The sequence below is a fragment of the Helianthus annuus genome, chromosome 4, assembly GCF_002127325.2.
Source record: "Helianthus annuus cultivar XRQ/B chromosome 4, HanXRQr2.0-SUNRISE, whole genome shotgun sequence".
NCBI lineage: Eukaryota > Viridiplantae > Streptophyta > Magnoliopsida > Asterales > Asteraceae > Helianthus > Helianthus annuus.
In genome coordinates this window covers 57,787,383-57,859,471 of record NC_035436.2, presented here as the reverse complement: position 1 = coordinate 57,859,471, position 72,089 = coordinate 57,787,383, and the positions used below count along the sequence as shown (strand labels likewise).

At 37.6% G+C, this 72,089-nt stretch overlaps 1 protein-coding gene and 1 non-coding gene across 2 annotated transcripts; both read right to left on the bottom strand.

Moving 5' to 3' along the window:
• Nucleotides 1-40,697: 40,697 nt before the first annotated feature.
• Nucleotides 40,698-42,558, bottom strand: LOC110933532. Its single transcript, XM_022176750.1, has 3 exons — nt 42,162-42,558; nt 40,866-42,086; nt 40,698-40,759 (listed from the first exon to the last, which is right to left on the bottom strand). Exons 1-3 carry the CDS (start codon nt 42,556-42,558, stop codon nt 40,698-40,700), a joined length of 1,680 nt encoding a protein of 559 aa, XP_022032442.1.
• Nucleotides 42,559-49,905: 7,347 nt separating this feature from the next.
• On the bottom strand, nt 49,906-50,011 carry LOC118491859. The gene has a single exon (XR_004892304.1). It is a non-coding gene; the product is annotated as a small nucleolar RNA R71 (small nucleolar RNA).
• Nucleotides 50,012-72,089: the final 22,078 nt, after the last annotated feature.

The following is a 72,089-nucleotide window of genomic DNA, read 5'->3' as shown; positions in this document are numbered from 1 at the left end:
TAAATTGCCGTGGTTAGTCAAAGTCTAGTAGCCGCAGACAATCCATTTTCCGATTTTGAGTGTTGCTTTGTTGATTTTATATGATTTACCTGTTTATGTGTTCTTAAGATTTGTTGGTTACTCCATTTGTTATCAATCTGCGTGACCTTTGCTGATATCCTATCTCGATCCAAATCCCTGTTGATGTGATCTAAACGAAACCAGTGTGCTATGCTACGCTATACGACTAAGTTAGACGATACAGTGTGATGTTACTCGATGTGTTGTATGTGACCGCTATATTCAAAACTTAGAGGCGGTTAGGAAACTAAGTGTGCTACTACGTACTGTAGGAGGAAGTACGTGACATTAATTGCCTCTGTGATAAAAATGCGTACGTGTTAGGAAATTAAGTGCCCTATTTGCTTAATTGCTTATGTGCTCTAATTGCTTCTGTGCTTATGTGCCTCTATGATTATGTGCTTATGTGATTATATGTGTTACGTGACGAGAGATGCGACGTGATTCTAAGCTTTAGAGATCTAAGAACGTGTGAGACTCGAATTCGTTGTGTTGAGCCTGTGACGATGTCTATTGCAGACCATGTCGTCATCTGGACAACCTAGATCACGCTCGCGTCTTACCCGCCAGGAGAAAAGAGATCGACGTCTGGCTGCTATCATCTCTAAGACCGTGGCGAAGGCCGTGAGTGAGGTTTATGAGAACGCCAGCAAATCGTCTGAGATGTCACAAGCTGATGCTCCGAAAGAATCCAGCAAGACTGCTTTTAGCTTCAAGCAATTTAAGGCATGTGGGCCAAAAGAGTTCACCGGCGAGGATGGTCCAACGGCTATGTTTCACTGGTTTGACTCGATAGAAGTCACCTTTCGTCAAAGTGGATGCCCAGATAATCTCCGGACTCTCAATGCTACTGGCGTCTTCCAGTCCCGTGCATTGGACTGGTGGACTGCTGAAAGAAACAAGCGCGGAAACGACGCAGCCTATGCTCTGTCATGGAAGAAGCTGAAGGAAATCATGATCGAAGAATACTGTCCCTCCCATGAGCGTCATAAGTTGGAGGATGAATTCTGGGGTATTAAACAAGACAAGGGTGACAACGCCGGTCTCACTGCTCGCTTTAAGCAGTTAAGCATCATCTGTCCAGACCAGGTCAAGACTCCCGACATGACCATCAAAAAGTACATCCGCGCTCTTCCTGACTGTGTAGCGGATTTTGTCCTAGCTTCAAAGCCCGCAACGATTGAGGAGACCTACCTGCTCGCCGCTGAGATTAATGACAAGCGGGTGAAGGCTGGTTTCTGGGATAAGCAAGTCAAGCCCCTGCATCAAGTCACCGCCGCATCAACCGACAACACCACCACTCAAGCCTCCAAGTCTTCGAGAAGAAGAAAGAAGAACAAAAGTTGCGCTGCCGCAACCACTACTGCTCCACTACAGTCTGTACCGCCACAACAACAACAACCACAGCGCACTGCGCCAGTGATCAATGCGCCGCCAGCGAAGCGTGCGTACACCGGCCCCCACCCACTCTGTGCTACATGTTCCTATCATCACCCGGTGGGTGTGGCCTGCCGATTCTGTGCCCACTGCAACGTTTACGGGCATTTCACTGCGAGTTGCCGCTATGGTCCCCGTCAAACGCAAGCTCAGGCTGCTGTTAACCAAGCTCTACTCCCTGCTCCTCAAGCTCCTCAAGCTGCACAGGCCCCGGCAAACAATGTTCGGACCTGCTTTGCATGTGGTGACCCTAACCACTTTGCAAACCGGTGCCCGAACAGGGTGGTGAAACAAGAAGCCCAACAACCCCAGCAACAACAACAACAGCCTCAACAACAAGCCGCTCACGCCAGAACTTTCAACATCAACGCACGCCAGGCTCAAGCTGATAACAACGTGGTCAATGGTACGTTCCTTGTGAATGGTATATATGCATCATGTTTGTTTGATACTGGAGCCGATAACTGCTTTGTGTCATTTGAATTTGAGAAGCTTCTTAGACGTAAGCGCTCTTATCTTTCGACACCCTTCGAAGTAGAAATCGCTACCGGAAGAACCATTGCTGTCAATTCTGTGCTCCGTGATTGTACTCTCGAGCTCAACAATCATATATTCCCGATTGATCTCATTCCAATGCAGCTCGGAAGTTTCGATGTCATAGTAGGCATGGACTTTCTTCGTGAAAACCGTGCTGAAGTTGTGTGTTCCGATAAAATGATTCGATTTGTGTTAGCTAGTGGTGATATTCTATGTGTTTATGGTGAAACTACTGCAAAAGATCTCAAGCTCATGTCCTGTCTTCAAGCTCGCAAATATCTCCGCAAGGAATATCGAACCTTCTTGGCCAACATTGTTGTAGCAGAGACGGACAAGAAAAAGAAAGTTGAAGTCAAGGATGTCTCCGTTGTCTGAGAATTTCCTCAGGTGTTCCCTGATGATCTTCCTGGATTACCTCCTAGTCGTGATATCGACTTTCGAATCGACCTGATTCCAGGAGCCAACCCAGTGGCCAAAGCTCCGTATCGACTCGCTCCATCTGAGATGCGAGAACTCTCAAACCAACTCCAAGAGTTACTTGAAAAAGGCTTCATTCGCCCGAGCACTTCTCCATGGGGCGCACCAGTCCTTTTCGTCAAAAAGAAGGACGGGTCGTTCCGAATGTGCATCGATTACCGGGAATTGAACAAGCTGACCATCAAGAACCGATACCCCTTACCAAGAATCGATGATCTGTTTGACCAATTACAAGGTGCTCAGTGTTTCTCCAAGATTGATCTACGTTCAGGCTACCATCAGTTGCGGATTCAAGAGGAAGACATACCCAAAACCGCTTTTCGAACCCGATACGGCCACTACGAATTTGTTGTCATGCCTTTTGGATTGACCAACGCACCCGCGGTCTTCATGGATCTGATGAATCGCGTGTGTAAACCGTTCTTAGATCGTTTCGTCATTGTATTTATTGACGATGTCCTGATCTATTCCAGATCGAGGGCCGAACATGCGCAGCATTTGCGATTGGTTCTCGAGTTGCTTCAGGGAAACCAACTCTACGCCAAGTTCTCCAAGTGTGAGTTCTGGTTGGAGGAGGTTCAATTTCTGGGTCACATTGTGAATAGTCGGGGTATACACGTTGATCCTGCAAAGATTGAGGCAGTCAAGGGATGGGTTACGCCAAAGAATCCGTCAGAAGTTCGCTCTTTTCTCGGATTAGCTGGTTACTACCGGCGATTCATCGAAGGATTCTCAAAGATTGTTGTACCGCTTACCTCCCTTACTCATAAAGACAAGCCTTTTGTGTGGGGAACCGCGCAGGAGACTGCTTTCCAAACCCTCAAACACATGCTGTGCCATGCACCAGTTCTTACACTGCCGGACGGAAGCGATGACTTCGTTGTCTATTGTGATGCTTCAAACCTTGGACTTGGCTGTGTTCTCATGCAACGAGACAAGGTTATAGCTTACGCATCTCGACAGCTCAAAATCCACGAGAATAACTATACAACCCATGACCTCGAGCTAGGCGCAGTTGTCTTTGCCTTAAAGATTTGGCGACACTACCTGTATGGTACAAAGTGTACGATCTTCACCGATCACAAGAGCTTACAACATATCTTTAACCAGAGAGAACTCAATATGCGTCAACGCCGATGGGTAGAACTTCTCAACGATTACGACTGTGAGATCCGTTATCACCCAGGCAAGGCGAATGTAGTTGCAGACGCTCTCAGCAGAAAGAATTACGTGATAGGTGTTCGAAACATCCAGGCTCAGTATAACCTCGAAGCTCTCATCCGCGAAGCACAACACGCTTGCTTTAACGAGCGTACGTTGAAGAAAGAACGAATCTATCACGATGGAACTCAGCTCGTGAGCAAAGCCAATGGGATATTCTATTATCTGGACCGAATCTGGATTCCGAGGAGAACAGATTTGCGAAAGATTATCATGAACGAAGCCCACAAATCCCGATATTCCATTCATCCCGGTGCGGACAAAATGTACCAGGACCTTCGCTACAAGTACTGGTGGCCTGGGATGAAAAGGGATATTGCTCTGTATGTTGGTAGCTGTTTAACTTGTGCAAGAGTCAAGGCTGAACACCAAAGACCTTCAGGCTTACTCGAACAACCGCCGATACCCGTATGGAAGTGGGAAAGCATAGCTATGGATTTCATAACTAAGCTTCCGACCACGCCATCAGGTCACGACAGTATTTGGGTTATAGTCGACCGTCTAACCAAATCAGCCCACTTTTTGCCAATACGAGAAGACTATAAGGTGACCAAGCTAGCCCAAATCTACACCGACGAGATCATTAAGAATCATGGTACGCCTCGAGACATCATTTCGGATCGCGACGCTCGGTTTACATCGAGATTGTGGGAAACTTTTCAAGCAGCTCTGGGTACGACGCTGAATTTGAGTACCGCATTCCACCCGCAAACCGACGGGCAGACTGAAAGAACGATTCGTACTATTGAAGACATGCTCCGTGCGTGTGTTATCGATTTTGGTGGTAGTTGGAACAAACACCTACCATTGGTCGAATTTTCGTACAATAATAGCTATCACTCCAGCATCGAAATGGCACCTTTCGAAGCCTTGTATGGTAGGAGATGTCGCTCGCCTATTGTATGGCACGAGGTCGGTCATTCACAATTGACTGGGCCCGAGATTCTGCAAGAAACGACTGACAAGATCCACCAGATAAGGGAAAATTTGGTAAAGGCCCGGGACAGACAAAAGATGTACGCCGATAAACGACGCAGGCCCCGCGAATTTGCAGTTGGCGACTACGTGCTCCTAAAGGTATCACCTTGGAAGGGAGTAGTCCGATTCGGCAAAAGAGGGAAACTTGCGCCTCGATTTGTTGGACCTTTTAAGATTCTGGAAAGGATCGGTAAAGTGGCCTACAGACTTGAATTACCGGAGGAACTCAGCAATGTCCACCCGACTTTCCATATTTCAAACCTTCGAAAATGCGTAGCCGACCATGACGCAATAATACCACTCGACGATCTTCAGGTCAATGAGACGCTACACTTCGTGGAAAAGCCGGTAGAAATCATGGACCGACAGACCAAGCAACTCAGACGCTCTCGCATTCCGATTGTAAAAGTACGATGGGAAGGCAAACGAGGCGCGGAGTTCACTTGGGAACTCGAAAGTGACATGAAGGCCAAGTACCCGCAGTTGTTCAGATAGATCTGAAGCATCAAATTGGTAAAATCACACGGCGATGTACGGTTCTCGGCCTAATTTCGGGACGAAATTCCCTAAAGGAGGGGAGACTGTAACACCCCGTGTTTTCCAAAAGTCAAAGTCAAGTGTTGACTGTTATTGGAATTAAAGATTAATTTCATTTTAGTTTCATTTTGATTTTCGTATTATTTGGAGTAAGTGTTGTATAATCAAACTAATCGGATGATAATCGAACTGTGAATCAACGACCGACTGTGAATAATAGGAAGTAACAACGCAATAAAGCTAGTCAATCAATAATCAAGCTAATCGAATCAATCATCAAGCTCAAGTGTGGGGATTTTAGTACTTTTTATACGTGTGTGTGTGCCTTATGTGTTACTTGTGCATGTTTACTTTTATGTTAAAGTGTGTGGTGAATCAATCAAATCAATCAAGAATCGAAGGTGAATCAAACTCAATGGAAATCGACCCCGAAATAGGTTGTAAGGATGCTTGTATGTTAGATATAGTAGTTAGGACTAAAAGTAATTTGATTAGGAATTCTATCATTCTCAAATCATCGTTCATCGAAGTCGAAATATCAAAAATCGTCGCGAAATACTCAAAACCAGGCAAGCCAATCGAACAGGGCAACCTGATCGAACAGGCTAGCCGATCGAACAGGGCAACCTGATCGAACAGGCTAGCCGATCGAACAGGCTGTTCGATCGGGCAGCTGCTCGATCAGGGATGCTGTTCGATCAGCTGACCCTTTCCTCTTTTGGAAGCCTATAAATAGGGCTGTCCTTGTCAAGCTTTCCACTTTTGGAAAAGCTCTGACCGACCAGCCTCTTCTTCTCACTAAATCTCAGATTTCTCTCAAACCGGTAAGTATTTCACTCTAATCCTTGTACGTTTTTGTTCATTAATCGATTCTCCACCTTTCTATCTTTCAAAATCTGAATTTCATCCATGAAATCACCAAGATCTAGGTGTTCTTGAGTGATGTCATCATGGTGTTCTTGGTGTTCATCAAGAACTTCATGTTCTTGACTTCATTCAACCATGAATAAGCTAGATCTAACCGATTTCCACATAAACAACCTAAAATCTTCCAAAGATCTTAACATTTCACGGTGGAAAAGGATTGGAAGATGGGTTTTCATCTATCTTTCAACTCTTTTACACTCAAAAAGGTGAAAACGAGACTTGAACCGATTTACAATCATTCTAAACAAACACATGGTTCAAGATTCGGGTTCTACCGAGAGATATACCGATTTCGGGTTAAACGTTAAACTTGGGTTCCAAACCGTCTCTGACCGAGTTTGGGTGATTCCTGCTCGAGTCAGTAGACTAAGTAGGGACTTCAGTTTTGTGGTTCAACTTGCAGTCAAAATATCTCTAAAACATCAACAATCAACGGGAATAACCAAGTGTTAAGTGAAAGGTTAACCGAATCGAGAAGCTGGCCGAACGGCTAGGCTGTTCGATCGAACAGCCCAACCGAACGACTATGCCAGCCGATCGGCTAGGCTAACCGATCGACTAGCACTTAGTCCCACAAACTCACAAAAGTGTAGTATTGACGAGGTACTGTTCGATCGACTACGCCACTCGATTGTAAACATTACTGCTCGAATCATGAGATACTATACCTTCAAAACACTTAGACTTTTCGAAACATTGGGATGTCACCCGATCGAGCATGCCAGCCGATCGAGTGACATGTTTGAAAACAATGGAATGCTAACCGATCGGTTGGGCTAACCGATCGAACAGCTGTTCGATCGGCCAACTTGAAAGGTAGTACAAACCATCATACACAAACACATCCTTCACATCAAAGGAAGAAACAATCCACTTGAAGGAACCAGCCGATCGAGCCAGCCGGCCGATCGAATGGATGTTCGAACGGACTTTCAAACCAATCGAACAGCCCACTCGATCGAACTGCTGTCCGATCGAATGGCCTACTCGATCCAAGTACATCGTTTACTTTTCTGCGTTACTCATCGTTGTGTTATCGAACTATTCAGGCTAAACTATTCTCAGTGCTCCCTTCAATCCACGATCAACCACTGTGAGTATACTCGATCCCTTTTTGCTTTCAGCACTTTTGGGTGTTACATACGTAATCTATCAAATTCACAAACAACACAAACTATTTGAACGCTAACCTACTTGCATGTATTACTTGTCTAAATGATTGCTGTTTATTATGTTTACACGTGGAGTGCTATCTGCCTGCTTTAGCAACGTAGTACTATAGTTTGGACTCAGCACCCGTTCACACGGGGGTTGCTAAGGACAATTACTTGCATGGATTACGGTGGTAATCATGTATTGCGAACTGTCTCGGACAGTCAACTCGAAGTCATTGGTATCGATGGTCCCATGTTGATAATTTACATGCATCGTTTGCCCTTGTGTACGTGCTTGGTTATGCGTAAACTATTCGAACTCTATATGCTATATCAAACTTGTGTACTCACCTTTACATTATATGTATTGACTTTTATTTTAACGTATGTGACAGGTGTTTAAGCTACTAGCGTGCTAGGGAAGCGAGGCAATAATAAGCTTCTAGGAGCCTGTGACCTTAGGACAGTGTCCACGTACCTGCCCCAGGGCCATAATTATCTGTAGATCTTGTACTGGCACCTGTAGTCAGTAAGATTTACGGATAGCCATCTAGAGGTCTTAAAACAATATTTACTTTCGGTCTGTAATAATTAAGAATTTGAGTTGTCGGAACAGTTCCCATATTGTTTAGTTGATTTCTATGATAACTTGTTATTATTTGGGACACGGTATGGGACGTGTTATATAACTGAATTGTATGATAGTTGTTGTGGAAACTTCTGAACAATCTGTTTCGCTCAGTGCCGCGCCCCGATGATTCCGCCATCGGTTGGGGTGTGACAAGAAGCTACTCTTTAATTTTTTACAAGTAGTCTAAGCTTGATTTACAACTTACTAATGCCTACTTGGACCATCAAGCACACATGCCCAACCCTTTAGACTGTGTGTTATCACTGCGGTAAGAGGCGTGGTTCCATGCCACGTCGGACCATCAACGCCCAGCGGGGGAACCTTTTGAACGGTGGGGTGCATTGGGATGTAGGTATGGTTCGACAAAATAGAACAAGATGAAACAATGTATTTCGATTTATCGTGAGAGAAAGATAGAAAGAGACCGCGGCGCATACTCTGCTTCATCTTGTTCCATTTTAGGGTTTGTGTGTGTTGTTAAGAGAGAGAACAAGTCAACAAGGTATATGGGTTTTAATTAAATAGTGGGCTGCATACGGTGTTGCTGGACCGTGATGTATTAAGTTACACAAGGGCATGTTAATTAAAACTAACAGAAATAATATTGTATAGACCGTGGTGATGTGTTGGGTTGGGTTGCATAAGGTTTTAACTAAAATTTTATGGAATAAGGATTTTAAGTGGGCTGTTCATTAATCGTGCACAGTTTTATAAATATTTATTCAATTACATTACATTTGTTAATATGTATAGAACTAACATAAATAAATCACACCCCTCTTGTTACACTCATTTTGGGCATTTCTGAGTGGGAAAAAAAATACTTCTATGTGTCGTCTACGTATCATCACTTTTTTCTCACCTAAGACCTCAACCAATTATCCAAACTCAAAACAAAAATTGTACCAAAAAACAAAATTATTAAATCAAAACCAAATTCGAATCAAGAAAATACAAAGGAAACTAAATTTACTAAACTTAACAACCTAAAATCGTATACTTTGTTAATTTTGGACAGTGTATAAAAACACCAAACCAAATAGGTATAACAAAATAGAAATATGAACAAGAAAATAAGCAGGATTAATCCATTTTTTAAGGTTATAGCAATAGAACTTTATGGTCAAATAATTCGTTTTACATGATCCATCTTTTTTTATCATGGTCAAAAGTGATGTTAGATGTTCAACTGAAATTACTGATGTGTACTCACATCCATTTTAAGTGTACCTCTTTGGTTATAATCATGGTTGTAAAAATCCCGACTAGGCACCGATTAATCCTCGATTAATCACCGATTAATCTCGATTAATTTTCGATTAATTACAATTAATCCCGATTATATCCGATTAATCCCCGGTTAATTTTCAGGCTCGCTAACTAAACGGACTCTATTTCAGGCTCGACTCGTTTGAGCTTTTAATCGGGCCAATCGCAAGTAGTTTTCGAATATCTTGGCTTGTTTACACCCTAATTGAGCATGGTTACTAATTATGAGGGTTTAAAAAGGAAGAAACCGAGTTGAATAATATGAAATTATTTGATGATCATATTTATTTTTTTTCAACATACAAATTTTAAATAACATACTAAATTTAAACTATAGGCAAATTAACTTTTTGGATTTCTAAACATATTTATATTCAGATGTTCTCTATGGTTTACCTAAATATGTATACGATTACAGGTCCATTGCAACGTGTAGATCCTCAATGCTAGTTAAAGTAATTGAGTTGGTCTATTCCATTATTCAAGCGACCTTGACACACTGAAACATACCTTGACACAGCCAAACGTTTGTTTTTTTGATTTAGGGGGGCTCCATTATCCAAACACAAAATCAAAATTGTACCACAAAACAAAATCGAAAACCAAATTACTTACTATAAATTAGCAATCTTTCTATGCATCATGATATTATACCTTATGCTTTGGGGTTTCTTAAAAAAGTTTTGATTATTTTACTTTTTAACCCAAAACTTTTTCATTATTTGTAATTTTACCTCACATCTGTTTCACTTTCAACTTGAATTGGCCCTATGTTTCGATATAAATTTTGCGAGTTAACACGACGCAATATGCGTGTGTAGTACAATGTGTTTACTTTTCATTTTACGTTTTCGTTCAATTTTTTTGCGAGTTAACACAACGCAACGTGCATGTGTGATTCAGTGTTTTTATTTCTATTTTTTCCCGTTTGACAGGTTCGTCACAATGCACGGGACCTACAACGACTTAGTTATTATTTTCTATATTTATGTTTCGGTCTAATTTTTTCGTATTAACACGCCATAACTTCAGTGTTGGTGGCCGCTAGCGGTGATGTGATATTGGTGCTATTTGGCAGGGTTCTACGCCCCTGCCGTCACGCGGGGAAGCTTAATTCTAGTTTATTAAACTTAACAACCTAAAATCTTATATTTGGTTAATTTTGTACAATCAAACCAAATAGTTATAACATAATAGAAATATGAATACGAAAAAAAGGAGGATTAATCCATTTTTAAGGTTATAGCAATAGAACTTGATGGCCAAATAAATCGTTTTATAACATGATCCATCTTTTTTATTATGGTCAAATTTGATGTTGATGTTAAATTGAATTTACTGATATATACTCAACCATTTTAAGCGTACCTCTTAGGTTATGATTATAAGTTCTAAACCGTGAAACCGAACCGGGATCAAACCGTTAGTAACTGTTTGTTTGTTGAGTTTTAAAGTTGAGAGTAGTTCGGTTTCGGTTTTCTACAACCAGTGATAGCAGTTTCGCAGAAATCGGGCCAAAACTTATGCCAAATGCTTGGCCTAGCCCGACAGCACAACGTAAAAAAAACAGTACCAAGTCATCGGCCACTTGTGAATTTTCGACAAGATCTAATTAAATCATCTAAGCTATTTCATGTGCAATGGGTCTGTCAGTTACGAAAACTTAAATCTACATGCATATGCAATAAATAAGTTGATGGGCTTGGTTTTAGTTACCTCATCTGTAGGAGATGGTTCTGGTGGTTGGAAGAAAGGTTGAACGTGGTGGTGTTGGTTTTGCTTTTAGTGTAAGAAAATGGGAAAAAAAACTATAGAGAAGTAGTGTAAGAAAATGGGAAAAAAAACTATAGAGAAGGAGAGTTTTAGGTTGGATTGATGTGGGAAGTTGGTAATGAAATGAAGCGTTATAAATAGCAGAAAAAATCTGGGATATCCATGGGTTGTCACTATCGTTGTGGCATGTATCAGTATCAGGCTAAAGAGGACAAATATCATGGGTAAATAAGATGTACTTGTTCAATGGTCAATGAAGGAAGATTGGTCAAAACTAAAACTCGACCAACCAATCAGAAATTATTTTTTTTTGTTTTCTTTTTCTCTTTTATCATCTCTTTATTCTTTTATTTCTTTCCTTATTTTGATTATTATTATATTATAATTACATTACATTAGATTAGAATATATACCTTTATGAAGTTTGTGAAGAGTAGGCAATCAAATTAAATTTTACTAGGTTTTTTTTTTCAAGTGAACCTTGTAAGGAACTAGTATTGTAGCATGTTCTTTGATGCAATCGTAGAATGGTGCCGATGAAAATGTATTTGTTGCATGATATATGACTATACAGACTTTAATTTAAAATACGGTAAAAAAAATAATTAACATGGTTAAATAAACATATCTATAATTAAAAGGTAACTTTAACTATAATAAGATAAATTAAAAACTAATTAAAATTGTTACCTAGTATAATGAAGGGTTAAGATAGACCATGTAGGTTTTAATCTAAATGACGGTAATAATTATCAAGAACACAATTAAGTAAATATGTATAGAGTAAAAAAGTTAACTTTAATTAAATTAAGTTAAATAAATAATAATTAAAATAAAAAAATAAATTATAAAAAAGATAAAAGAACAAATATTTGCTAGAAAAAAGAGAAAAATTAACTTCCGTATGTTTGGGAGTCGAAACATAAAGCGTTTATGGGAAAAAAGTTTATTATTAAACTTTCGTATACAAATCCATTAAAATTAGGGGGTATAAACATAAATCATTTATAAAAAAAAATATTAGTGTTTAGGGATCGTAAAATAACTAGGTTAGAAACGAAAATTAACTAAAAAACAATAATGCTTTAACCCTATAAGTCAAAGTTTAGGGGTGTTTGTGATTGCTTATGAAAAACTTCTTATGATCTTTTCTGTCTCTTTATCTCCTTTTTAAACTTTTTTAAAACATTACCATCTCCTAACTTTTTTATTTCTCCTTTTCAAAGCCTTAAAACATTCTTTTCAACCCATTATCCAAACATAACTTTTTAAAAACTCTTTTTCCAAAAGAAAATTATAAGTCAATACGTTGCTTTATAAGCAATCCCATACACCCCTAAAGTGCTCAATTAAAATTTAGTAGTGGTCACATTCTAAATTGGTATAATTTGAATTAACAATTTTTATAACAACATTTCATCCAATAATATTATATTAGTTTCTTTATTTAAAAAATGAAGCTTTTGATTAATTAACTTTTGCGATCCAATCAAATTTTATTAGTTTTTTTTTTTCGAATGCAACTTTCAAGTAACTGATCATTTTTTCTGTAATAACTTCTTTTAGGATACGAAGTTATATAAAACTTTGAGTATATCGTTCCAACGTGCGCATTTCTATCTACATCTCAATATAACCTTTTTTTTTATTTATAAATTTTAAGATACGATTTTACGTAAAATATAAAGTATGTCATTGGGACATACACATTTTAATCAACGACTACATATAATTTCTTTTTAATCAATATTCTTTGCACATATAATGACTTTGTTTATGGAGTTTTACCTTTTGGTTATTATAACGACTGGAAGTACTGTACAATTATAACGAGTGTCGGCATTGTACCAATACCATGTTAATTTGAATCAATAATGATTGTATACCCGCCACAACGTGCGGGAAAATTCCACTAGTCTCTTTCACAAACTTATGAGCAACTTAACTAGGGTGGTATTATTGAGACACCCTCCCCTTATTTTGTCATCTTTAATACGACTCGTATATAGAGAAGCTATAAGAGGCGGTGATGAGGGTGTGCGGGGAGGGCCATCACACAGGGCCCGTGATTTCGAAGGACACATGGCTTTTAAGAAAAATCGGATATATATGTTAATTTTTTAAATAGTATGCCCATACCACCTCCAAGATAGGCACATTTACAAAACAATTTTTACAGTTTAGAACCCATTAGCATTAGGTTTAGTGAGCCCAATACCCTTTTTATTTTAAAAAAAAATACTAATACTAAAACATTATTGAATGGCACATTTTTCCGATCTCGAATATGGTACATGAATTCTGAGAGACGCCTTTGAGAGCTATACAGGTCGTTTAACTTTTTCACTTTCCAACAAAAACTGATTTGTATCAAATCTTGTCTAGTGGGTTGGACCTATACGTCTCGTATAGGTCTATACTCTTCATACAGGTCCCCTTCATATAAGCCTCGTATGTGCCTTTATACTGCTCGTAGAGGCCTATACTAGCGTATAGGCCTTTATACTACCCTTCATATAAGCCTCGTATGGGCAATACTAGTCGTATCGTAGAGGTTTTTTTTTACATTTTGTTATACAATAATCTATAGTTTTAACAAAGTTTATGTTGTAGTATAGATCCCATATACGTCACTTAAATATCTATAAGTGTAGTATAGGATGATTTGCTAAAATCAAAATCGAATAATGTATCATATATATTCACTTGGTACTGTAGCGGTAAAAGTGACAAACCAGTACAGTACCGTACCTTATGGTGTTGGTACCGAAATTGAATATTCAAAATTGAATATCATATCGTATATGTTTGGTTGATATCAATGTGATACGGTACTAGTATGGGTATGGTACTAGTATTCCGTATAAATTTCTCATCCCTATTAAACACTAATCCTACCTAAACACCAACCCTTTTTAGATACCACAAGGCTAAGGGCAATGGCATGTACCTTTTAAAAATACTTTTAGAAATTAATTCAGTATCATATAAGTCTCATTGTCTTTGAAACAATGGATGTCTACATGGTTATTCATTGATTAACATTAATTTCAATCATTTTATTAAACCCATTCTATACTTGGTTTTTAGACCTTTGTATATTATCATCATTTATGCCACTTCTCAATTTAGTTCAGTTACATGTTGATTCTCGCTGACTTGTACCTGAAACACATCCTTAGACTAACGTGACATTAGTTTAAGGATATGTATCTGCATAAATCTTTATGTTTATATATGCAAGTGAAAATCCGTCGAAATTGGTATGGATTAAATTTTTAATGTTTTTTTTTCCTTTGTTTTTTTTAACATGGTGTATAGGAGAGTGGCCTCTCTGTCTTTGGAAGTGTCACACCCCGTTTTCCGGTAGACCCGAACGGGTTTAGCCGTAACGGTTAGATATCAGCTTATCACAATTAAATAATAATGCAATGAAAGTATTAGGAGTAAAAATAAATATCCATATCATTCAAAGTGTTTAATATTCAAAGTACAAGTTGTTCAGATATCAACCCACAGGCGGATCGAAGTAAACAGAGCTTAGACATCATAGGCCTTAAGCTAGGAGTTGCAAATTCTAATGCTTTTATCATAGCCGACCCGGATTCCCAGCTTAATATTCAAGGTTCGGTACCTGTAGTTTAGTCTTTTGAAAATACGTCAGCTTTCGCTGATAAATACAATTAACTGACTCATTTTAAAAATAGTTTTTCAAAAATGACTTTTATACAGAGAGAAAATTTCGTAGGTAATCATTAAATATTTCTTGGGATTTAATCTTGTCACCAGATTTACATATTTGTCATACATTGGGAACCAGATATCAAAGCCGGTTATTTTTAGTGTTATAATGATTAATGTACACACCAAATTTGGATAACGTGTCTTACAGTCGGTATGCCTACCCCGACACGTTATCCTGTATGGCCATAATAGTTCATGAGTCGGGACGCATTTTTAAGAGCATTTTTATTACTTATAAACAATATTACATTGGATGATGTGAGTAACAGTTTCAATAGCGATGAAATATTGTAATGAAAGGCACTAGGTTAATTACCAACAATGGAACGTCGATATTACCTTCGTATTATATTTTTTTTTATAATTAAAAAATCAAATTTTAAAATAATGCAAACCGGTTCAATGGTTTGAATCGGATTTACCGGCGGTACATAAAACATACCGTATTTGGGTTTTACCGGCATTTTTCGTACCGGGCACGTGTCCGGTATCCGGTTTAACCGGTTTAACCGGCCGGTTCATACCGGTATTTAAAACATTGCTATTATCTATATATTAATTTCTATGGAGCATGAATAGTGTTTATGTATTTTATTATTTTGAATATAAATTATTTTTTTATAATCTAAAAAATACGATATTTTATGTTTTATAAAATTTCGGGTTTGTGACTACCACGTGCTAATTTTTACCTACGTGTTAATATAAGTTTTACTTAAAACCGAGTCGTGAATGCTTATTATATAAAGTAACGTCGTATACCATTTTCGTTATTTTAGTTACATAATATAATGTTTTATAAAATTTTGAATATATCATTGGCACGTGCTTAGTTTTATCCATGTTTTTATCAAAATTTTATTTAAAATAGAACGAGTCGAATGTAATTGAATTTTTTATTCTTTAGCATGATAATCCAAACCAATTCTTTTGAATAACACTGGTACCGGTATCTGTTTTATTGTTTTTTATCGATATAAAACAAATGACGATATCCTCTTAGGCATATCTTTATTGGTTGTTGTATCGAGTGATGATATTCTCCCGATACTGTAACGAAACGAACCGATACCGATCGAATTTCCGGCACAACGCGCGGAACAGTGGCGAAGGATAATTGGTGCTCGGGGGTGCACCCGCCCACCCCAATGTTTCGGTTAGAAGTGTATATGGTCCGATTTTTCGTCCGAAAATTTTAAAATTATATAGGATTGCCCCCCGATTATTTTTCCCAAATAGTGGGTAGTTTAGTAAATATATTTTAACTCTTATTTTATTTGTTTAACCCTTGATTACCGACCACACAATAAAATTCATATCTCACAAATAGCTTCATGATTTACATAGAAAAAGAAATTGCTGATAAGTTTGATTCGGAAGACATATTTGTAACGCCCCAAAAACCGGTTATCAATTAAAATAAATGAAAATGAACAAAAAGTAACCTAGTTAATGGGTTATGATAAGAAATAAGTTAAAAATTTGAATTAATGCTTAAATTAAATACTTATAAATTTAGAAGGGGGTTAATGTGTAAGATTTTAATAATTAGGGTTTCATAGTGGTAAACCCACAAACACACTCCTGTGGGCGTACCTGGGAGCGAACGAACAGAAGAAACAAGGGTGAAAACCCTTGTTCATGCTAATCTACTCAATTAATCAAGAAATTCAAGTCTAAATCAGTTGCATGACTCAAGATTATCGATTATCTATGCATACATGGTGAAGTGGTAAGTTTAATTTTTGAAAAGATGAATTCTAGAGTAAGGGTTTAAACCCAAATTCCATTTCTTGTATCTATTGTGGGAAATCTGAGTTAGAAATGCTTCTTAGGACAAGAATCATGTGTGATTTTAGGTTGCATGAAAGAATGTAGTGAAAACCCACTATGTGAAGTTTGTGTTATGAATATGAAGATGATAGGAGTGATGAATATATGTAATTTGGCAAGTAATTCAGTTTGTAGTATCCGAATGCTAGATAAATTGATATTGATTAAAGGAATTGTAAGAATTAGATTGAGTAATGATGACAAATATAGGATGAATTAGCAAATCGTGCTTTGGATGCTTGTACACTATGCCTTGTAGATGGTACGCACGCAATGTGTTCGATGAAATGCCTAAGTGAGTTTAGTTATGGTTTTTACATGAATACTTGTTAAGTCGATGTAACTTCTTTATGATAATGGCGTATGTGATTACTAGACACCATAATGAACTATAAGGAATGTAAAAGTAATGTTTTTGAAAGCTAAAGTATGGTTTGTGTTAATTTGATGATTTGAGGAGAAACCCGTTAGTTAGGGTGAAGATGATGACTAGAATCACCACCTATGTTAAAGTCTAGTTGAAAAATTGATATATTATGTGGGTGTGATGAAATATTGTTAGATGAATTAGGAGAAATATGATGTTATGTTTAATGTTCATTTGGAATGATATATGATGATTAGTAGAAGGATTTGATGGGTTACGTATGAGTTTAGAAGATTTATGTATGAATTAGTTGTACGTTATGCTTAAAAGGTGGTACACATACCAAGCGTATGATAAGATATATATAGTGTCGTCCGTATAGTCAATTATGATGTTACGGGTATATAATGATAAGTCGATAGTTAAGTATGGTTAATAGTTGACTCTTGAAAGTCAACTAAGGATAAGAAACATGATTTGACTCGTTGTCGTAAATGTAGGTTGATGGGAAGTCGTATGGTACATGTTATAGCAATCCGTGTTAAATGTAATGACATAATGAGTTACATGAGTTTAAACGTATACGGATATGATTATATGAGTTATGTTTGTTAGAAATGATTAATGAAGGTTAAGTGTGAAATATGTGATTGATATGATTGTTATCATGTACGAATGCATATGCTAATAGGAGTGTGATCTTGATGAAAAGAGAGTATAGGAATCATGTCAAGACGGACTCAAGCATGAAAGGATAATGGGTCAAGAAAAGGCGAGGAATCGGATACGAGCACGGACGCATAAGGTAAGTGATTTCCGTAATCACTTCTTAGTTCAAGTAAGTAATAAAGTGTTGAAATTAATTAAACATGATGTTTGAGGTTAAATATGTAGGAAAGTCTTTCGTCGTAAATGATGGGATTAAAGTTGACCAAAATGCCCTTGATGGGTATTTTGGGCAAACGATCTTAATAAGTAGTTTAGTAACAAGTTATAGATTAGTATAATGTCTTTGACAAATATGGAAGCGAAGAGTATGGTTTTGGTATGTCATAAACCATTTAACGCGCAAATACCCTTAACGGGTCAAAACTAAGTATATGAACGATAATGTGTTAAAAGGATGCAAAATGTCTAAGAACTTATTATTTTTATGATAGATGTCACGGATATTATTAGGTTTATAAGAATTTATGGTAAAACAACAAGTTATGTTGATGAATGCATGAACGGGTCGAATTGTGGGTAAGAGGGAAATAAGCCAATAGTGTAAGTTAAGAATTTCCTTAATCCGGACATGGGATTTTAAGTTCATATGATAGAATGTGAATTTACAAGCATGTAGGAAGAAACGGGAGGTCAAACGGGTAAACGGTTCAAAAGTTACGCGCGTTTTAGTGCGTACGGACGACGAAACGAATCTGCAGAAAACTGCAAAATCTAGAGGGCGTCGCCGACGGGTAGGGGGCCGTCGCCGACGGGCAAGGGAAAATCAGTTTTTGTGCTGACGGGTTAATTACCTGTCTACGGGTTTTTGGGCTACGGGTAAATGCAAGGCCCGTCGCCGACGGCCCTAGGGGCGTCGGTGACGGCCTTCCCAAGTCCCAAAAGCTGAAATCTTGTTATTTAAGTTAATTTATGTACCGTGGGCTTCGGTTTGATATCCGTGGACTACGGCGGACTTTCCAAACATGATTTTGAAGGTTCCTTGGATGTTTATGGGCTATAAAGCTAAGTCTAAGACCCACGTTAATAATGTATGATTATGTAAGAGGTACGCGTGATCTAGTACGTGTTCGTTAAAGTATGTACATATGTAGATAAACAAGTTTGTGTGTTTGTATGTATTTGTATACGTATGTAGAAGTTATGTAAGCATGTATGTAGGCATACACGTATGTATGTTTATAACTCCAAGTGTACGTATGTAGTAGGATATGTAGTTATGCTTAATGATATGTGTGGGTGTATGTACGTATGTCTAGTTGTAGGAAGGATATGTAAGTATGTAGTTGTGTATGTACGTATGTAGATGTATATGTATGTGGGTATGTAAGTACATAGATGTGTATGGTTTAAACACATTGAGGATTAACGTTATTAATGGTGTACCTTGAGAATGATAAGTAATGCAGGTACATTCATGAAGCCTCGTCAGGAAATGGATACGCAGATGAAATGCTTGAAGTTTGATAAAGAACGAGATGTGAAGTGTATGCGAATGATCTTGTTTATACATCGTGTGCTAATGTTTTTGAATGTATGTGGTGAATGCAGGTTGTGCGGGTCACGAAGGATCATCAAGGAATAAAGATCGAAGACCGAGTCTCTTAAGGGATTGTACGGGGTTGTCTAAGGATGTAAATTTGTTGTACATAAGCTATGATTTATTCTATAATCGAGTCAGTTTGTTGTATTCGATATAAAAGAGTTATTTTAAAAGTGAACTTTCAAGTAAGACGTAAGGTTTATAATGAAAGAATTTTTATGGCATGAACTTCCGCTGCGACTTTCGTTAATTACGTGTTAGGGTGTAACAATATTTGATGAATTCAAAAATCTTAAAGGTCGCCGGGCTGAGTTGTAATTCTTCGTCTAGGTTCCATTTATCTCGTATCATTATATATATATAGGTCTTTTGTTTGTTATACAATATTTAGTTTTTCTATGTGCAAGAACATGTCCTTTCAATGAATGAATGAATTTTTTTTAGTTTTATTTGAAACTATTATTATTTGACCTGACCTGAATCGAATAGCCGATCGGACCCGAAACATAACGATAGGAAATTTTTTTTGGGTTCCAGCACTTACGCCCCCTCGAAACTTTTGGTCAAGCTCCGGCACTGGCGCGGAAAATCCCACTAGTTGTGTATTAAATTATGTTTCAAAATATTAAGTGTGTAATACATTAAGTTTATGTAAAATAATAAATATCAAGTCTTTTGTATGTAAACTGTTATAAAAAAAATTAAAAAAAGAAAAGATAACTTATATTTTCAAACTGTTATGAATGCACCACAATGTGGTGACTCTCCACATATGTAACCACCATCTCTTTATGTCCTTTGTATTAATGTAAGAACACTATATATAGAGTTCTTTGTATTGCATGTTGATATCTCAATGAAATAGAATTCCTATTCACTTATTCTCTATAGTCTTGTTATCTCATGTTTAGTATAGTTGTATATGGATTGCTAATAGACCATTGTTTTACAACACGTTATCAACACGAATTGCTGCAAGATCTTCATATCCATGATTCGAATCTTCATATCCATGATTTGGTTTTTATTTCATCCATTCAGGTAACAATACACAAAGATCATATTTCTACTTAGTAATTATTTTATTATTTTAGTCATTTTGAATAATGTTATCGTATCCATGAAAAGTGAAATTAAGAGTAGAAACAATTGACCTGCAGCCTTTCACCTTGGACTTCATGGCTCCATGTTTTGTCCTCATTTTATTGTTTTTGTATATAATCATAACTAGAAAATTTGGATTTAGTTTTGTGAATATTTTGGTGGCATGAAAGTAACTGAGGAGAAAATGACTGAAAAATAAATTATATTTGATTTGTTTTCAAAAAATAAATAAATAACAACGTTTACAGCCTTTGAAGATTATTTTTTTTTCATGCAATTGCTTACGTTCTTCATTAGCATCAAATAAAAAATGTGTGACTTCTACTTTATAAAATTGGACTCTTTCATGCCATTTACTACATTTTAGATTTGTAGTATTTCAGATTTCCCCCAATATCATCATTAAGTCATCATGACTCGTGACCTCATTATTTTTTTATGTATATTTTTTCTTTTGGTTGTTCTTATATGGGCTCGATGAAAATCTTGCTTAGGTTAACTAGTCATAATCTATTATTCATGCATTATAAATGTATGAAAGTTTAAATGTTATATATAGTATTTACATTTGCTAGTAACGAGTCAATATGATCCTAATAAACTTTGCTTGAAAACAAGTTAATTATTTGTTTGTATTAAGAATTATTTTGACATTTTGATTTCAACTAAGAAATTGTATTTAAGATGATGAGCCTAATTAACATGCACATAAATTATTTGTTTGTTTTAAGAATTATTTTGACATTTTGATTTCAACTAAGAAATTGTAATTAATATGATGAGCCTAATAAACTTTGCTTGAAAACAAGTTAATTTGCATATATCTAATTAATATTTGCCGAAGAAACCTGATTTTCTATGTATTTAATCGGCCATATACTTCACCGGTTGAAATCTCGTTGGAATTGATAATTTGATATACATGATCTAGAATTATGCTTTTGTGTTTGGCCGATTGCTTTCTAAAACCACCAAAGAAATTGAAGGGGGGTTAAGAAGAAACGGGATAGTAACTAATTACTATAATTCAATTTTTTTAAATTAGCTATAAAGAGCTATAAAGAAATTATTTAAATTAGCCACAAAGAGCTATAAAGAAATCATTTAAATTAGCCACAAAGAGCTAGAAAGAAATCATTTAAATTAGCCATAAAGAGCTATAAATAAATCATTTAAAATTAGCCATAAAGAGCTATAAATAAATCATTTAAAGTGGCAGTTAACATTCCCTGTTAGTTTATATAATTAATAAAAAGTTTGTTAGTAATTTTGATAAGTTTTACATCTTTGCCACTTCATTATATTCTTTCAACACTTTTATGTATTATTTTCATTTACGTTTTTCATCATCACACATGTTTTAAAGGTAAAATAACTCTTGCATGTATGATTAATTACATTAAGTATCAATCATCTTTATTATTATTATTATGATTATTCATTCTGATATTCAAAAAGTAAAAGTGTGACACTTTGTTGCCTTTCTAGTTCATAAAGTAATAGCCTATAATAATATTAAATTCTACATATAGTGACAAACTCTTGAGTAGAATTATTTATGTCACTTGTTTAATTTTCTATTAATATAATAAACTTTTCATGTGGTGTATTGATGTCTTTTATGACAATTGATTAGAGATTTTATGGCAAAATTAAGTACTTTTCATGAGGTGTATTGATGTCTTTTATGACAATTGATTAGAGATTTTATGGCAAAATTAAGTACTTTTCATGAGGTGTATTGATGTCTTTTATGACAACTGATTAGAGATTTTATGGCAAAATTAAGTACTTTTCATGTGGTGTATAGATGTCTTTTATGACAATTGATTAGAGATTTTATGGCAAAATTAAGTACTTTTCATGTGGTGTATTGATGTCTTTTATGACAATTGATTAGAGATTTTATGGAAAAATTAAGTACTTTTCATGTGGTGTATTGATGTCTTTTATGACAATTGATTAGAGATTTTATGGCAAAATTAAGTACTTTTCATATGGTGTATTGATGTCTTTTATGACAATTGATTAGAGATTTTATGGCAAAATTAAGTCTCTAATTATGTTAGACTTTTCACCACCCATGACTCTTGCATACTTAGTAGGCTATGTGCCTCTTTTGATGGGGCTAGTTGAGGTTATGTGATGAAATGATTATTTATATTGGTTGAATAAAACAATTTCCATTTATCAAACCTTAAATATGCTTATAAAGTAGTAATATATATATATATATATATATATATATATATATATATATATATATATATATATGATCATGTACATAACAAAAGCAATTGTAATGATAGCACTATGAAAGTTGTGTGGTTATAATCCATTCCCTAAAATTGAACGTGATGATATAATGATCGTTATAAAGGTCATGATCATGGTAAATGAGGAGGGAAATCTTTTTCTTATGTTTGTTCTCTTGTTCATAAGTAAACTACTCTGATGTTAGTTACTTAAATTGATAGATAATAATTCATTTGAGTTAGTGTTGATGCTCATTTATACTGAATTTCACATGAATCCTAAATCAATGTTGAGAACTCGAAGTTCTCCCAAATGTATACAAAGTCCCGTTTGTTTTAATAATGATTTTTCAAGTTCAACCCAAACTTTAGTTCATCGCACTTGGCGTTTTTGGCTAACATATAGCCTAGTGATGGAAAACCTTATGAATAGTACATGTTTTCCCTCTAAACAAAGACTAAAACTATAATATTTCACGTGGTAGAGACGCTATTGATACTATTTCACGTGTTAATAGCATATTAAATGCTCCAGAAGAGCATCGATAGTTTACCCGCTGATATCGAATTTTGTAATTCATAATGCATCATATTCTAATGTATACCGAAGAAATTTATTAAGTTTCCACTATGTTTGAATGAAAAGTCATCACCTTGGAATGGTGTAAAAGAAAATGTACTAAATATCTAAAATATATCATATAGTAAATATGGCCAAGAAGACTATATTAGAAGTTACTAGAAATGATACTAATTTTCCACACCATTAAATCAAATATGGTGAGTAACCAGAAGTTACTAGAATATTTATACGTTCACTACATGGCATGACCAAATAGGTCATCAAGATAGCATCATGATATGCTAAACAATCAAACATGCTAACCGGTACCTTAGCACCTCTAAGTAATCTAAAAACTGTAGGATCGTTCTCGGCCCTGTTTGAGTCGTTCAGAGAAGTTCGTATCCGAATTAAGAGGCGGAAACTAATAATCCGGTGCTATTCAAGCTGAATTCACTTTAAACTTGCTGTATTATTGATATCGAACGCGATTACAAGATTTGACAGCACTTCGACAGCATACCGGAACAAACACCTTCAACTATGTGTTTTTGATCGCTCCTACGGACCTATTTATAGACATGCTGGTCCGCTTATACGTACATGTACGTATAAGCGGTCCTACAACGTGACACAAAAGCGGTCCTAGCAATGTACACATAAGCGATCCTAACCTAAACATGACACAAAAGTGGACCTAACCTAGTGACTGATAAGCGAACCCTATACAAACATGTATTTCTAGGTTTCCGTGTCATGTCTGATTGTTCAACTTCAAGACTCGATAGAAGACGTAGTCAGCAGACGTAAGTGCACCAACAGACTCCCCCTCGGATGTTGACGGAGTCTTCATAGAGTCTTCGCACATGTCAGTCTACAATCTTCATCAGTCGACAATCTGCCTCTGAAATATCTATTGCTTCAAGAATCCTCGTTCTCTATCTTCATTATCAACAAACTCTTCTCTCTTGAATGTTGACTTGGTGTCTTCAGACTCCCCCTCTCACACACCTGGGATCGTAGTCTGGAATTCAAACTTTCACTGGTTCTAATATCGTTAACAGGCTCCTATCAGGTTCCAAATTGATACCTGGCTCCATTCTCTCTCAGGATCAATATCTGGCTCAAGTCCTGCAAAATCTCTACCGAACCATAAGTTTCTACAAATACTAAAATTTTCAACAATTTAGAAACTATGTTGAACCAAAACAATAATGATTTTGCATTCAAAAAATTTATTACTAGTTCTTATCAAAACAACTTTATCATCTACACACAAACACTCCCCAAACCAGTTCTTCAAGTTTAGCACTATGAATTTCGAAAATCAGCATCTCAACACCAGTTGTCGAAAATCTTTTTGATTTTTCAAAATTTATGCTAAAACACACTAAAAATCTTTTTGGATTTTCTGAATGCAAGTAAAAAACAGAAAATGAAATATTTACAGACAATATTTTTTGTGAGTTTGTGCAAGAGGATCATATCAGTTATGAAACATATCACTAACACCGTTAAGCTTGATTACATATTAAGTTCTAAACAATTTACCTAGATTGTCAGTATGTTTGTCCACTTAAATCCTCACACAAACTTCAATTGATTCGAGATACGATATTAATGTTTTAGAAACTTAAAACTTAATTGTGTATCACTCCACTTGAATATACTCCCGTATCCAGATCCCAAATATTCAGTCTTACAGGTGAGTATACCACAGATGATATCTGTAAAGGGGTAGATGCGAAACCGTGAGAGCTCAGGTCAGAACTTCCGTTCAGCAGAGAGATGACGGCTCGACTTTTGGTGGGTCCCCTTTAGAGGATTTTTTTTACAACAGCAATGACTATCAATTTTATTGTTTAATCAGATTGCTGAGGGCGAGCTTGTGTTTCAAAGCTTTTTGCAGAAAGTATTATTCGGGGACTAGGTCAGTATTTCCATACAGCAGAAGTCTCGGAATAATACCCCAGATATCACTGAGCATAAAGACCTAGTATCTCAGAATATGGGACCTTTCAAACAAGATTTCGGGGGTTACCCATATATCCAAGAATAGTTACCCACAAATTAAGTAAGTTTGATTTAGGTTTATATCTCGTTTCAATTTACTAAGTGTGCAAAAATCTACTGACACATCCGCAGTAAGATTGTTTATCACACTTTGGCTTTACAATTCTTTAGCGTGCTGTGATAGTCCACTGATGTACTATCATTTCCTCTTTTATGCAACAAAAACTCATTTTTCTGTTTTATCATGTTTTTGGCCTTTTCAAATTTTCTGATGTTTTTGGATTTTCTAAAAATTCTTACTCCCCCTAAAATTCAAATACATCTGAAGAAAATTGAAAACAAACTATACAAAACATGACAACTGATCTCAAAACACTTCAATTCTCCATCCGTTTGGCTTAAACAATCAGAACTCCCCCTCACAACAAACTATTTTCCCATAATGATTTCAAAACACTTAAGTTTGTTTTAATCAGAATGGTTTTTCCGGAAAATAAGTTTAGTTGTTTTTACCTTGTGTAAAATTGGGGCAAAATCATCACATTGTTTTACCAATCTTCTGAATAATAGTTAACTCAAGTTCAATTTAATGACCTTGGTTTAACCACTTGTACGAGCAACACCATTCCTCAACTAAAAACTTTCAAACCTGTTTTTCAACCAATTACCATCTCTTGGTTGAATTTTCAAGGTGCCGATTCCTACTCCTCGCTTACAAACCTGGGAGTTCCGGCAAGTCCTGCAAAACCTCAAACACAGATTAAGAAGGATGCCGATTCATGATCCACGATACCATCTTGGGATCTCCGGCAAGTCAGGATTTTATTCTTGAAAGAATATATCCACCCAAGCCTGACCTTCCTTGGGTGTAGCCTCATCATTTTCATTGTTCCTTTCAACCGACTTGTAAACCCATCCTTTGGAAGCATAAAAATCCTTAATGCTTTGGGCCTTACCACTGATCATTTTTCCAAAGATGTGTTTTACATTTCCGTTAGAAGTTTTTTCAACATCAATTTTCTTCTTGTCAGAATAAAACTGATTTGAAATTTCAACTTTTCCGATTTTAGATTTGTAATTTTTAGCATTTAGTGGCGGAAAATTCACATCGTCCACTTTCGGAACTTTCTTTTCAATCTTTTTCTCAACACGTGGCTCCTCTGATTTTATGGAATCAGATTCATCACCAGACTTTTTACCTGAACCTTTTACAATCCATTTCTGATTTGTGGCATTGTCTATTCTTTTGGAAGCACTCTTTGAAGATTCTCCTTTTTCATAAGTCGAATTCTCAAAGCCTGTGAACTTCCGGGTTGACAGTTCAGTCTTCTCAACAATTTTTTTTTTCATTTTTCTTGAGACTTCTTGTTTTGGTCGAAATGTCTTTGGACAATCTTTCGCAACATGACCCACAACTTTACACTGAAAACAAGATCTCTTTTCAACCTTCTTCGGATCTTCCTTCTTCTTCATGTCTTCTTGCTTCTTAGCAAGGAATTCTTGATTCGTCTGATTTCTGAATGATTTTTCTTTTTCAGCTTCTGTTGTTTTTCCTGCAACAAACACTGTTTTTGGTTTATAAACTTTTTCATTTTTATAGTTTTTCTATGGAACAAAACCAAGACCTTTCTTTTTGTAATTACGATTATGGTTTGGTTTCTGTCGGAAACTATAACCACAATTGTAACCCATTTTCTTATTGATTCTTTGTTGATCTCTTGAAGTGTACTGTTTGGGTTTTCCATTAAGATTTAAATCTTTTATTTCAGAAATATTAATTTCTGTTATTTAAAAACCTTTTGAATCATTTCAAGTCTGACACTTCTTATTGGAAACTTTCATCTGAATATAATTTGTCAGAACCTTTCAAAGTATATGCCACTTTGATCGATTCATCATTCAAATTAGATTTCGAAAGTAAAAATTCGTTATCATAAACCCGTTTGTCCTTTTTATTTGTCGACTTTGACGTATTTGACCAAGACTTTGACTCGGATTTGGACTCCGGTTTTGGCTTCTCATTGTCATCACTGTCTAACACCTGATCGACCATACTTTTTATCAACTTTGACTCATGATCAGTGTCTGATGACGTATATGTGACATCAATACTTTCTGGTAAGTTATCCGACGACCCAGACTCCCATTTCAAATTGATCGCTTTATTGACTCTTTCTGAATTTGGTTTTCGAGGTGAATATCCATTTTCGACCGGGGGCGGACATCTATTGTAGGATACACTCGGTTTCTTACCAGAAGCTTTCAATTTTTCTTCAACATTTGTCACACACTTTTCTTCATCCGATGTCTCCTCTTCTTTGAACGTTTTTAAATCTTTCACCACCGGATAAATCCTGTCAACCACAAAAGTAGAACATGAGTAACTGTCTAATAATTTCTTGACTTTCTCAGTTTCTATCTTTTGTGTTGCCAATTCCAGCTCGAGATCTGCACATTTCTTTATGTTATAGTTCGCCGTATCAAGCTGTCTCAGATAAGCTGTCTTCAAAGTATTCATAGCTTCAGCTTGTTCACCATCAGAATCAGTATATTTGTTGATTTCCCTGTTCATTGTATCATACGATTCTTTCAATTTGTGAATATTATGCAGCAGCTCATTGTTCTGCTTAATCAGCGAATCACAGTTTAAACACTTTTCAGAAACTTCAACTCGTTCTGCATCAATCTTCACTTCATATTCTGGAACTTCTTTGACATTTATGCTCGGTTGTAAAAACTCAGCTCTTCTTCTTTTCTCAGCTTTCGCTTCTTCCTTCAATCTCTCTTCCTCTTCTGCTTCTTCTCTGTTCCTTCTTCGTTTTTCTTCAGCAGCTTCCATGACTTTTCTGCACCTTTCTGCACATTTCAAATCATAAGCATTAGCAAAGAAAGCATGAGAAGTATTTTTGGTCATCTCTTTGGCCATAAGATTTTGATCTGGACAAAAATCATCCCAAGTAAAGCCTTCAACCAACTTCTCATCATCTTGTTCAGCCAAACACACTTTGCTGTCTTTCGGAAGATACTTTTCCCAGGTAAAATTATCATATTTTCCCTGACTAACAACACATGCTCTTTTCGAATTATCCATCACATCTCTCCCATGAGCTGTTTGTGCCTGCTGCTGTGCTGGTGGTGTGATTTGATGATAAATGGCCTTCTTGTGATAGTCGTTGTTTCCGAAAGGATTCTGGGCTCCGGTAGCTTCACGGTTTTTGCACTCCCGCTTGAAATGCCCCTTCTCCCTACAACGAAAACACGTAACTTTGGATTTATCAAAACCCAAAGCTGAAACGTTTGCATCACGAAAATCATCACGGCCTGTAATTTGTTTAAACTTTTCAGCACGTCTCATCACACTCGCCATACACCATTTTATATCCATCAATTCCATTTCCTCAGCATCAATTTGATCGTAATCCTCTTTCGTGAGCATTGGATTTCCAATCTTCCCTGCAACAAAACAACTATAAGACTCTAAAATCATCCCTAACAAAGACATTTGATTTTTAGCAATCTCTTCAGTGTAGTCTTGATCATTTTCAAAGCTTAATACAATGTTACACTGAAGTTTTCTACCATTCTTTGTTACAGAGATGTTAGGATCGAAAGATGAAAATCTTGTGCTGTTGCTTGATCCTTGAGATGCCTTCTTCTCATGAGAATCTTTAACACTGTAAGCAGTTTCGATCTTAGGAGAAAACTTTGTTGAATCAGTAACACCATGCTTGTAGTACAAACTGATATCTTGTTCTCCATCGTAGTTCTTCATCCTAGCGATCTTTCTCTGCTCCATCTCTTGAGCTTCCAAATGCTTTATGAAGTCTCCTAGCTTCATCTTTTTATATTCTGCTTTGTTGGCCTTCAGCATCATCAAAAATGTTCCCCATGTTTCATATGGAAGCGCATCTGCAAGTTTTTCAATTAACTCATCAGTATCTTTCTTAATACCTAACTTTGTCATATTTCTCACCAAGTTACAATATCTATCAATAATTTGCTTGGTGTTTTCATTTTTCAATCCCCGAAACAAATCAAATTCTTTCTTCATGAGAGACATTTTGTTCTTTAATATATCATCACTTCCCGTAAACTTTGCTTCCAATTCTGTCCACATTGAATATGCAGTTCCGTCATGTTGAAGCAGTATCAAGATATTTCTTTTATAGCTTGCTGAAGCAGACTCACCATAAGCTTTTCATCGCGATATTTCTTTTTATCAGTTGTACTCATCTCTCTAAGTGTTAATGGAGTACCATTCACAACATCATTCTTTGTAGGTTTGACATATGGCTCTTCGGTGTGTTCCCACGCATCAAGATGATAAGCTTCGACCCAATTGCCAAAACGTTCAGACCACACGTTATAATCGTCAATATCCATGAGTTTCGGTGGTTTCTGAGATGTTCCGGTTTCATTTTCAATCAAAGCACTCTGAGTAATCGAGGTAGGGGTTGCAAAAGCGTTATAAAATTCAGTATCCATCATTTACAATTTTCAAAATTAGTCAAACTGTTCAAATAAGTAAAGCGTCTCAAAAGCGGATCTCTAAACACTGATCAGATGAGCGAACCAAAATAAATGCCGTTTAAGCGAACCAGACCAACTGTTGTATGAACGAACCGGGTGAACAGATAAGCGGACCAGTTGATTTGTTCAGATAAGCGGACCAAACCACTAAACCCTTCGAGCGAACTGTCTTTCGAGCGAACCGATGAGTTGACTAATGAGCGGACCAGTCAAATTGTCACTAAAAGCGGTCCAAGCTGAATTTTCGAGCGAACCTAACCCAAAAATGTTCCTTGGAGCGAACCAGACAGGTATTTTGGAGCGGACCTGATTGATGACGTCACTTTTTGTACGAAACCGTATAAGCGAACCCCCTAAAAATCAACTTTCTAGGTCGATTTTAGGTCTGAAAACTTCAAGGGTTTGTTAGTTCATGATTCCGAGCGTATTGTGCAATTTTGACCTTGTTTTACCGTGAAAATTTTTGAAAAACATGAAGAAAGTGTAGAAAATCAGAAGAAATGCAGCTAAAATGGCAAGAACTCCTCCTCCTGAGCTCTGATACCAATTGTAGGATCGTTCTCGGCCCTGTTTGAGTCGTTCAGAGAAGTTCGTATCCGAATTAAGAGGCGGAAACTAATAATCCGGTGCTATTCAAGCTGAATTCACTTTAAACTTGCTGTATTATTGATATCGAACGCGATTACAAGATTTGACAGCACTTCGGCAGCATACCGGAACAAACACCTTCAACTATGTGTTTTTAATCGCTCCTACGGACCTATTTATAGACATGCTGGTCCGCTTATACGTACATGTACGTATAAGCGGTCCTACAACGTGACACAAAAGCGGGCCTAGCAATGTACACATAAGCGATCCTAACCTAAACATGACACAAAAGTGGACCTAACCTAGTGACTGATAAGCGAACCCTATACAAACATGTATTTCTAGGTTTCCGTGTCATGTCTGATCTGTTCAACTTCAAGACTCGATAGAAGACTTAGTCAGCAGACGTAAGTGCACCAACAAAAACATTGCTCCCAAAATGCCTTATCATATGTCTAGTTAGTTTTTTTTTTGTGGCAAATAATTTTTTTATGCCCTTCCAAACAATAAACTCCTACAAACAATCCCTCTTATATGGGACTATTAAAATATACAGTTGTGTGGATTGTGGCATTCATACATGGTTACATGTGAGTTTTTAGCTACCCGTATGTAGCATATGCCCAACACTATGGAACGTCGTTTTTTTTACATGGTTTAACACGGTTCTTTGACAACCCAATTGTAGGGACCATTGTTGGGCACAATGTGAAATATAGTGAGAGGCATACAAAGTCGAGACGGAATTCGTCGATTGATTATATCAATTCAAAACCAACTGCTTATCACAAATACTCCCCATTACAACTGGTCTCCTGAAGAGAACCAAGTTTCCATTTTTTTATATATATTTTGTTGTGCAGCCTATGTACCAATAGCACCACCATAACATATAAAATGGGATATGTACATCGTATTCCCAGTCTTAGGGGGAGACAAGAAAATGAAAGACTGGTAACATAAAAAATGCATCATATTATATATCGACCCCTGAAGTGGTCAATGCAAATCTGAAGTCCAAAAGAAAGAGCGTGCATTTGCAGATAATAACAAATGAAATACAAGATGCATTCACTAACACAAATAAGGTGACAAAGTCACATATACCAGCTTAAACTTATCTGCTCGAATGGAAGTACTCACAAAATGATTATCATATTAATAAATTGTGAGAGATAAATCGGTTCCAAAAAGATAAAACCCACAAAACACAAAAAGAGCAGAGTAGCGCAGTTGGTGTAACCCCAAAAGAGGTGGCACATAAAACACCATAAGTGGTTACATACAAAACCCCAGAAGTGGTTGCATACTAAACCTTAAAGAAGGTTGTTGTCAAAACCCCAAAAGAGGCTAATGGAGTTCTAAAAGAAACTCTAGTACCAAACAAATATGAGATCGCGATGAATTATGTACAAAATAAGTACAATATGGAACCATAATGAAACACGTGTAAAATGATATATCTGATTATGCTATAGCAATAGATGTAATCGATGAAAAAAAAGATTACGTATATAGAAAGTGTGCAAGAGTGTACGCACACAAATAGCCAAAATGGCTACATGACTTAACGTTGAACTAAATTTGCTCGACAAACTAAACGTTTTCGAACCAGCAGTTCGAACACCCATAGACGTTAAACCAGTAGGTTATAAATGGGTGTCTTTAAATAAAAGGAAACGTAAATAATAAGTTTTTGCGATGTAAGGCACGCATTTTAACATAAAGATTTTTCCCAAATCCCAGCAGTTGATTACGAGGAAACGTATACCCCTGTAGTGGATGCGATAATCTTTAAATGTTTAAGCGGCCTCGCAATCTCAGAATGAATTCAGATAAAACAACTTATGGATGTCATCACCGTATACATGTACGAGACAATCGCAAATGACATCTGTATGAAAACCCCCTGAAGGATTAAAAATGCTCAAAGCATTATGAAACAATAACCCCATAGGTGTTATATATATGAATCTTAAAGGAAACTACTCGTATGTGGTACAGTCGACTATACTCTGAAAAGAGAGGTATAATTTTGATAAAATGAGCTACATCTATTTAACAAGATTTCACTCTTACAGTGATAATGTAAACATCATCGAGAGGGAACTCTCAAACTAAAGAGGAAAATTTTGAATGACCTTTACAAAGTGTAGTTATTCTCGACCTGTAGTTCGAGTATATATGTACTATTTTTGCTCATCAAACTGACTACATCTAGAAGATGTTATATAGAAAAAGCTCATTTGTTGAGTACATGAACGATTGTCTGATCGCTTGACATAGAAAAATATTCTTATCAACCCCAAGAAAGGGATGTTGAACTACTTAGTCAAGAAGTACCATACTTAATTGCGATCAGAGCATTGGCGTATCTTGCAAACAAGATGACATCTGATATTACGTTCTTGCTAGTTGTATTGGTAAGATTACAGTTCTACTCTCAAATGTTGCACTCTTTTTCCCTTCACTAAGTTTTTCCCATTGGGTTTTCTTGGTAAGGTTTTTAACGAGATAACATAACTGATCCAGTAGTATCAGTTTATCTTATAGGTCCCGAAGTACTAATTTAACATCATCATAAATCATGTTGTTAATTACTTATAATGCGTAGTGCACTATTTTTCCCTTGACTAAGTTTTTCCCATTGGGTTTTCTTAGTAAGGTTTTTAATGAGGCAACATATCTGATCCAAAAGTATCAGGGGGAGAAAATACGCGCTGCACTCTTTTTTCCTTAGCTATGGTTTTATCCCACTGGGTTTTCCTAGCAAGGTTTTTAACGAGGCAGCATCACCTAGCGTATTAAAAGAATAGTAGACTATTATATTTCATCATGTGGATAGTCAAGGGGGAGTGTTATGAATGCACCATAATGTGGTGACTCTCCACATATGTAACCACCATCTCTTTATGTCCTTTGTATTAATGTAAGAACACTATATATAGAGTTCTTTGTATTGCATGTTGATATCTCAATGAAATAGAATTCCTATTCACTTATTCTCTATAGTCTTGTTATCTCATGTTTAGTATAGTTGTATATGGATTGCTAATAGACCATTGTTTTACAACACAAACTGATTTTTTAGAATTTAATGAATAGCCGATAACTTAATAAAGTGTAAAAAGATTAAGTTTATGTAAAATAATAAACAACAAATCTTTCTTGTATTATGCTATCGCACTCCCCAAATTGGAGAGTCCCATTACCCCACTCTGTCCAGACTATGCTATGTTAACCGGGCACACGCTGGCTTTAGAGTTTGGCATGGGCGTTCCCCTGGGAAACCATACCGTCGGCTGCCACCTAACAGTCGTTGTGCCGCCACAAGAGCAAAACTTTTTGGCATAACACGCGGTGGGACGAAAACCTGGGTGGGCTCAGGATAGAGCTTGGCACCTCTATAAGGAGGCTGGGCTCTATCCATCATTACCTAATTCACCAAAGTGACACAAATAGAGATTGAACTTGGATCTCTATTGAAAAACCCAAGTCTCTCTACCATTAGACCACAAGTAATGAATTAGTCGGTATATTAGTTGCATAAGCTCTTAAAAGGCCATTGTGAATGCCCACAAGTCTCTCTACCATTAGACCACAAGTAATGAATTAGTCGGTATATTAGTTGCATAACTTCTTAAAAGGCCACTGTGAATGCGCACACCTCACCGTACGCTTGGTACATATGCTAACTACCTACTTAAAAATGAATTCGATCTTTAGTGGACCATGGAACAAGAAGTTTATTATGTTCGTTTATTTAATAAAAAATAAACTGAATCTCTAGTGAACCATGGAACAAGAAGTTTATTTATGTTCGTTTATTTAATAAACAAAACAAGCACGAACAACCCTTTTGTTCATTTAATTAACCCAATGAACATGAACATATATTTTGTTCGTTCACTTATGTCCATAAATATTTGTTCATTTATGTTATTTATGTTCATTAACGTTTACGGAAGTCCATTATGTTCATTTATGTTATTTGTTACGTTTATTGAAGTCTATTAGTTTGTATATCTATTCAAATATTTAGGTCCATTAAAATTTAGTATAGCTTTACAACCAATTACAATTTAGCCTAGTGATATTAGATATCAGGTGCAATAAATTGATATTCATGTTTGCTTTTAATTAGTGTTCACTCGATTATGTTTGTAGATGTTTATTCATATATGTTCAATCGTGTTAGTTCGTTTTTCTTTTATTGTGCCCACTTACATTCATGAACCATTACGTTTATTTTGTTAACGAACAAACATAAACGATACGTTCGTTTCCATAACGAGTGAACACGAACAAGCAAACTTTGTTCCTTTAGTTGATTATTTACAATTGTTTGTTCGGTAAAAGTTAAACGAACGGACATAAATATTACTCGTTTGTATTCGTTCGATAGGTTTATAGGCATAATGTGATGTTCTGATTTAGGATTATTGATTTGATAAAAATTATGATTTTCCAATATATTGTTACATTGTTATACTATTATAGTGTACTAGCCTAAGACCCCGTGAGCTTCGCGGGTGGCTTTACACCCACTAAACACATAAAATTATTTAAACGTAGAACCGTTAAACTTTGATTGTTAAACCTAATATTTGGAGACACTTTAGCACGTCCCAAAAGTACATCAACATAATGTTCGTTACACATTAAATTTTGGTAAACAAAACATATATAGTAATAATTGTTCCAAAATTGTTACCGCACATAGGATAGCATTGGTAACGATATTATATGTTTACTTCTGACGACATCTTTTAATACATACATCGCTTAGTGGTCCGGATTAAGAATTCGCAACGTGTTTTGATCCCTATAATATCGCAGCAAAAACTCAGCTCCATTTTCCAACCCAGCTTGCAGCATGAAGTTCCGCCATCCTCTGAAAGCATACCGAGGTATCCCACGTGCCGTTTCCTGCCGGATCTCGAGTGTCATTGAAAAACCGTCTTCAGTTTGAACGACCATGTCATCAAGGACAGAGAAATCTACATTTGCTGCAAATTCCTTTGGGATCCGCTGCATTAAAGTCCGAAAAAATAAACAAATTTAAAAAAAATAACAACCTTGAAAGCGTTACATAATATTAAAATAAAGCATTTAAAGTATGAAAAACTTACAAAACAAAAAGATAGACACCATGTTAGTTCGTATACGTTGTGTTTGAACATGGGCCGAGCCAAATAGTAAACGCAAAAAACAGTTTTGGAACGTTGCGCGATGAAGCGGAATGCTTTGATACGGACCTTGGGATATGGGAACATGAGATCGAGATGGTTAAAAAATTTGTGGAATCTAACACCCGCCCAAAGATGGAAGAGTATAGTTCATGGTCCGAAAGTTTGAGAAAATATTTTGATAGTTTGACAAAAGTGGATGGTGATGAAGCTGAGGTGGAGTCGGATACCGGTGAAACAACACAATTTATGAAGATAGACTCCAAATCTTAGTCTCTATTTGGTTGTTTTTCAAATGTATGTTCTTTTCTTTTTTGTGGTTTGTTGCTTTGGCGAGTCGCCTTTGCTTAACAAATGCACGTAGTTTGTAATTTTGGTTTTATCATTAATAAAAGTTTATCGGGGACTCCCCAATTCCCAAAAAAAAAACGGCCGGAATCTGTGGAACGTCAACAAAGCCTGGTTCCAAGACAGGATCAGCTTCAATGACTGGCACATGATGTACAACGTCTACAATGTCATCTTCCATGTCTTGATTTTCCCCGTCTAATATGTAATCTTCACTAACATCCATTTGTTCTGTGTCTTCCTCTTCTTCAACACCAACACTATTCGCAAACTCAGGAAAAACAGACTGTATTCCATTAGGACGGAAAAGCAGAATGTTGAAAATACGTCTCGCAACCAACTCAAAAAAGATTACATCACCTGATATGAGATGAAGATCTTTGGTGATTTGTGAGAAATCTTGAATGAAGTAGTTGGATCCCCATAGCCTATTCACTTTGACACTCCACATGTATGTACTTCCAAAACGAATTGAAAAGTTATCGTCCAATGTGTCCGTTTTGAAATACCTATTCATAAACTCTTTCGGCAACCACTAAATAAAGAATAAATGCAATCATCAATAAAAAGGTCAGTTGGTTCTTCATCCTAAGTAGTAAAGTATAAATTACCAAGTTAGCGTTCTCGGGAAATAACATCTCTACAAAAAACTTGTTCTTAACACAGGAAAGACAATCAGCCTTAAAATGAGTGAACTTTAGCATATGAGCATCAACAACATGGAAAACAATAACATCTTTATCCTCCAGACCAACATCGCGAACCATAGCAGACCAACCATTCGAGAAACAATACCCAGTGGCAGTAGATTTCACCAAAACAGTCCACTCATTGCCCTCTTCATTTGTGATAACTACAGGACCAATCGGATACCCCTTCAAGTTGTCAAACTTATTATACCATAAAGGAAGAGACTGTAAATTACAAACAGGGATTACATTAGTTGATGCTCATATGCTGGACAGATTAAAAAATACTAGTTCATTAAAAAACCATTACCTGTTCGGTTTTTGAGGAGTCCGCAATAACAATATAAAATCCTCGGTCTAAAACAAAATTTTGCACCTCCTTCTTAATGGATTCCACCACTGGTACGGCAAGGTCGAGACTAAGCGACTGAAGACCATTAGTACGGAACAGTTTAATCGTAAAGACATAATCATCAACCAACTCAAAAACAATAACATCGCCAGTTATTAAACATAGATCATTGGAAACTTGAGTAAAATCAACAAAGAAATGGTTGATATCCCAGAGTCTTCTCATACTAACAGTCCACGTGTGGTTTTTGTCAAAACAATAACAAAATTGTCAAACAGATTATCACCGTTGAAATGCTCTTGCATGAAGTCTCTCGGTTACCACTGCAATTGATTAAAAAAACATTGAATAAGTACAAAATGTAAATCTTTACTGAACATAAAAAAACTGTTTAAAACATACCATATTCCGGCTCTCGGGGTTTGATATAACAATGTGGAACTTTGAACCTTGAACCGGGTGTGGATAACTCTTAAAATGAGTTATTCTAAACGTCAATGCATCCATAAGTTCAAATACAACATAGTCTCCATTGTCTACTTCAAGAACATTTATAAGAGTTAGACCAACGTTTGACACACAATAACCGTCCGTAGACTCCTTGATTTTAACATCAAATATTGCTTTATCATCAGTGATTAACAAAACAGTTCCAACGGGATATCCATCTAAGTCATTTAGCTTGTTATACCAAGCTGGTAAAGGCTGCAAACATCATTAAATGATTAAATAATAAAAACACGATAAAATGCTAATTACACATTTCTTAAAAGTTAGGTTGTTACTTAACAATATAATAATATATAACACGTTATAAACAAACGTATTACCTGTTCTTCTAATTTCCTGTCCTCGATGTAAACAAAAAAACCACGATCCATATCTGTAAAGATATTTATAAAGAACATTAATATAAATAGAATAAGGTTATAAATTAACCACCAACTAAAATAAAAAGCACAACAAATGATATAAAGGTAGGATCTTTAACAGTATTCCAAAAATTGCAAATTTATTAAAGCATTGCAGCCTCTTTTGTATAGTAAAAGTTCCTTTATTCTAATAGACGTAACACTAACTTATCTAATAGAATGTTAAAAACGTCAAGTAATCGTAAAGTATACTTTTAACAGATTCACTGACAAATGTTAAAAGACTTAAGTGGTTGCAAAAACAGGTAATAAAATTCAACCAATACAACCAAATGCAGAGTATACAAATATATTATCCTAATTGGGAAAAAAACATCATGAACAAAACTTTTATAACACCAGGTATAGAAAAATAGAAAGATACATGTTATGGTTCAATTATTGTTCAAGAACACAACAATTAAGTCTTTCAATATAAAAAACACTTTCAAAAAATCACCCGGAAAAAAACATTATCATAAGAATACAACAATTTAAACAAAAATAACAGTAAAGATGAGCATATCAACAGAAATTAATGGCGAATATTTCGGTTTTAATAATGGACATGCAAAAACATAATGATAGCAATCGGTTCCAAAAATTGACTAAAACAACTACAATAAATGAATACAAAGTTACAATAAACATTATCACCTAAAAAATCAAGTAGCAAAGAGGTTAGGGTTCATACAATTAACCGGAAATAACTTAAAATCAGTTACTAAATCAACAATCATAGCTTCAAAAAAATACAAATCGAAGCATTAACAAAGTTACCTGAGCCAAAAACGACGAAGAAAAGTGCGAAGATGATGAAGGCGATGGTAGAAAGATAACCGATTTAGAGAGTAAGGATGAATGACGGTATGAAAATCACAAAATTTCATCATTTTAAATATTTTTAAAACACTGATCTTCGTAATTTTGGAATGACTGATGTGATTATGTATAGATTGGAGAAATGCAATGATAATTTTTGGAAGAAAAAATAGGAAAGAGGGGAACTGTAAGCGTGGTTTTTTTTAAATGGATTTCAAAAGAATAAAGGGATGTGAGGATGAAGATGAAGTTATGAAAGACTAAACCGGAAGTAAGGTTTTCACGATATATATATATATATATATATATATATATATATATATATATATATATATATATATATATATATATATATATATATATATATATATATATAAGTTGTTACAAGTATTGGAAATAACAGGAGTAATAAGACAACAAATGGCAAAAAATGTTATTATTTTCAAATTCTTTATTATAAAAGTTAACACTCAGTAAATAATCATGTTTAAAATATACATATTAAGTATTAATGAAAAATCATAAGTCATTGAAGACTTCGTTATACACAACATTAGTTGTTTTATTTGTAGGCTTCCCATCTTTGTCCAGTATTAGCAGTTTAACACCGTCTCTTGTTTTAACTCTCGATAACGCGACATACAACTGACCATGCGTGAAAACCGGTTGTCTCAGGTACAGACCAACTCTAGAAAGTGATTGGCCTTGGCTTTTATTGATAGTCATGGCAAAGCAAACAACATCCAGAAATTGCCTTCTTTGAAATGAAAAGGGAATCTTCTTGTCTGAAGGTACTAAACTAATTCTGGGAATATAGGTTCGAGTACCAATATTAGCTCCAGATATTATTTCAGCCTCTATTACACGGTTATACAACTTTGTAATCTTCAACCTTGTCCCATTACACAAACCATTTTTTTGGTCAATGTTACGTAACAACATGACTGGCACACCAACTTTTAGCACTAACCTGTGATTTGGTAAGCCTGAAACTTTAAGACCATTGAGAACATCCGGTGTGTATAATCTTTCTTGTATTAAACTAACATTTTCACTTGCACAAAGACGGTCAGAGCTTAGATACTCTCTTTCTTCACCAGGAAACAACGCTAACAGCCTATCGTTAATCTCGTTAACAACCTCATTCTTTGGTGCAAGTATAGCCCTATCACTAAAATAATTAGGACTGCCAAAGTTCTCGAGAATTGAAGGATAAACAAATTCGATCAGGCTGGAAATGGGATCGGAAGTATCATTAATTATAAGATTAGATGGCACTTCAATTGTCGCTTCTCCGTCATTAGGACCACCAACATTTCCCTCTCCTATATCCAAAAGCCACTTAGCAAAACTATTTATTTCCTCAATCTCGGATGGAGATCTTCCAACGGTTAACCTCATATTCCTTGACAACGTTAGCACCTTACATTTACTCCACAAATAAGATGAACTTAATTATGCGTTCACTGTCTCTTGTCTTCCACCATTTCGAACAACGGGAAGTACTTGTCTAAAATCTCCACCAAAAACAATAACCTTACCACCAAATGAGATTTCAGAATTTCTTGAGGTGTCGAAATTGAAAATGTCATTCATTGTCCGGTCCAAGGCTTCAAACGCATGTTTATGGACCATAGGTGCTTCATCCCATATAATAAGTTTGGTCTGATGCAACAATTTAGCGACATCACTATCTGCTTTTATATGACATACCGAATCCTCATTAAGATTCAAAGGAATACGAAATCTGGAGTGTGCGGTCCTGCCGCCTGTCAATAACAGCGATGCAATTCCACTCGAAGCAACATTTAATACAATTTCTCTTTTTGATCGAAGTGCCACAGACAACGTCTTCCATAAAAAGGTTTTCCCGGTGCCACCATATCCGTAAACAAAAAACATCCCTCCAGTGTTACCATCAACAGATTTCATTATCTCTTCAAACACCGACCTTTGTTCATCAGTTAATATATTAAACAGATTAAGATATTCCTCTGCGAGAATTAATACGTCGTAAGTATGCTCCTTGTTAATCAAACGATTGTCGAGATCAGATAACGAAGAAAAATCTGGAAAAGGCATTGTTGAGAAGTTCCGTAGCGATGGGCTATTCATACCTAAAAACTTTCAATTTCCAACAAAGCGTAATTTTTAAGTTCGTCGTCTGGAATTGATAAACCTGTTACATGTTCAAATACAGATACAATGAGTATGAAATTTTATTTAAACCATGTATGAAAAAAACTGAAAAAGCAAAATGGCTTTTCTAAAGTTTCATAATGTACCTTCAACACGATGTAATTTACTATATCTGTAGATGAAATCATCTGTCATGTATTTCCACATGCTTTCCCATACGATCTCCGGTCTGGACATAGTATTGGACAATAGTATCATGCCAAATAAATTTCGTACATAAGAAGCTGTTGTTGTTTCGTTTGCTTCTTTAATTGCTTCGATGTACTCTTTGTCATCATCTAAAAGACCAAGTGCAAAACACGCATCTCTAAATGTATCATGTACATGACCATTAACAGTTTTCATATCGTCATATGACTTAGGTCCTTTTACTTTATTGAGCAAGATTCTTAAAAAATAAGCTTCTCCAAGAGAGGGAGCAACATTATGAATTCTGCCAATTGAGTTACCTTTCTTCCGAGGTTGCCAACAACGGTTTTCAATCTTCCATACATACCAAGTTGGAAACTGAACATAAGTTAGTGTACGCGCCAAATGGTCATCAGGGTCTTTGTTCCGTTCCATCCAAGACAGAAACGTAGAACACTTGACAGATGGCCTGCTAAGAACAGAATTGATGTCTTCGTCTGGTCCAAAGACAACCGGTTGTAGACCTGGAAGATGGAATGGAAGCCTGATAACAGAAGGATATCTGTAATTTACATCGTAACTAAATATCGTCCATGATGCCTCACATGCTGAGATATACCGACAGTCATAATACTCTTTAATCTCATCTTTTTCATGTTGTTCATTCTGATTATCGCTATGCAAAACAACAACTGTTGCTCTATCAGGACCTTTGTTGATATACTTAAACAAATACTTAATTGACCCAGCTTGGTTGCACCACTCAACGTTTATATGTGCCTGATACTTTTTCAATAACTTTTTGTTGTATGGTACAACACTTCTATTATCTAACTCGATCCGGTTTTTGACAACTGTTGCTCCATCATCTCTCCTTCTGTATAATGGGAAACCATTGGCGTCAATTGTCGTAGTATCTTGAAATCTTTTTGGAAAACCTTTTGAACACTGTTTATCAACCATACATGGGCAGTTCATATTAGCATTACCACACGGTCCATGAATCATAAAATCCTTCACAAGCATATACAACTCTGGGTCATCATCTCTGTTTGGAATTTCGGCACATATGAACGGATCAACTTGGTCAACAGTGGGAAGTTTAGCTTCTGGTTCCATGAATAAGCACAAATGCGCATGAGGCAAGCCACGTTTTTGAAACTCAATTGTATAAATAACTGCATAAAAATTATTTAAAAACAATAAATGAAAATGTAAAAAATTTATTTAAAAAAAAAGATTGCATCACATACTTGCTGTTGCTTTTCCCAACATATGACATTCCTTTAAATCTTTACAAATTGCATCCATCTTCACTTTAAGTAACCTTGATAGGATATCAGGCCTATCTTCTGGATTCAGAGTGGTGTCTTTAAGAAACCGTTTTACCTCTGGCCACTTGGGATTGCATGTAATGGTTATAAAAAAATCAGGATAACCGAACCATTTACATAAAGCCATCGCATCTAAATAGTTTTGCATCATATATCTAGCTCCACCGGTAAACGAAGAAGGCAATATAAGAGGTGTACCAACATTAGATATATCTTGCTGACCATTATTTCTCAATTTCCGGAGACTTTCATAGGTATCAGATCTTAGATTTTTTTGTTGAAAACGTATGTAGTTAAGTCTCTCGCTCTCAATCATCGTATAAGCATCAACCAAAAATTGTTGGAAAAGTCTCCTTGAATTTAGAATCAGCGAAAATTGGTTTAGTCTATCTTGAATACGATACGAAAAGAACTCTCTCATCGTACAATCTGGACGCTTCTTGTTGGTTACATCTATGACACCTCTATGAGGGATGTCAACTCTGTAACCATCATCTCCATATGGGAAGAGAATTAGGTATTGTAGAGCAAGGTAAGAAGGATGTAATTCACTTATTCATTTAAGAGTCCCTGATTTAGTTTCAACAACAATATCTCTGTTCTCAATTGCGTTTTCAACATCTCCAACAATTAGAGCAGCAACCTCGCCACATGTTGGTAAGTTATACATTCGACCATCCTTGTCCCTTGATACGCGCAAAATGCAACATATAAATTATATCAATTGTGGCATAAAACTAACCCTTTTTTAGTACTAATGTTGGAAAAAGTGTGCTTTTGTCTTCCTTTTGTTTTTCAGGATTAAATGAGCTGAAATTAACAAAAGAAGCAAAAAAACAGCAAAATCTAACATAAATACAAGAAAAGGGACAAAAGTGGATTGCCCGACCCCTCGACAGCATCCTCCCAAGCAAAACAAAGAAAGCAGAAGACTGAACACGCCCCGTGCTCAGCGAGCATGGGGCCGTGCCCAAGAAGCAGCAGAAAAGACAAACTAATAGAAGCTTCTATTGTCCACCACGGGGCCGTGCCCAGCGGACATGGGGGCGTGGTCAGAGTACTGCAGGCGCATTTAATGTAATTGCAAATTACAATTAATGAAGAGAGAGAGTGTCAGACGGACACGGGGCCGTGCCCAGGCTTCTGTTCAGCCTATAAATAGGAGTGCTTGGAGCCATTTCAACTCATCCCTTGACACACCACCTCTCTCACACCTCACCCACCACCCACCACCATCATAACACCATCATCCACCACCATCATCCATTGTCCATCATAGAGTGTGTGAGTCGTCTCGGGATCCAAGATTGATCGTAAGAGTTCTTGACAACCAAAGGCCATGTTTACCTAAGCCTCTTACATCACTTGGTGAAGACAAGTGTCTAGTGTAATACCATTTATTTTTAATCTTTTGCACTTTTTATTTGGTTTTGTATTAATGACTTTAATAACTAGTTTCTTATGTTGAAGGTGATTCTTCCTTATCGTTTGTCGTGGTGTCTTGACATTATTTTACTGTCTATATAAAATAAAAGATTTTCACCATTCATATCTCCACGGTCTATATGGAGGTATGTTGGCTACCTGGTCGGGGGTTAAGGGAAGGTTTGGTAAGAGTCTTGCCCTTGTTCAGCGTTTAGAGGTCTTGCAAGGGACCTGGGTCAAATTTAGTAGGATCTCCTTCAATACCCAAAGGTATTGGATGGCAGGGATCCAAACTCTTTGACCCCCTCATAAGTTAAACTACTATTAATACTATAACCCGGCTATTTAGGACTGTATCCCTGCTGACTCAGACCACTTAGTCGAGGGTAACGTCACCTTCAAAAGAGTGGCCTACCATAATTTGCATTAATAACTTAATTAATTATCTTTCAATAATCCGACCCTTTAGGATTGTATCCTTGCTGACTCAAACTACTGGGTTGAGGGTAACGTCACCTTCAAAAGAGGGGCCTACTACAATAACTAAGGTAATCTCTTAAACAAGTGCAAAAGTGCGAAAATAATCAAAGGTTACACTATACACGAGTCGGATCCAAGTGATTCATCTTGTCTATCTGTTTTATTTTTATTTTTATTTTTCAGCATTTAGTTAGCTTTATTTTCTTAGTTTTAAAATCTTTTCTAACATTTTGATTTGTTTAGACGTTGAGGATAAACCGGTACTAAAAGCTCTTGTGTCCTTGGACGACCTCGGTATCTTACCAACACTATACTACGTCCACGATGGGTGCACTTGCCCATATGTGTGTGTAGTGTTAGTAAATATCGTGTTTTATAAATTTAAAACTTGGCTAAAAAGTGTAAAAAGGGCTTAAAATATATACCTAAAACATATACACACTAGCACGCATCAAGTTTTTGGCGCCGTTGCCGAGGACACAAGGATTTTAAGAAAGCTTAAAATCGACGGCCTAATCAGTTTTTCAAAACCTTTTTAAAACGCGCGCACATTTTTCTGCATTTTAGTTTAGTTTGCATTTACAGTAGCCTAAACACGGGGCCATGCTCACTGAACACACCCCCGTGCTGCATACTTTTAGTTAGATACCCAGATACAGAGTCTTAACACGGGGCCGTGTCCATTGAACACGCCCCCGTGTTCAGCAAGACCAGTAACTTTAATTAAAACGCCCAGATACAGTCCCTGAACATGGGGCCGTGTCCACTAAACACGGGGCCGTGCCCAGCCTCTGTTTCCGTCTTTATTTTCTGGTTTCTGGTCCCGAGACTCAGTTGTGGTCTGTTGAGTGATTCTTATGGATCAATACTCAGAAGGCTACAACTACACCTATGAGGAGGATGATTACATGAGAGAATATTGCACTAATTGTGGTAACCCGCAATCGGTACAATATTGTAACTTATTTCAACCGTCCACTTCATACAACTATTATGAGGAGCCCAGGTACGAGCCATCGACTTCATACACATCCTATGAAGACCAAAGGTATGAACCTACTCCCTCATACTCATACTTTGATGAACCAAGGTATGAGCCTTCATACTCATACTTTGAGGAGTCAAGATATGAACCACCACCTTCATACACTTATTATGAGGAACCATGGAGTGAACAACCCACCTCTATGAGTACTATGAAGAACAAAATTTCGACCCTTATCCATCATATACTTACAATGAAGAACAATGGTATGAACCATCTACTTCATATGGGTACTATGAGGAACCAAGGATCGAACAACCGGATTCAAGCCATGAGGATCCCGATCTCTACTCTATCACCGAAATAGCCGATAGGATAATAGAAAAACTTAAAACTATCGAACGTTGCATAAAAGAATCTCGCGCAAGGGAAGAGGAGTCCCGCGCAAGAGAAGAATTAAATAAAGAAACGATAGTTGAAGAGTTAAAAATGGAAGAACAAATAAGTGAAAAACCGACTCATGAGTTAGACAACGAAAAATGTGAGGCCGATAACGCTAAAATTCAAGAAGAGTCTAATTTTGAAGAAATTAATCTCTTGTCACCTTCTTTCGAAAATCATTGTTTAGTACCAACTCATGCTAAATTTTTAAAAGAGTTAAACACTAACACTAAAATTGAAGAAATGGTAAGTGTTAAGTTAACTAATGATCAAACTTCGCTAATAAAAGAAGATCCTTTTGAAATTAACATTACACCGGTTCCATGTTTTTTTCCAAAATTCATTTATTAGTAATGTCACCATTGATAAAGATCTTTGTGTTAACATAATGCCTAATTACATTTTCGAAAAATTAAGTATTAGTGATTTTGCTCCACTTCAAATGCCCATTTTTCTATCTAATCGGAAAGTAATAAAATCAATTGGTGTAGTGGAGGATGTCTTGGTCCAGACAAATCAAATGATAATCCCAACCGACTTTGTCATCCTCGATGACGCTCCTCTAGTGTTGGGACGACCTTTTGTAAAAACTCATGAAGCTTTGAAAAACCGGAAGTTTAATAATTTACCTCTTCAGTTAGGGGCATTCAAAAGGAGCATAGATCTTGAGCGTTCAATGAAATATCCTTTTGGCAATAATGACCCCCTAATTGAAGATGAAGATGAGCCACCCGATACAAGTGAAGAAGATGACCACTTTGTTGAAGAAGAGGTCGCCATAGAACAAACCTTTAAAGTTCTTGATCTAAATGAGCCATGAAATAAGGAGTCTCCTAAAGACCCACCCATTGAGCTCAAGGAACTTCCGAAAGGTTTGGAATATGCTTTTCTAGACAAAGATGGTAAATTACCTGTAATTATTTCGTCTAAATTAAGTAGTGTATAAAAAGAAAAATTAATTAATCGTCTTAAAAAAACACAAAAATGCGATCGCTTGAAAGCTTGTAGATATTAAAGGAATAAACCCTTCCATGTGCACGCACAAAATTTTGATGAATGATGACTACAAAACGGTAATACAACCACAACGTAGAGTAAATCCCAATGTGCAAGAAGTGGTTAAAAATGAGGTCATCAAACTACTTGATGCCGGACTAATTTATCCTATCTCCGATAGTCCATGGGTAAGTCCCGTCCAAGTAGTCCCAAAGAAAGGAGGTATGACGATAATAACTAATGGAAAGAATGAATTAATACCAACAAGAACCGTCACAGGATGGAGCGTTTGTATAGACTATAGACGATTAAATGAAGCAACAAGGAAAGACCACTTTCCTTTGCCCTTCATTGATCAAATGTTAGAACCACTATCCGGGCATAAATTTTACTGTTTCTTGGATGGTTTTTCAGGTTACTTTCAAATTCCAATAGCACCTGAAGACCAAGAAAAGACGACTTTCACATGCCCCTACGGAACTTTTGCTTATCGACGCATGCCGTTTGGTCTATGTAATGCACCTGCAACACTCCAACGTTGCATGGTGGCCATTTTCCATGATATGATAGAAAAAACTATGGAAGTCTTCATGGACGACTTTTCTATCTTTGGAGATTCATATGACCAATGCCTCGATAACCTCGAACGAATGCTATCCCGATGTGAGGAAACTAACCTCGCCCTTAACTGGGAAAAATGCCATTTCATGGTAACGGAGGGAATAGTACTTGACGGGTGGTCCGTAGGACAACCCTTAAAGCCTTTAAATAGACTGAAATACCATACTTTATCCGGTTAATAGCTTGAATTTGGTAATCACAAGATGTCTGATGTTACAGGTGTTAAAGAGCTTAAAATGCGGGTTTTATGGAGCTTGGATGGATACTAGAAGTTGGCGGTGTTGGGATTGAAGAAATGGTGAATTAAATGAAGGAAACAAGGAAAAACTAACACTCAGCGCCGTAACCTATGGCACTTGGCCGTAGGTTACGGCCCCAACCTTTGCAAAAAGCCTTCGCCGTAAGACAGAAGCCACCTGCCGTAAGGGAAAGCTGCCCGCCGTAACCTACGGCCCTCTGCCGTAGGTTACGCCACCGACTGATCCAATTTTGTAACTTATGCATTAAATTGTCATTTCATGGGTTTTTATGGTGGCTCATCATATGATTTCGGTTACCACTTGTCTTGGGAACGAATTGGGAGCAACTTTTGGAGACTTGGGCTTGAAGAACACTTGTTTAATCATTAGTTTTTGTGCTTTGATCTTTATGAACAATAGAACTTTTGTTATGATGTTGCTTCAAGCCATGAGTGGCTAAACACTTGATGATTGTCCTGGATTGAAGGTTTGGTTGAGACATTTCATGTTTGATTTTTCTAATTTCTAGAATAACAATCTTTATCTTTATGATTTGTTGTTATGATGTGTGATTGTTTGTTAGTAACTTGTTGATTCTTATGTTGAACTAATTAGAAACCATACGTTCTTGGTGCCGTTGGCAATCGAGATATCATGGGTATAGTTAGGCTTGGGTAAGGGTTGATTGATCATCGGGTAACAACCTCACGTTCTAGGAATCTGAGTACTTAGTTCCCTTTCATCACTGCAAGTAATCACACATGAGCTATGTCTATGTAGTTCTTTCTAGTGAAATGATAATATGAATGTCGAAACAAATCGGAAATCTAGGATGGTCATTTGTCTCTAATTTGCTTACAACCAAAAACTTTTCTTTTGCAATTCAATTAGTTAAATTTAGTTTTAAAACCAATCCAATCAAATCAACTCTTGAAATTTACTTTACTTGCATTTAGTTTAATTTTAGTTAACTTAGATAAACACTTCAAATAACACATATTCCACAAACTCCCTGTGTTCGATACCCACTTACCGCTAACTATTTAGTAGTATTTGGATTAAATTTGATTGTGACCACGACATCACGTCAAATTTTGGCACCGCTGCCGGGGAGTAGTGCGCAACGTGTGTTATTTTTGATCTTTTTAAGTTTGTTATTTTTCTGGTTTACGCTGGGTGTGTTAGTGTGCAGGTATTTACAGGTGCATGCGTACTAGAAGCTCTCACAAGCTTTCACCATTAGCATTTGATCCGGAAATCGAACGAACTTTGCGAGCAAACAGAATTTTGCTAAGGGAAAACAAGTTAAGCGGTTCACCAACAACACCAACTAGACCTATTACACCACTTCGATACATGGATCCACCACCACCACCACCCACTACGGGTGAACCTGCTCCACCATTTATACCAACAACCACTCAACCTTCACCAAATACCACCCTTCCAATCACTACCACCGAACCTACCGTACTTCAAAATGTCACACCAACTAATACCACACAACCCATTACCACTCAAGAAGAACCAACCATTACTTTTAACCCTGCTACTACTATTCCACCATTATCCCATTTCTTCCCGGGTGTGGGTCCATCATATTCAAACTATACCATAGCACCAAACTCGACCATTGTCCACGCCTCATCGTTTCGACCATCAAACCAGTCGGGTTTTCAGTACTCAACTCTTCCATTTGGGCAATCTTCGGGAATTCAAGGAGATGGTTATGATGAGGGATATGAGGAATTTGAGGGTTTTGATGAAGATGGGTATGCTTTTGGGGGTGATGGAGACCAAGGAGACTTTGGTTATGTGCAAGGTCAATTTCAGGGAATGCCAAGTGTTGGTGGAGTGCAACAACAACAACAACTCATACCACAACACGTTAGGCCAAGGCCACAAGGGCCACAATTGCAACGTCCTATACCATTGCAACAAGTTCGTCCACAGAATGTACAACCTCAACTTCAAAGGCCAATTCAACACCCACCGATGCCGCAACAACAATTTCAACAACCATTGGCACCACAAGGGCATAGGCCTAGACCAATGGGTCCTATGCGTCCAAGGGGTCGGTTTGGTGTACCAAGAAGGCATCTTAGAGAACATGCAAGGGGTATTGAAGCGCATTTTAGGCCGGTGATTACTCACAATCCTTCACCGGTGGTTATTCCTCACAACAACCAAGGAAGAACTTTTGAAGTAAGAACAAATTCTTTACAAAGTTTGCCGAAATATAAGGGGCTAGCAACGGAGGAGCCTTATTTCCATTTGGAAGCATACGACTCAATTTGCAACACTCTTGGGAGTCAAGGTTTTTCGGCTGATGATGTAAAGTTGGTCTTGTTTCAATTTTCTTTGGAGGATAAGGCAAAGAAGTGGTTCTACACTTTGCCTTCAGCATCTATTTACACTTGGGCAGAAATGCAACAAATTTTCCTAGATGAGTTTTACACCGCCCAAAAGACCAATGATGCTAGGAAGGGGTTGAGGAGTTTCCAACAACAACAAGGCGAAATGTTTCATGAAGCCTTTGAGCGCTTTAATATGATGATCAAAAATTGCCCACATCATGGAATTGAACTTTGGGAGTTGATGAATGCTTTCCATGAGGGGTTGTGTGCCGAAGATGCGCATGATTTAATGTCCATCACAAATGGGACTTTTGGCACAAACTATAAGCATGACGATTGGGAGTTCTTGGAGCAAATGGCCATTACATCAAAGAGAAAAGCTCAAGCATCAAGGAGAGCACGACCGGCTATTACCCGAACACAAGTGCATGCGGTTGATGATGGTAATGTACAAACTTCTAATCAAATTTATGATGTTTGTGCTATTTGCAATGAAATAGGTCATGCGGCTGAAAATTGCCAAGGAGGTGATGGGCAATACGAAGAGGTTCATGCTGTGCAAGGTCAAGGAGGGGGTGGTAGAAATTACAACAATACGAATTCTAATACTTACCACCCCGGTTTAAGAAACCACCCAAACTTTCGGTATGGGAACCCTTCAAATCAAGTTAACCCGAATTTCCAAGGAAACCAAGGATTTCAAAGGCAATATCAAACGGGTCAAAGCTCTTCGGGTGGAAACGAAGTAATGGAGATGTTGAAGGCGATGCAAGTAGAAATGCAACGAATGAATCAACGTGATGAAGTTCGGATGCAAAAGGACGAGGCCCGTGATAAAGCTATTCAAACTTTGACTACTCAAATGGGTCAACTTGCGAGTGAAGTGGCAATTTTGAAGAAAGCAAAAGGCCAGCTACCAAGTGACACGGTGATAAATCCCAAAAACATTAAAAGTGTTAACATCAATGTGGTAAGCACCGTTCCTGGTACCGAATTTAAGGAAAAATGTCTAACCTCTTCGAGTCAAATAAATGCAGGTTTGAAAAAGGATGCCAATGGTGAGAATGATAAAGAGCATGGAGCACCAGTCGTGCCTATCCGTGTGGGAAAATTATAAATCCCTCACGCATTGTTGGACTACGGGGCAAGCATGAGTGTGTTACCAGGCGATCTATATGATATGTACGACTTTGGTCCGCTTGAAGATATAGACACCATGGTTAGCTTGGCGGATGAAAGTTGGAGGCGTCCATGGGGAATGGTTAGGAATGTTAAGATTCAGCTGGGAGAGTTTGAATATCTGGTGGATTTTCTAGTTCTAGACTATGCTTATACCAAAATGGTAGCACAACAAAGGGTAATTTTAGGTCGACCGTTTCTATACACAGCAAATGCTCAAATTAATTGTAGAGACGGGATTATTACCATGACCGAAAAGAAGCGTAAGTTATCCTTTGATGTTCAAACTAGAGTGATTAGTTATGAGTCCATTGAGGGGAAGGGTGGTGAGTCTAGTGATTGTATGAAAAATGTGTTTCAAAGAATGAGTAAAAAGCACCCACCGGACCGTGAAGAAAAACATATGGGTATAAGCAGGAGTGTATTTGATTACCCACCGAGTCGAAACGAGACGGATGCATTTTGCTCAATGGCACAATGTAGTGATGGAAGTGGCAGTAACCGATTCTTTGAGCCACCATAAATGGGGGTGGCACGGTGTTGGGATTGAACCCTATCAGAGGAACAGATAATGTAAAGCCAAAACCTGATCACAAAATTGGATTCACAATAAGCAGAAGTTTACTCTAAACTCTCCCCTTGACAGTGGTTATCTAACAGCTGATGGATCTTAAGTGCTGCTCAACTACAACGACTGATTAACCAAACTCTGATGATTATCCAACGACTGCTGAAGACAAACACTGATGCTCTATCTACTGCTGTTTCCTAAGTACTGCTGAAGACTCAAGCACTGCTCTCTCAAAGACTGATCACCTTTGAAGAATGCACTGAAGATTCAACATCTGTGCTCAGGCTACAATAGTGGAACGTGAAGCAGTAGTTTTCCTTAGTTTTGCTTTTTACTACTTATCAGATGTTACATGTCAGTAGTTTGTATAGAACAGTGTTTATAGTTTGTTAGGTCGTTAGATGTCACTATCATGGTGACGTCAGCTGAAGCTCATCAGTAGTTTGGTTTGCCTATAAATATGACAGTATTCTGTACTGTTATATTTATTTGTTTTGAGTGAGTTCACCTCCTCAATTCAATCCTTTCATCTTGTGCAACCAACTCTGGTGTGTCAGGCTGAGGGGGAGTTTAGATTGTAAGCTTGCTGTAATCATTTGCTTTCTATTGTAAATCTTTTGACTCAATGAAAAGCAATTGTTTATCAATCTATACTTTCCTTTGATTATGTTTACAAAGTTTGCTACTCATTTCCGCGGCACTTATTCGTTTTATGCAAACAAACACAATCATGATGGCCCCAGATCCCAACAATTGGTATCAGAGCCTGGACAGTCAAATTCGATCTAACAATCAATTTGACATAACAGTTCAGCTCAAAAGTTATTGATACTAAAGGATTGGTTGTATTCAGTTGAAAAACAGAGTAACGAGTGAATCATGGTCAAAATAGTTATTCAAAAACTCTGTAAATCAACCAAGATGTCATATGACACACAAATCTCACACAACAAGTGTTTTCATGCATATGTCACTTATAGTTTTCAGATCTGTAAAATATCTGATAAATTATGGGATCGTTCGATGTTTTCAAAATTGATTTCAATTGTTGTTTCGATATTTGTGTTGTTTTTAATAAACACTAAAGTATGTACCTCAGTTCAGCAAAACTTGTGTTCATCCAAAACACTAGAATACTGCTGACATAGAAAAGGGGGAAATAAAACTTTAGGCAAAATCTCTCATGTGCTCAAAGGCAAGTTGAGTACCTTCAAAAGGACCAAATCAACTTTGTCCAAAACACATTGAGAAAATAAGGTGTCAAAACTGTCCTAATCGTAGGTAAATGTGAGATCTGTAATAAAACATGATCAAATATGGTCAGATCTCTCAAAACATTGCTTCAAAGTGATTATGGACAAAGTATGTTCAAAATATAATCTCCTAGTGAGTATTTCTGAACATATGAATAAAAAGGGTAAAAAGGGAAAAAGAAAAAAAAGAACAAATCTCAAAGTGTAGCTATCTCAAAAACTTTTGAAATCAAAAGCAAAAGAGTATAAGCATAAAACACTCTTGAGGATCTAGTCAGGTCATCAGTGGTCATTTTGCAACTGTGTGCATTCATCAATACAGGAATTGTTATGGTAACAATAGCATCTTCAGTGATGGTGCTTAAAAGGAATTTACAATCAATTGACAAGAAAATGACCCAAACAATGGTCAAAATAACTTGAGAATAATATGATCATGAATTTACTGGAAAATTGTCGGATCCTTTTGATTATTTTCAAAACTTCCTTTGATTTTTGTTAAGGTGTTTTCCTTTAAAATAAAAACCAGATGTTTTTTTTTTAAAATATATTATGATCTTTTACTCATTTTTTATAGTAAAAGTTCATCTCTGGTCGGGATGTAATTACCTTATTTTTGTGTGTAATTACTATCCCTAAAACTGATCAAAAGGAAATGACACACATATCAAGGTCATGTTAAGCTCAAGTTTGGTTTTCACAGATCAAAAATTGATTGCAAATTGATTTAGACTACTGAGATACTCTTGCTCTAGTTCAGGTAATTTAGACACAAAATGAGCAGCTCAGTTGAAAATGTCTTCGTCATCTGGGATGCTAAACAATTGTCTAAAATAATAGTCATTTGGCAAATCCTTGAACAAAATTCCATGTAGATAACTGCTGACAATTTAATCTTGATAATTTACATCTAAAATGTATTTTGTTAAGAATAGCATCTCAAATGCTCAACAGATGTTAGATAAGATACTGTGCCTTCACAAAGCAAAATCAAGTTCTACATCTGAACACGCAAATGCTAACATTGTTTGTCAAAAGTTGAAATACTGCTGCACTATCAGTTGTTGAACCAATTTTATCTTCTACCACTGTTGTTTCTAAAGTGTTGTTGTGCCTTAACATCTGCTCTCTAAAGTCTGTCCACTGCTAAAGTGTCAACCTCTGTTTCTCCAAAACACTGATGTTTAAAATCTTTGTTCCATCCACTGTTACATCCACTGTTTCATTTTATTACCGTTGTAACTACTAATACTTGATCCATCAGTAGTTGTCAAAACAACTGTCCTCCAATATTTACCATTCCATCAGATGTTTGACACGTGGTCAGTTTTTAGCCTTCAGATCAAAATAACCGCTGCCACATCAGCAATCATTTTTTCCCTAAATAAAACCCTGATTAAATCCAAACAGGGTTTTACTGTCGAATTGAATTCCAAAAGTTCTCTTCTCATAGCAGTTTCCCTCTCATAACTCCAATAACTTCTTCAATCTTCTTCATCCAAAATGACGAAACCAAAATCGAAATCAAAATCAAAACCATCATCTTCCTCCACAACAGCAGATGCCACTCAAATGGCCGCTGAAACACCGGAGATTCGCTACAAAGCTCCACACAACTATGTAGGTATACTCACAAAACCTACCGATAACCACACTTTAGACTCCATCCTTGACATCCTTTCTGCATCAAAGTACAAAACTTTGATAACAGCAGACGCTCCTATTTACCTTGATACCCAGAGAGAGTTCTGGAAAAATGCCACCCTTGAAAAACAAGGAGATATCATCGCCGCCATCAACTCCTTGATACAGGGTAAGAAGGTAAACATCTCACCAAAATCCATCTCTGAAACCTTTAAACTCGATGATTTAAATGGAAAAACCTCATTTACAAAAGACGAGTTAGTAAAGGATTTCATGAACAGGGGCTATGCAGAACAACCAAATAGGGATACCCTACAAAAGGGTTACTTCCCTTCTGCACCCAGATTTTTATTCCACACACTGCTCATGTGTGTTTCTAATAAAACAACGTCTTTTAATGAGATACCAACGAAAATCCATTGCCTGGGGTATGTAATTTTAAATGATAAAAACTATAACTACTCCCAGGAAATATTTGATGATTTGGTAAAGAACGTTGATAATAAAGCATTTATGCTCTTTCCAAGATTTCTAAGCTACTATTTTGAACAAAAATTTGTTGAGAAAGATGCAGAATTGCCCAAACAAGGTGTCTCATTCAAAATAAACTGTTTAACAATTGAAACATTTTCGAGAATGATGGCACCAATAAAATTAAAAATAAAGGAGGCTGAGCAGGTTTTAGAAACTGCTACTGATCCTCAAGCAACCACTGCTGAGCCCACTGCTCCAGGTGATCAAAGTAGCACACCCACTGCTTTGAAACCAACACCTGCCACCAAAAAGACCAAAAGAAAAACATCCAGAAAACCCACCAAACCCACACCAAAGGCAACTCTGGAAGATGAGATCCCAGAGTCAATGCCAGTGACAACACAAAAGTCACAAGAAACCACTGCTGCTACTTCCTCACAGCAGATGGAAGAAAGATCTCAACCCCAGCCTAAAACTCCTCCTGCATCCTCACAAAAGGATCAGGTTGTAAGCACAGGGACACCAAATTATGAAGCTTTGTATCCACTCGGATCCATCTTCCATAGTCCTGATCCCAAGGACATGTCTCTTTCAACACCCATACCCTCACCAATCATGTTGCCACAATCAATAATACCCCTGTTGCATGCAGTTGATATGGCACAGACACAAACCAGTTCCTCTCTGTCACCTATTACTGAGAGCATACCTCCACAAGTGACTGGGTCTGATGCTCATGCCTCTGCTAACCCAGCAACAGCTGAGGAGGTTACACCCCCTGAGTTACAAGTAACTCTCGGTGGTAGTTCAAGTGGAGCAGCAACTACAACTGATGGATCAACAGATCTTCAGTTGGACAGTTGTTACATTACTAAGACTCCCTTGAAGGCAATTTCTTCCATGGCAACATCGGTAACCACCAGTAAGTTATCTTTAACTGCTGGTAACATCAAAGGTTTATCGGTTGCTGAAGAAAGAAGTCCCCAGTACCAAGAAAAAGGGGCATCAATGGATGACTTTTGGGCCACAGTTCCTAAGTCACACATTGATACAACCACTGCTAGTGGGGATTCAGATGATCCTGTTAATTCAGGTGATGATTCAAAATACAATGAATTGACGGCAAGAGTTGAAAATCTGGAATCTTCAGTTGCAGAGATAAAAGATATGGTGCAGCAGCTGTTAGAAGCTCAAAAAGCCCAATCATCTGCCCCTCCTGCTCAAGCACCTGCTCCACAAGCATTTACTGCAAATGAGCTTTGGAATATCTTCCAGCCCATGCTTGAACAACAGCAACAAATGGCTGCTAAAAAGCATGTTAATCAAGTACAAATGCTGACCAACATGGTAGAATCTCGGTTCAAAGACACTCAAGCAGATATCAAAACTATAAAGGCTAGCATACAACAGAATGCTCAAAGTGAGAAAGGTCCATATACCATCTTCTTCATGAATACACCCCTGGCAGATAATGCCAAAAAGGGGGAGAAAATCAAGATGAAAAAGAAAGGTATAGAAGATGGGATATACATTGAACCAGAAAAACCCAAAACCTCAAAAACTTCAACAGCCGATACAACAGTAGTTACAAAAACTACTGTCTGTAGCCAAACAGCTGCCCTCTCATCAACACACACACCTCCAACACACACCACCTCAACACAAATCACCACAACTACTGTTCCACCACCACCACCTGTGTCCACAGCACAAAAACCTTCATCAAAACCAATAACCACCAAACCATCATCATCTAAAATCATACCACCACTGCCTCCTGCCATAAAGCAGAAGGCAGCAGATGTTACAACATCTGTTGTAATGACAACAGTGATTGAAACACCAGTTGTTTCAACCACTGTTAGTCAATCACAATCACAAACCACTGCCATCAAATCTCAAACCACTGATACACCCAAAACATTATCAGCCTCTCCTACATTAAAAAGGAGAAGGGTTTTCATTCCTGATGATGATTCACCACCACCATCACCACCATCCCCTGCTCAAAAGCAGAAGACATCTGCTGACATATCAGCAGTTGTAATGACAACAGTGGATGAAACACCAGTTGTTTCAACCACTGTTGGTCAAAAATCCACCACTGATCTTATCACTCCAACACCAAAACCTACAAAGCTTCTCAAGAGAAAAAGAGAAACAGCACAGGCTACTGATGAAAAGTATGATCCTGTTGCGGCTAAGTATCCATTGGAATTAGAAGCTGTGAAAAATGAGATGAAGCAGTTTTACACCATAGATGATCTTACAAAAAGGAAATTTCCTTCTCTCATAGGCTTCATAATTCCAGAAAACATGAATGAATATCTTGAAACAAAAGCAAGACAAGCAAGGATAAGAGCCAAAGTTGAATGCAAGGATCAAGGCGATGAAGCCATTCTGGAAAGAAGGGAATTCCTGCTCAACAAGGTCAAACAAATAGCAGAATATGCAAGTGAATTGAACAAAGAGGTGTCAAGCTTATTTCCTGAAGCAGAACAACGAAATGAATTAAGAAAGGAATATCTTGCATACATAATAAAAGAAAAGTTCTATTCTGCTGAAGAAACAGAGTTCAAAGACTGGCCACTCATTGCATTGAAGCTTGAAGCTGACAGAATTGAAAAGATTAAACTTGATCCACGGAAGAAAAAGACCGCTCCAAATTGGAATAAATACAACAAATTTATAGCTGATCTTATTTCCGAGCATAAAAGAAAGAAGCAGGAGTTGGTGGATGGAAAGGTGGATACTGCGGAGACCATAGCAAAATGGTCAAAGCAGCAAATTGAAAAAGCTTATGAAAGGCTTGAGAAGCGGATGTTGAAAGCCTCTAACCCTCCCAAAAAGTCTGATTACAAAAAGCTGCAGGAGCAAGTCAAAATTTTTGAAACACAGATCGGCACAGCAGAAGATTTTGTCACAAAATTGAGAAAAGAAAAGAAAGAAGTGCTATCTGCTGGAGTAGAAAAGAACAAAGAAGCTGAACAGATAGAAGAAGCTATGAAGAAAATAGCTTCAGATAAAGAAAGATTGACAAAACTACAAGCCCTTGCCAAAAAGGTCAAAGTAGTAAGCCAAAAGTCATCAGCAGGTGTCACAAACAATGAGCTGATTGACAAAGAAGTTGAAGCAGACATAGCTGCATCCAATCAGATTATTGAACAAGCATTCATACGAGTGTCTGAAGCTCATGATACTGCTCTGCACTTCTTTTTCAGGCCAATCATTTCAAGTTCATCAGTAAATAAACCTCTTCCAAGAAACCCATTTGGTTTTAAAATACTAAAGTGGCTCTCTGATCAAAAGACCCATGTATTGACTCTGATCAGAACCAATGGAGAAGTGAGACATATATCAAGGAATCAAGCACTAGGCCTAAGTGTTGAAGATCTACAAGATCTCCTTGAGCTCTCAGTGTGCAGGGATGAGGATGATACAAGTTCCAAAGAATTTGAAGAAGAATTTAAAAGAAAAGCAAAGGAACTTCTAATGAAGAATAAAGATCCTGAATAAAGACAGGTTTTGGCATTATCTGTTCCAGGGGGAGATTGTTGGGATTGAACCCTATCAGAGGAACAGATAATGTAAAGCCAAAACCTGATCACAAAATTAGATTCACAATAAGCAGAAGTTTACTCTAAACTCTCCCCTTGACAGTGGTTATCTAACAGCTGATGGATCTTAAGTGCTGCTCAACTACAACGACTGATTAACCAAACTCTGATGATTATCCAACGACTGCTGAAGACAAACACTGATGCTCTATCTACTGCTGTTTCCTAAGTACTGCTGAAGACTCAAGCACTGCTCTCTCAAAGACTGATCACCTTTGAAGAATGCACTGAAGATTCAACATCTGTGCTCAGGCTAAAACAGTGGAACGTGAAGCAATAGTTTTCCTTAGTTTTGCTTTTTACTACTTATCAGATGTTACATGTCAGTAGTTTGTATAGAACAGTGTTTATAGTTTGTTAGGTCGTTAGATGTCACTATCATGGTGACGTCAGCTGAAGCTCACCAGTAGTTTGGTTTGCCTATAAATATGACAGTATTTTGTACTGTTATATTTGATTCGTTTTGAGTGAGTTCACCTCCTCAATTCAATCCTTTCATCTTGTGCAACCAACTCTGGTGTGTCAGGCTGGGGGGGAGTTTAGATTGTAAGCTTGCTGTAATCATTTGCTTTCTATTGTAAATCTTTTGACTCAATGAAAAGAAATTGTTTATCAATCTATACTTTCCTTTGATTATGTTTACAAAGTTTGCTACTCATTTCCGCTGCACTTATTCGTTTTATGCAAAAAAACACAATCATGATGGCCCCAGATCCCAACACACGGTCTGGCTGAAGACTCGAAACTTAGCGCTGCTCGGGAGGCAACCCGGGGTTTTATATTGATCTTGCTGTTTTTATCTTTCTATGTTTCAGGGCCATGGTGACATTCAAGTGTGGGGAAGATGTACGGATATTTGGGTTAAAGTGGTGATAGGAAGTCGGATTATCTACAACATCTGTTGTGGCAAACTTCACCAGGTCAATGTACTCTTTCCTTAGCCTTGTTGTGTTCTTTAGCTTTGAAATATTGGTAGTTAGTTTGTTTGATTTTGTTTAAAAAAAATACAAAAAGAAATTTGGGGTTTGAGTTTATAAGCTTTTAGTTGGTGTTTAAGAATTTATGCGATCAAAGTCTCTCAAAACCATACATTGGGGTCAATGTATCGCAAGTGTGGGGATGGGGAGAAATTTTGAGATTTTTGAAATTTTTTTAAATCAAGCAAAACATGAAAAATTTGAACACCTTAGTCTAACCCCAGATGATGCACCGGCAACCCTTAATACCCTTTTGTTCTTGGTGAGAGTCGAAGCCACACTTGTACATAAATAAAATTTATCTTTGATGAGAGTGGCAACGGGCGGGGGTGCATTCGAACTTGTGCTTGAATGCGGTTTGAGTCCTTAGTTGGACGTGAATGTGAAAAGGATAAGGGCATTTAGGTAGCCTCGTCTTTAGTGTGTGTGAGTGTGGGATTTGGGGGGTTGGACCTCATAAATTATATATATGAGTATGGTTGTGAGAGGGGCGGGGGTTTGGACATTTAGTTGCCCAATTTTGTGCCTACAAGCCTATCGTTTGTTACCCCTAGTTAGTTACCTAAAACTTTACCCGATTTGACCCGGTCTTATAGTATTAGTGGTTGTTTAGTAGTTTGTGATTTAGTTGTTTTATAAAAAAAAAAGAAGAAAAGAAGAAAAGAAAAAAAAGAAAAAAAAAGAGAAAAAGCAATGAAAAATGAAAAAAAAAGTGATGTTTAGTTGTCTTGTATATAGTAGTTAAGTTTGATAGTTGTTCGTTTGTTTCTTTGGGTAATAAAAGACCGGGTTAAGTTTTCGCTACTTCATATATATTCCATTTCCTACCCATTCTCCTAGCCTCGTTACAACCTTAAAAGCCCCTTTGATTTGCATTAATGTTTGGCACTTGTAGGAGGAGGACCGATTTAGGTACAAGCCTATAGTTGTGCAATCACCCGTTTGCCTATTGTGTGTCTAGCTTATCTTTGCTAGTACTTACTTGTAGCCGAGAGGAGAGATTTAGAGAGGGGTGTATTGTTTTGGGTGTTAAGAACGGGTTAGTAAAAGGATGACATGTTTTTGTTTAGTTTATGTTGATCGCGTATGTGTTGAAAATAGTTTTTGAATGAGTTGCTTGGGACAAGCAACGGGTAAGTGTGGGGATGTGACGGGTGGTCCGTAGGACAACCCTTAAGGCCTTTAAATAGACTGAAATACCATACTTTATCCGGTTAATAGCTTGAATTTGGTAATCACAAGATGTCTGATGTTACAGGTGTTAAAGAGCTTAAAATGCGGGTTTTATGGAGCTTGGATGGATACTAGAAGTTGGCGGTGTTGGGATTGAAGAAATGGTGAATTAAAAGAAGGAAACAAGGAAAAACTAACACTTAGCGCCGTAACCTATGGCACTTGGCCGTAGGTTACGGCCCCAACCTTTGCAAAAAGCCTTCGCCGTAAGACAGAAGCCACCCGCCATAAGGGAAAGCTGCCCGCCGTAACCTACGGCCCTTTGCCGCAGGTTACGCCACCGACTGATCCAATTTTGTAACTTATGCATTAAATTGTCATTTCATTGGTTTTTATGGTGGCTCATCATATGATTTCGGTTACCACTTGTCTTGGGAACGAATTGGGAGCAACTTTTGGAGACTTGGGCTTGAAGAACACTTGTTTAATCATTAGTTTTTGTGCTTTGATCTTTATGAACAATAGAACTTTTGTTATGATGTTGCTTCAAGCCATGAGTGGCTAAACACTTGATGATTGTCCTGGATTGAAGGTTTGGTTGAGACATTTCATGTTTGATTTTTCTAATTTCTAAATAATAATCTTTATCTTTATGATTTGTTGTTATGATGTGTGATTGTTTGTTAGTAACTTGTTGATTCTTATGTTGAACTAATTAGAAACCATACGTTCTTGGTGCCGTTGGCAATCGAGATATCATGGGTATAGTTAGGCTTAGGTAAGGGTTGATTGATCATCGGGTAATAACCTCACGTTCTAGGAATCTGAGTACTTAGTTCCCTTTCATCACTGCAAGTAATCACACATGAGCTATGTCTATGTAGTTCTTTCTAGTGAAATGATAATATGAATGTCGAAACAAACCGGAAATCTAGGATGGTCATTTGTCTCTAATTTGCTTACAACCAAAAACTTTTCTTTTGCAATTCAATTAGTTAAATTTAGTTTTAAAACCAATCCAATCAAATCAACTCTTGAAATTTACTTTACTTGCATTTAGTTTAATTTTAGTTAACTTAGATAAACACTTCAAATAACACATATTCCACAAACTCCCTGTGTTCGATACCCACTTACCGCTAACTATTTAGTAGTATTTGGATTAAATTTGATTGTGACCACGACATCACGTCAGTACTTGGTCACAAAATCTCGAGCGAAGGAATGGAAGTTGATCGAGCAAAAGTAGACACTATTTCTCGATTACCTCCACCCTCATCCGTTTGAGAAATCAGAAGTTTCCTAGGGCATGCCGGATTTTATAGAAGGTTTATCAAGGACTTTTCAAAAATTTCAAGACCTCTAACAAAATTACTTGAAAAAGATGCGCCTTTCATCTTTGACAAGGATTGCAATCAAGCATTTCTAACCCTCAAGGAAATGCTAGTCAATGCACCTATCATGATAGCGCCCGATTGGAAACTACCTTTCGAGATCATGTGTGATGCAAGTGACTTTGCTGTTGGAGCAGTCTTGGGACAGAGAAAAGAAAAGCATTTCCACCCAATTTATTATGCTAGTAAAACACTTAATGATGCACAAGAGAATTACACAACTACTGAAAAAGAATTACTAGCCGTGGTATTTGCTTTTGATAAATTTCGTTCTTACCTTGTTCTTTCTAAAATTGTAGTCTATACAGATCATGCAGCTATCCGATACCTTTTCAAGAAACAAGACGCCAAACCACGTTTGATCAGGTGGATTCTACTCCTCCAAGAATTGGATATTGAAATCAAAGACAAAAGAGGAGCAGAAAACACTACGGCAGATCATCTTTCACGCCTAGAAGACCCAGCTTTGGAAGCAACCAGGGACGAGCAAATCAATGAAAAATTTCCAACAGAATCCCTAGAAATGGTGGAAAGTAGACAAGTGTCACACCCCAACCGATGGCAGAATCATCGGGGCGCGGCACTGAGCGAAACAGATTGTCCAGAAGTTTCCACAACAACTATTATTACAAATTCAGTTAAATGATACGTCCCATACCGTATCCCAAATAAATAAACAAGTTATCATAGAAAGCAACTAGGCAAATAATTCCGTTCTGACAACTCAGATTCAATTATTATTACAGACAATTGTTTATTATTACTAGACTCCCTAGCCTCGATTTCATCACCACGCGCCTAAGCATCCTAGCAACTTAAGCACCTGTCACATACGTTAAAATAAAGTCAATACATAAAATGTAAAGGTGAGCACACAAGTTTGATAATAGCATATAGAGTTTGAATAGTTTACGCATAACCAGGCACGTACACAAGGGAAAACGATGCATGTTAATTATCGACATGGGACCATCGGTACCAACGACTGCGGGTTGACCGTCCGAGACGGTTCGCAATACATGATTACCACCGTAATCCATGCAAGTAATTGTCCTTAACAACCCCCGTATGAATGGGTGCTGAGTCCAAACTATAGTACTATGTTGCTAAGGCAGGTAGATAGCACTCCACGTGTAAACATAAATAACAGCATTCATTTAGTCAAGTAGCACATGCAAATGGTTAGCGTTCAAATAGTTTGTGTTTGATTGTGATTTGATAGGTAACGTATGTAACACCCAAAAGTGCTAAAAGCAAAAAGGGATCGAGTATACTCACAGTGATTGATTATGGATTGAAGGGAGCACTGAGAGTAAGATTAGCCTGAATAGTTTGACAGCATAATGATAAGTAACGCGGAAAAGTAAACAAGTGTGAATGGATCGAATGGGCTGGTCGATCGAACGGCAGGTTCGATCGAACAGGCTGTTCGATCGGCCGGTATGTCCGTTTGGACAGTCCTGTTCGATCGGCCGGTAGGCTCGATCGGCTGGGCCATTCGAGTGGATTGTTTCTTCCTCTGGTGTGTTTGTGTTTGAGGATTTGAACTTTTGAAGTTTTCGTTGCAGCATTTGAGAACACTGAAGTGTTCCTACCTTTCAAGTCGATCGATCGAGCGGTTCGCTCGATCGGCCAGCTCACTCGATCGGCTAGGAACTTCAAAAATAGTCCTCAACTGAATGTCACTCGATCGAACGGCCTGTTCGATCGGCTGGCATGCCCTACCACGAACGAGTGGTAAAATCGATCAAGTGTTGAAGTATAGTATTTCATGATCCGAAGAGTAATGTTCACCAAACGCAGTTCGATCGAACATCTCTTCCTCAATACTATGCTTCCTGAAATTTTAAAAGTGTGGGACCATGTGCTAGCCGATCGGCTGGCCCGGTCGATCGGCTGGCATGTCCGATCGGCTGGGCTGTTCGAACAGCCTAGCCGTTCGGCCAACAAGTCTGACCTGGTCGGCCTTTCGTCTAACACTTGGCTGTTTGATTATTTGTCATTATATCGAGGTAGTTTGATAACGAGTTGAACTATGACACCTTCGTTCTTACTCGTCTCTCCGGATCGGACAGGAATCACCCAAATCCGTCCGTTGAGCGGTTCAGAACGTCGGCTTAGAGTTTAACCCATTGTCGGTAAACCTCGTAGATAGAACCCGAATCTTGAACCTTTTAACTGTTAGAATGACTAGTTAGCCGGTTCAAGCTCCGTTTCTAACGGTTTGAAGGAATTGAGTGTAAAAGAATTGAAAGAAAGTTGGGATTTCTTCTTTCAATCCTTCGCAACATGTGAATGTTTAGATCTTTGATGGATCTTAACTCGTTTATGTGGAAATCGGTTAGATCTAAGCTATTCATGGTTGAATGAGGCCAAAGTTTGATGTTCTTCAAGAACACCATGATGACATCACCCAAGAACACTTAGATCTTGGTGATTTCACGGTTAGAATCCAAGTTTTGAAAGATAGAAAGGTGTAGAATCAAGTAATGTTAAAAAATGTACAAGAATTAGAGTGAAAACTTACCGGGATTGAGAGGAATCTGAGAAAAGATGAAGAATAGGAGCTGGCCGGTCAGAACTTTCCAAAAGTGGAAATGAAGACAAGGACAGCCCTATTTATAGGCTTCCAAAAGAGGAAAGTGGCAGCCGATCGGCCAGGAGCTCCGATCGAGTGGGCTGCTCGATCGGCTGGCAAGATGCTAGCCGATCGGCTGGCCTGTTCGATCAGGATGCCTCCTGTTCGATCCGCGACACACTTTGAGTATTTTGCAACGATTTTCGACGTTTCGATTTCGATGGACGATGATACGAATACGATAGAGTTCCTAGTCAAATTACTTTCAGTTCCAATCACTATATCTAACATACAATCTCCTATAAGTCACGTTTCGATGTCGTTTTCGATTGAGTTCGATTGCCTTTCGAGTTTCGATTCGATTTTCGATTGATTTGCTTGAATACCACACCAAACATAAAGTAAACACGCACAAGTAACACATAAGGCACACACACACACGTATAACAATACCAAAATTCGCATAATTCGAGTCTCAAGTTGGATGATTGTTAGATCGGTTTGATTACTGGTTAGTTAACTTTATCGCATTGTTACTTCCTATCATTCACAGTCGTAGATCGGTTCGCGTTAAACATTCGATTACTTCGATTCTTGCTGATTACAACACTTACTCCACATAATACAACTTAAACATAACATAGACTATCTACAGTCAAAGAAAGTCAAAGTTGACTTGGACTTTGACTTTAACTTTGACATTCGAAAACACGGGGTGTTACAACAAGAACCATGGTATGCCGACTACGCTAACTACTTAGCTAGCGGTATAGTCACCAAAGGATGGCCACATCACCAAAGAAAGAAGTTCTTTGCTGATGTGAAGCATTACTTTTGGGAAGACCCCTATCTTTTCAAAATGTGTGCTGACCAACTCATCCGAAGGTGCGTACATGGCAGCGAAGCACGAAGAATTCTCCGCCATTGTCATGAAGGTCCATATGGGGGACATCATGGTGCCGCTAGTACCGCACGAAAGGTATTTGATTCAGGATTTTATTGGCCGACCATTTACAAAGATGCGCAAAATCTTGTAAAGACATGTGATGCTTGCCAAAGATCAGGTAATATTTCTTCCAAAAACGAAATGCCTCAAAATGGTATTCTCGTTTGTGAAATTTTTGATGTGTGGGGACTCGATTTCATGGGACCCTTCCCACCGTCAAAAGGAAACAAATATATACTTGTGGCAGTTGATTACTTGTCTAAATGGGCCAAGGCCGAAGCACTTCCAACAAATGATGGAAGAGTAGTGGTAAGATTTTTGAAGAAATTATTCTCTCATTTTGGAACACCCAAAGCATTAATAAGTGATAGAGGTACCCATTTTTGCAATCACCAACTCGAAAAAATCTTAACAAGATATGGGGTCTATCACCGGGTCTCAACAGCATATCACCCTCAAACAAACGGACAAGCCGAAGTGACTAACAGAGGTTTAAAGCGAATACTTGAAAAAACCGTAGGATTAAATAAAAAAGGAATGGGCTGATAAACTAGATGATGCTTTATGGGCCTTTCGGACTGCTTATAAAACAACTACAGGCACAACCCCGTATAAGCTCGTCTATGGAAAAAGTTGTCATTTGCCAGTAGAGATAGCTCACAAAGCCTATTGGGCAATAAAAAGTGTAAACCTAGATTTAGAAATTGCAGGTAAAAATCGATTTTGTCAAATAAATGAATTAGACAAACTAAGGAATTATGCATACTCTAACTCATAAATTTATAAGGAAAGAATGAAAAATTTACACGACAAATACATTAAGCCTAATGAATTTCGAGTAGGAGACCAAGTTCTATTGTTTAATTCACGACTTCGATTATTTCCGGGTAAACTAAAATCTAGGTGGTCGGGACCTTTTTCCATCACCCATATTTTTCCTCACGGTGCAGTAGAAATTAAATCTCGAAATGGAATTCCATTCAAAGTCAATGGCCAACGGCTAAAGCTCTATCAAGGATCCATTGAGGATGAGGAAGAAGAGATCTCGTTTCAAACGGTCGACGAATAAAAAAAAGCACCCACATCATACCTGGTATGTTACGAACAAGTGAGTATACATCGAAACCGGTAAGTCTTCTAACCATGTTTTTGGGAAAAACGGGCACTCACACGAGCACAAAAAAAAATTCAAAACTTCGCTCGGCACGGGGCCATGTCCGCTGGACACGGGGCCGTGTCTGCGCGACTGTCGGGATAAAACCCTCTTTTCACAACAGTTACATCATTCCACACGCCCCGTTTCCCCGAAAAAGCTCTGGTCCGAAGCGATTTTCTGCAGATTTTCGACGTTACCTCTAGATCTAACCATATCAAGGTATGATTCTATCATCATTAGTAGTTAGATTAGTTACTTGCATGTAGTAAAACATCAAAAATTTGGGGAAAAATCTAGGGTTCTTGAAGTTCATCCGGATCGAACTTCAAATTTTTAAAATAATTTGTTAGCATTAGTTTAGATTAGTATAATGGGAAGTAAATACACTTGTATTGTTGATAGATTTGCCCAATTTCTCACAAAAACCTCAAACCCTTGTTTTTGAACCGAAAAAGATAAAATTGAAGGGGTAAACGGTTTGTTTTGAGAAAAACGGCACTTGGGGTTTCATTTTCGGGGGAAACCGCTACTACTTGACCAAAAATTTTCAGATTTTCGGGACCGGGTCAAAAAATGAAATTTTTGAGTAACAGACGCCTGGACATGGGGCCGTGCCCGCTGAGCACGAGGCCGTGTCTAGCTCACTGTTTGCAGTTTCTTCCGAAAATCTCATTGTTTCATGCTAACTTTTGGTGTATTCTTTCAGATGTCGAAGTTCACAAGATTCAACGCAAGTGAGCTCGATGCTAGGGCTAGATATGAGATACTTCAAACAAGACCCGAGGAATACCCAAGACAAGCGTGCACGGACCTATTAACCATGGTGAACCAGCTTGACTGGTTCAACAACCTTGTTACAGGACCACTAAGGGTTACCTTGACCACTCGACTTCAATCGGTACATCAATGCACTATGGAGTTCTACAGTACTTTCACCTTCACTTCAAGGTGTGACCCGTTTGACAATGAGGGGGTTGCATTTCGATGTGGTGGGATGAGATACTCAATCTCTATGGCGCAATTCGGGGCAATAGTGGGACTGTATACGGAGGAAGATTCGGGAAATGAGGAAAACACCGGGGGATTGCGAGATCTGGATGAAAACGAACGCCAAGCCGCATGGGCCCAGATTGGTGAAGGATACTACAACTCAAGCAGCACAAAGAGTATTAAGCTGAGGGACCCACTTTATCGCTATATTCATAGGCTCCTCACTTACTCTCTTAGTCAAAGACACGACAGTGGCGGGGTTGTTGGGTTAAGAGATTTGGTAGTCCTTCACTGCATCCACAACCGAAGACCCCTCGATGTTCCGTATCTCCTGCTTCGAAATATGCATCTGAACCGGCTTGCTCGTGCACCAACCCCTATCTTCTATGGGGGATGGGTGTACCGCCTCTTGAAGCACTTCACACGCATTCCTAGGTCCTTTGAAAGGAGCCCATGGTCGGGACGAGACGATATACACATTTGCCGCGCCATGAACCTAATCTATGAGGCGGAAGACGGATCAGTGAGCTTTCAAAGGATGCAAGGCCATGCATGGAACCCACAGGAGGCCCTAGTCCTTCACGCTCCACCTCCCCACTACCAATATCAACCCCATGGTGATCCGGGCCAATCCTCCTCCCAAGGAGGTGGTTTTCCTAACCTTCAAAGTTTACATGATCTTTTGCAGGAAAACCTCATGTGCAGCAGGAACACATACAACCTTGCCAACAACACATACCACCGGGTCGGAGCTATTGAACGAAACATCACCGATATCCAAGACGACATCGGGAGCATCTGGGAATATATGGCGGGTCATGGGGACGGAGGTGATGACAGTGATGAGGACATGGATTAGGAGGGTGAAGAAGGAGCAGGAGCGGGTTGATGGTGAGCCCACAGGTTAAAGTCCCCTTTTATTTATCAAAACAATTGACGGCCTGCGTGCCGAGTGTTAGACAATTTACTTTCCTTAACTTCTTTTTATTTTCTGCTTTATTTTTCTTTTTACTTTATGGTTTGGATGATTAACTTGATAATTTAGGACGTTCGGTATTGCTTGGTGTGGTATTTACTGATAAAACAGGTACAAATGAGGCTTATAGTGCTAAACATTAGCACTAATAAAGCCAGGACAGGAAAACCGGAGAAAGAAACCTGTTTTTGGGCCCTGCAGACAGTCCACACGGGGTCGTGTCCAGCCGACACGCCCCCGTGCCCACCTCCCAGACCTGCTGTTTGTTTATTTTTCTGCAGATTTTTGCCAGACATGGGGTTGTGCCTAGCCAACACACCCCCGTGTCCACCTTCTGTAAGTTTTCGTTACTGGCACCTGAACACGGGGCCGTGTTCAATCACCACGGGGCCGTGTCCAGACTGCCAGTAACATAAAATTTTGCTTTAAACACCATTTTACACATTCAATCAACCTAAAAACTTATTTTTGGACACATTGAGGACAATGTGTAATTTAAGTGTGGGGGGATGCTAAAACCTTTAATTTTGCAAGTCCTAATAATAGGCCTTACACAAAACTCTATTGGAACCGCTAATCACCCCAAAATTTTTTCAAAAATTTTCAATGTTTTTTTACTTGTCTAAGTTTAAGTTGGGAATTCTAATTCTAACAAGGTTATATTTTTACAAATTTACAACCGATAGCGTCGTGATAAAAAGAACCAACATAAGAAAATTATGAAACGGCATGACAAGCTTAGTTAAAATTTGATTATATATACTTGATCACGTAAAAACTCATTCCCACAAAAGTGAGTTTTGAGCCTTTATAGAGCATACAAATATATATCTTTACACTAAATGCTCATTTTTCGTTTCTTGTGTGAATAGCCGCCTGGTTCTTACGACTCTAGAACTTGCCACGATAATTCATTCCCGGTCCTTACCAACTTAAACCCAAGTAAGTAAATGATGGAGGCATTAGGACTAACCCTTTTTCTTTCAACACCATTATTTTCATTTTTCTTTTCACCTACCCAAACATTCCCCCTAGTTAACCCCTTTGAGCCTAAACCTTTTCATTTCTTAACCCAAAACCCTTTTACCCACCAAAATCGCTTTTTCATTTTTAACCCTTTATTTTAGTAACAAAGCTTGGTTTTTGTGTGACTCTTGAAAAAAAATATGAATGATGATGAAGTTAGAAATAAACAAACAAAGCTCCTCAAACAAAAGCTTGTTTGAATAAATACTTCGTTAAAAATAAAAAGTCATAAAACAAAATGTTTTACGAAAACCAACGCTTTTTACGCCTTTCGCCCTTTTCAACTACCCACTAACCCAACCACCCACCTTTAGCCCAAGCCTAACCATTCACCCAAAAAGTCATCTTGATATTTACAAAGGTATAAAGTTAAAAAGGAGGAGGATTGATTGCTTGGCAAGCTTATGGTAGAAATAAGTTCCATGCCGCTCTCGAGTGATTCACTAAAAATACACCTTCGGCCGAGTGTGAGTGATTTCCCCCGTGAGGTACGTGAACTTGTATATAAATGGAATTTTAAAAAGGTATGTTATGCCTTAATAAATAATTTATCTTATGAAATGTTTTTAATAAATCATGACGAATAGAATTGTAAATAAATAAAAATAAAACCTGAACGATCTTGGAAAATCCCGACACTCTATGACAAGCCCAAAAATATTCTCTTCTACCCATTCCATTTGGGAGTGAATAAAGCCATATTATAAAGAGTTTTGCTTGAGGACAAGCAAAGATTCAAGTGTGGGGGTATTTGATACGCGCAAAATGCAACATATAAATTATATCAATTGTGGCATAAAACTAACCCTTTTTTAGTACTAATGTTGGAAAAAGTGTGCTTTTGTCTTCCTTTTGTATTTTCAGGATTAAATGAGCTCAAATTAACAAAATAAGCAAAAAGACAGCAAAATCTAACATAAATACAAGAAAAGGGACAAAAGTGGATTGCCCGACCTCTCGACAGCATCCTCCCAAGAAAAACAAAGAAAGCAGAAGACTGAACACGCCCCGTGCTCAGCGAGCACGGGGCCGTGCCCAAGAAGCAGCAGAAAAGACAAACTAATAGAAGCTTCTATTGCCCACCACGGGCCCGTGCCTAGCGGACACGGGGGCGTGGTCAGAGTACTGCAGACGCATTTATTGTAATTGCGAATTACAATTAATGAAGAGAGAGAGTGCCAGACGGACACGGGGCTGTGCCCAGCAGGCACGGGGCTGTGCCCAGGCTTCTGTTCAGCCTATAAATAGGAGTGCTTGGAGCCATTTCAACTCATCCCTTGGCACACCACCTCTCTCACACCTCACCCACCACCCACCACCATCACAACACCATCATCCACCACCATCATCCATTGTCCATCATAGAGTGTGTGAGTCGTCTCGGGATCCAAGATTGATCGTAAGAGTTCTTGACAACCAAAGGCCATGTTTGCCTAAGCCTCTTACATCACTTGGTGAAGACAAGTGTCTAGTGTAATACTTTTTATTTTTAATCTTTTGCGCTTTTTATTTGGTTTTGTATTAATGACTTTAATAACTGGTTTCTTATGTTGAAGGTGATTCTTCCTTATCGTTTGTCCGTGGTGTCTTGACATTATTTTACTGTCTATATAAAATAAAAGATTTTCACCATTCATATCTCCACGGTCTATATGGAGGTATGTTGGCTACCTGGTCGGGGGTTAAGGGAACGGTTTGGTAAGAGCCTTGCCCTTGTTCAGCGTTTAGAGGTCCTGCAAGGGACCTGGGTCAAATTTAGTAGGATTTCCTTCAATACCCAAAGGTATTGGATGGCGGGGATCCAAACTCTTTGACCCCCTCATAAGTTAAACTACTATTAATACTATAACCCGGCTATTTAGGACTGTATCCCTGCTGACTCAGACTACTTAGTCGAGGGTAACGTCACCTTCAAAAGAGGGGCCTACCATAATTTGCATTAATAACTTCATTAATTATCTTTCAATAATCCGACCCTTTAGGATTGTATCCTTGCTGACTCAAACTACTGGGTTGAGGGTAACGTCACCTTCAAAAGAGGGTCTACTACAATAACTAAGATAATCTCTTAAACAAGTGCAAAAGTGCGAAAATAATCAAAGGTTACACTATATACGAGTCGGATCCAAGTGATTCATCTTATCTATCTGTTTTATTTTTATTTTTATTTTTCAGCATTTAGTTAGCTTTATTTTCTTAGTTTTAAAATCTTTTCTAACATTTTGATTTGATTAGACGTTGAGGATAAACCGGTACTAAAAGCTCTTGTGTCCTTGGACGACCTCGGTATCTTACCAACACTATACTACGTCCACGATGGGTGCACTTGCCCATATATGTGTGTAGTGT

Excerpts from the sequence above, each read along its gene's own strand:
- LOC110933532 (XM_022176750.1), bottom strand. The coding sequence starts at position 42,558 with ATGATTGAGAGCGAGAGACTTAACTACATACGTTTTCAACAAAAAAAT. Across the intron at positions 42,087-42,161 it reads GTTGGGAAAAGCAACAGCAA|TTATTTATACAATTGAGTTT; the intron begins GTATGTGATGCA and ends ATTTTTATGCAG. Across the intron at positions 40,760-40,865 it reads TAAATTACATCGTGTTGAAG|GTTTATCAATTCCAGACGAC; the intron begins GTACATTATGAA and ends AACATGTAACAG.